The sequence below is a fragment of the Pseudophryne corroboree genome, chromosome 6 (genome assembly GCF_028390025.1).
Source record: "Pseudophryne corroboree isolate aPseCor3 chromosome 6, aPseCor3.hap2, whole genome shotgun sequence".
NCBI classification, from domain to species: domain Eukaryota; kingdom Metazoa; phylum Chordata; class Amphibia; order Anura; family Myobatrachidae; genus Pseudophryne; species Pseudophryne corroboree.
This window is the reverse complement of record NC_086449.1, coordinates 28,406,536-28,478,624: the sequence shown is the minus strand read 5'-3', so window position 1 is coordinate 28,478,624 and position 72,089 is coordinate 28,406,536. Positions and strand designations below refer to the sequence as shown.

Genomic DNA, 72,089 nt, shown 5'->3' with positions numbered 1-72,089 from the left:
GACTTCCTCCGGAATGCCCTTTTCCTTTAGGATCCGGTGTTCAATCGCCATGCCGTCAAACGCAGCCGCGGTAAGTCTTGGAACAGACAGGGCCCCTGCTGCAGCAGGTCCTGTCTGAACGGCAGAGGCCATGGGTCCTCTGAGATCATTTCTTGAAGTTCTGGGTACCAAGCTCTTCTTGGCCAATCCAGAACAATGAGTATCGTTCTTACTCATCTCCTTCTTATTATCCTCAGTACCTTGGGTATGAGAGGAAGAGGAGGGAACACATAAACCGACTGGTACACTCACTGTGTCACTAGAGCGTCCACAGCTATCGCCTGAGGGTCCCTTGACCTGGCGCAATATCTTTTTAGCTTTTTGTTGAGGCGAGACGCCATCATGTCCACCTGTGGCCGTTCCCAACCGTTTACAATCAGCTGGAAGACTTCTGGATGAAGTCCCCACTCTCCCGGGTGGAGGTCGTGCCTGCTGAGGAAGTCTGCTTCCCAGTTGTCCACTCCCGAAATGAACACTGCTGACAGTGCTATCACGTGATTCTCCGCCCATCGAAGAATCCTTGTGGCTTCTGCCATTGCCACCCTGCTTCTTGTGCCGCCCTGGCGGTTTACATGGGTGACCGCTGTGATGTTGTCTGACTGAATCAGAACCGGTTGGTTTTGAAGCAGTGGTTCTGCTTGACTCAGGGCGTTGTAAATTGCCCTTAGTTCCAGAATATTTATGTGTAGGGAAGTTTCCTGACTCGACCATTGTCCTTGGAAATTTCTTCTCTGGGTGACTGCCCCCCAACCTCGGAGGCTTGCATCCGTGGTCACCAGGACCCAGTCCTGTATGCCGAATCTGCGGCCTTCGAGCAGATGAGCACTCTGCAGCCACCACAGCAGAGACACCCTGGCCCTCGGGGACAGGGTGATTAACCGATGCATCTGGAGATGCGATCCGGACCACTTGTCCAACAGATCCCACTGGAAGATCCTTGCATGGAACCTGCCGAAGGGAATTGCTTCGTAAGAAGCTTCCATCTTTCCCAGGACTCGCGTGCAGTGATGCACCGACACCTGCTTTGGTTTCAGGAGGTCCCTGACCAGAGATGATAATTCCTGGGCCTTCTCCTCCGGGAGAAAGAGCTTCTGTTCTGTGTCCAGAATCATGCCCAAGAACAGCAGACGCATTGCAGGAATCAGTTGCGACTTTGGGATATTCAGAATCCAGCCATGTTGATGCAGCACTTCCTGAGATAGTGCTACGCTGACTAGCAACTGCTCTTTGGATCTCGCCTTTATAAGGAGATCGTCCAAGTACGGAATAATCATGACTCCCTTCTTTCGGAGGAGCATCATCATTTCGGCCATTACCTTGGTAAATACCCGCGGTGCCGTGGATAGACCGAACGGCAACGTCTGGAATTTGTAATGACAGTCCTGTACCACAAACCTGAGGTACTCCTGGTGGGGTGGATAAATGGGGACATGCAGGTAAGCATCCTTGATGTCCAATGACACCATAAAATCCCCCTCTTCCAGGCATGCAATAACCGCCCTGAGCGATTCCATCTTGAACTTGAACTTTTTTATATAAATGTTCAAGGATTTTAAATTTAGAATGGGTCTCACCGAACCGTCTGGTTTCGGTACCACAAACATTGTGGAATAGTAACCCCGTACCTGTTGAAGGAGGGGTACCTTGATTATCACCTGCTGAAGATACAGCTTGTGAATTGCCGCCAGTACTACCTCCCTTTCTCTGAGGGCAGCAGGCAAGGCTGATTTGAGGTAACGGCGAGGGGGAGTCGCCTCGAACTCCAGCTTGTATCCCTGTGATACTACTTGCAGAACCCAGGGATCCACCTGTGAGCGAGCCCACTGGTCGCTGAAGTTCCGGAGACGCGCCCCCACCGCACCTGGCTCTGCCTATGGAGCCCCAGCGTCATGCAGTGGACTTAGAGGAAGCGAGGGAAGATTTTTGATCCTGGGAACTGGCTGTATGGTGCAGCTTTTTCCCTCTTCCCTTGCCTCTGGGCAGAAAGGAAGCGCCTTTGACCCGCTTGCTTTTCTGAGGCCGAAAGGATTGTACCTGATAATACGGTGCTTTCTTAGGCTGTGAGGGAACCTGAGGTAAAAATGTCGACTTCCCAGCTGTTGCTGTGGATACGAGGTCCAAGAGACCATCCCCAAACAATTCCTCACCCTTATAAGGCAGAACCTCCATGTGCGTTTTAGAATTCGCATCACCCGTCCACTGCCGGGTCCATAATACCCTCCTGGCAGAAATGGACATTGCATTAATTCTGGATGCCAGCCGGCAAATATCCCTCTGTGCATCCCTAATATATAAGTCTTTTATATGCTCTATGGTTAGCAAAATAGTATCCCTGTCGTAACAATATTATCTGACAGGGTATCAGATCACGCTGCAGCAGCACTACACATCCATGCTGAGGCAATTGCAGGTATCAGTATAGTACCTGAGTGTATATATACAGACTTCAGAATCGCCTCCTGCTTTCTATCAGCAGGCTCCTTCAAGGCGGACGTATCTTGAGACGGCAGTGCCACCTTTTTTGACAAACGTGTGAGCGCCTTATCCACCCTAGGGGATATCTCCCAACGTGACCTATCCTCTGGCGGGAAAGGGTACGCCATCAGTAATCTTTTACAAATTACCAGTTTCTTATCGGGGGGAAGCCCACGCTTCTTCACACACTTCATTCAACTCATCTGATGGGGGAAAAAACACTGGCTGCTTTTTCTCCCCAAACATAATACCCTTTTTAGTGGTACTTGGGTTAATGTCAGAAATGTGTAACACATATTTCATTGCCGTAATCATGCAACGGCTGCCCCTAGTGGATTGTGTATATGTCTCATCCTCGTCGACACTGGAGTCAGACTCCGTGTCGACATCTGTGTCTGCCATCTGAGGTAGCGGGCGTTGTTGAGCCCCTGATGGCCTTTGAGACACCTGGGCAGGCGCGGGCTGAGAAGCCGGCTGTCCCACGGCTGTTACGTCATCCAGTCTTTTATAGAAGGAGTTGACACTGTCGGTTAATACCTTCCACATATCCACCCACTCTGGTGTCGGCCCCGCAGGGGGTGACATCACATTTATCGGCACCTGCTCCGCCTCCACATAAGCCTCCTCATCAAACATGTCGCCACAGCCGTACCGACACACCGCACACACACAAGGAATGCTCTGACTGAGGACAGGACCCCACAAAGTCCTTTGGGGAGACAGAGAGAGAGTATGCCAGCACACACCACAGCGCTATTTAATCACATACATAAAGTGATTTATCCCTATAGCTGCTTTTCATATACAGTTTGCGCCTAAATTTAGTGCCCCCCCCCTCTTTTTTACCCTTTGTCAAAGTCGAAAAATATCACTATTCACTAATGCCTTATACTAACCCCAATGCGCACGCCCGCTGCTCGTGCATGCAGTCTGCCGTACGTGCACATGTCCGCAAATTGCGTACACTCGCTCCGGCGATTACGCGCGTGACATACGTATTTACGGTAGAGTTTATGAGCTTGTAGCGGGCGACTCGTTTATAGCATAGTTAACCCATATAGCGTGTTTTATAGGTAATAGTCCCCTTAATAATGTCTGCGAGTATGTTTAGCGTAAATGGTTCATGGACTTGGGAATTCCTCTTTTCATGATACAAAGGGTCTGACAAAGGTTGAACAGTGGTGTCTGGTACCTAACTGAAGAGTATTTTATTAGGAACAATCCGGTGCTGGTTAGGTAGAGGTTAATCGCTCCTGCATATAGTTATGTCTATGAGTAGTTTATGGACATTTACTGTATTTGCGGTTAATTATCCATGCGGCGGGAATCCTGAGGATACCTCCCATCTGAGCAGTTTGAAATAGTCACAGCCCACCTGTTTGAATCCACCTATGACCTTTTGTTATAGTGCAGAGAGACATTCCTGTGTCCAATGAACAATGAGATTGTAGGGCCCATTGTATTGTACAGTATGTTGTGTGTATATAAAGACCCCCATAGCCAGACCAGCCTCACTTCTCTCCATAAAGGTTTTCCCTGTGATGACTGAGAGCTGGTTTCCAGATTGCGCCTGCGAGTCATTCCAACGTGTGTAAGTTCTCTGTGGCCATTTTGTTACTCTGTATGTATGCAATTGTTCTCTTTTAGCTAACCTATAAGTGTTTGCCATTTATTCCCTTTCTGTTTATTTGTATTTGCAATCATTCGCTATTGTGCATATTTCTGTATAGTTATTCTGCTAGTTATTAATGTTAGGACTGTAGTGTATAAGCTGTAATGGTTTCTTTTCCCTTTTACTTACTAAAATCATCTAGAAAAGGTGTTGGAACCTTAGCAAGGAGTGTGTGTTTTACTAGTTATTATATAGGGTTTCTGAGCATCATAATCGCTCCAACAGCTTTCATATGATATGGGTTAATCAGCGTTACATTGTGGTAATATTACAGTAATAAGGTTTACAGCATAAGCATACCCTTACAGTGTGTTGGTAACAAGGTTCTGTGTGTAATTCAGTGAGCGTCTGCACCGCTCGTATCCCGCTCTCGTGGTACAGCGTCTGCTATGCTAAGTGCGTACCATTACGGCAACTCGTGCGCCTATTGCGTACATTGTCTTTAATAGGTATATAGCTTAGGTTCAAGATAAATAATTAGCTTTATCAATTGGTGGCTAGTCCGGTCCAGCTCATCCGCAGTCAGGCGAAGACACGCAGACTTTATCGATCAGCAAAGGGCGAATAGGTAGTATATTGTAGTGCTGATCAGATGAGCGTCTGCGTCTGATTCTCTTGGTTTGTAGGGATGCTGGTGGAATCCGGAACCGGAAGGTAAGAACGGTAAGCTATTGTATTTTAAATCTGGTTTAAATTTCCGTAGTGATATAAATTGCATACGCAACACATATACCTGTCTTTTCATTTGTGTATTTTTCATATATCTCCCTCCTGTTTGCCATTTACATTTGATAACGTGTTGAGAAAAATTTGTTGCTATTTTAGTTAAAAGTAAGATTAAATACTTAAAGGGAGTAATTGTAAAAGCACGCACATAGCCTGGTCTAATTAAAGGTTGATACAGTGGAATACTGTGTGATGTGCGGTAAGCGATTATAGTTAAATATCGTTTACATTTATAGAAGCGTGTTACTGCGGACGTATCTAGGCTGTGTACACGTGTCTCTCACAGAGGGCGAGTCAAGCGTACGCGACGCAAAGGCCTACGCAAGTAGCGTGTATTACGCAACGTGCGTACAGACGCGCCCGCTAAATACAAATCACACGATAACATTGTTTTAGTAAGGCGATACGGGAGCAACGTGATAATAGCACAAAGTGATTTCAGTCTCCTAAAACTAGTTTAAAAAGATCCTTCTCTTGTTGCAACTCCTCTGGGATTAGCCTGTGTTAACTGAGTGAAAGAAAAATTTTCTGTACAGAAAAGTCAGAGTATATGAGGTGAAAGAGCATGTGTAAGAAAAAGTTTTTTTTCTCTTTGGTGAACCTTAGAAATCGAGCCTCGTAGGTGTGTACATCCGTGAAGTGATATTGCATGGTGGCGTGGGAGGCATCTCGCGTTAAATAAATATTCCGCGCCCAAGAAAGGGTTGGCGACGTAAAAGAGAGCAAGTAGTGTTATAGCCGACCAGGAGGTCCGCTAAGGTAAAAGGTAAGACCCATATAGGCCTGTTTTTGAGAATCTCCGGCTGAAGGTTTCGCAGCCCAAACAACCGATTCCACTGGTCGTAAGGCATATAAATAATAGTTATTTATACGAAGTGCGACTGTACCGCATGTAATTGTGTGCATTAGTTTGTTACCTTGATACCCATTAAAAATTTACTGTGGGATCATAAACGCTATTTGTACATTCTAATGTGATTTGTGTAGGTTTTTTTATTTTAAGGGAGGTTCGCTGATCACTCAGGAATTCTCCAGCAACTGATATTTACTGGGGAGGGTAAGTGCTCTGCGGATAACTCCCATATGTCCCAGTAAATAGAAGTTCAGGTTGCAGGGGCCCTAGGTTGAGTACGCCAGCGCTAAAGCAGCGTGTGGGCATATTGGTCGACGTGGGCGAGAGTGTGTGAAGGTACTCGTTAAACTTTCACCTCTGGGAACTTGGTTTTTTGTAAGGGTTCACTGAGAAGGCAACGCCTGCAAATAATGGGGGCCAGTTGCTCAAATTAGGGGCGATCAACCAAGGTTCAGGTTGATGTTATTCCGCGCCCAGTCGGGTCGGCGAGGTACATAATGTGTGAAAAATATGGATCACACGCAGAGGTATTATGCAATGAGTGGGAACGAATGACTGTGCATGATGGGGAAAAGTTCCCACGAGTAGGCAGTTTTAGTCCTGAGGTGTTACAAAATTTAAGGAGAAGGATATGTATAATTAAATCCGGCAAGCAGCGGATCAGACATTATGATTATTTACAGTTATGGCAACAGGAAGGAGATATACAAAGAGGATTGGCTCAAGCGGCTGGTACAAACTATCAGGAAACTGATAGCCACCGCACCCCCACCATACATAGCAGGAGAGAAAATGGCTGCATAGAATAGCACACTGGTATATGATAAACGTGCACTTAATAAATGTATAAATGTTAAGAGTAATGTAGACAATTGTATCGATACTAATACTAACACATGCAAGTTGTACCCTGTTTTAAACTTCCCTCAGGATTGCGAGCAGGAAGATGAACCTACCACAATATCGGCACTCTCTCTAGCAGCCACCATAGCAGAGACTACAGTGGGCACGGCCCAACCTGTAAGAGAAGTAGTAAAGGCCCCTAGTGGAGAGACAGGTGAGGTCGTGTCGGCAGATAAGTACGGCACTGTACACTACGCAGAAGCAATTACACCACATATTGTAGAATCAACCCAGAGGGATGTTATTGAACTTAATCCTGTCAGGGTAATTGCGGTCCCAAATGGGAAAACTGACACTTCAGGAGTCACCCCCGTCAGAAACATTGCGATGCATTGCCCCATTTCCCGGACAGAATTAAGAGCAATTATGTCTGAATTCCCTGATCCGAGGAAAGATCTAGTTACATGTCAAAAGTTCATTAGAGAACTGGGTAACTCCTCAGAACCCAATAACAAAGATTGGCGAGCAGTGTTGAGGGCATGTTTGCCCCCCAACATTGACTCTGTGAGATTTATCACAGATTGTGAGTTAGATGAAGAAACGCCCCTCACTGATGAGTACAATCAGGAGAATGTAAGACGCATAAACCTGCAGTTAGGAGCATATTTCCCAGCTGTTGTCAAGTGGAACAAAATTTTCTCCATAAGACAAAAAGAGGGTGAAATGGCTGCTGATTATTTCCATTGGGCACTGCAGGACATGGCTAAGTATACAGGGATAGAAGACATTAAGACAAATGTGAATAATAGAGAAGTAGCAGTTTCTGTGTTAATGGACGGTTTAAAGGAAGTATTGAGGACGAGGGTACAGACCACCCAACCATGTTGGCGAGGTTTGTCGGTGGCTACTTTGAGAGAGGCCGCTATTGATCATGATCGGAACATCACGAGGCACAGGGAGTCACAGGGCGATAAGCTGATGACAGTGAGCATACAAGCCCTTACAACAAGGCCACCTCAGTATAAGCCCCCGACCCTGTGGGTAAGTCAAATGTGGTAACTTGCTATAACTGTAACAAAGAGGGACATTATGCACGGAATTGTATGGTTAGAGATACACCAAAGTTATATAAAACCCCTAGACAACGACAGGACACACGAAATTGGGATCAAGGACCGCAGAGACGGAGTTATGAGCCACATGCAGGGGAAACAAAAAGGTACCCACCAAAAAGAGACTGGCAAGTCTCTGATCATTCACAGTTGCCCCTTTCACATGTTGTAGCTGCCAGTGCACTCCAGGGAGGTCACCACATACAATAGGGGTGGGGCCACACCTGTAGTTTGCAGCCAGTGAAATTAATTGCGAGCCTTGGAAGTGAACCCGAGGTCACAATTGATGTAGCTGGTAGATCTCTACCTTTCCTTGTAGATACGGGGGCGGCCAAATCAGTGATAAATTACAAGTACAACACTACCCCTTAAGCAAACCAGCAGAGATTACGATAGGGCCTTTGCATACCAAGCATTCTTTTCTGCTGGCTGCATCGGCTCCGACTAATCTACTTGGTAGAGATTTACTTTGCAAAATGGGATGTGTCATATATTGTACTCCTGAAGGTGTGTTTTTAGATATACCTGAAAATCAAGCTCAGGAAGTGCAGGATATGTTAGATACCCCACAAAGGTTAATGACGCATACTGCTGTTACAGATAGATGTCCATCCAAGGTAGTCCCCAAAAGTAGTGTCTATGTGAAGTCTCTTCATAAATTCCAGGAGCACCTCCAGCCTAAATATTTATCTAGGATTTGCCTTTGATGCATACTAGCTGGTTCCTACTTTAAATCACTCATACTTATGTTAATATTTTTCTCTCGTCTGGTGCAGGATTAAAACTCTAGGTTTAGTTGTTAGTCTTTTCTGAGTGTTCATACTCAGTTTCATATCCTAGCACAGACCACTTTGAATTTAAGGGGACAATCACTATCTGATTCCCGGTTACCCCTTTGAAATTGGATCAACTTCTTCTTACCAACATAGGGTGGTTTCCAAATAAGTAGACATACATTAGAATACAATTGTGGGAATAAGATGGCAAACTTTAAACTAATGTCAGAATTATCCTCTAAACGTAAAACAGAAAATTTGGAAGACATCTTTTCAAATACTCCTGGTCCTTCAGAACCAGAGTCAAATTAGGAAAGTGACTTTTATAAGTTAAAAAAACTCCTACAGAAACAGGTTAGAACAAACTGGGATCTAACCAGTCTGGAGAATTATCTCAAACAGAAAATAGTCCCTATTGGCTTACGCCCTAGAACTTTTCCAGCCTTTGAATTGATAACAGATAATTTGAGAAAAGAATGGGAAAATGCCTTGTTAAAATGCTCATCAGAACTTATGGGCATTTTGATAAAACACAATCACCTCATTCTTGAAGAATGTGAAAGAGAAATTAACACCCACGGTAAAAAATTAGAGTCATGGGAGCATAACGCTGTTTTTCAAAAGTGCTTTGAAGACCAAAAGAAAGAATTGCATCAATATGAAACAATGATTATTGAAAGGAAGAGGTCTAAATTTAATAGGGACAGAGTGGACTTTGCCTCAGACATGGTATTTAAATGGCAGAAAACCATGGATAGATATTCAAGGAGAAACAACCAGGCGGGAAACTATACATCGTCTGAAATTGACTCATCAGAAAATGAGGATGATAGTGATCGTGGACCAAGGACTGATGTCCCCACTAGAGGAGACTCCAACATCAGGCAGACTTTTTTAGAGACTGGCCGGATTTATCGTGGTCGCTCCCCAAGAGGAGGAAGAGGAGGGGAGGCCAAAAGAGGAGGAAACAGGCAAAGGTGGGAGTCAATGTCTCCCACAAGATATTCCCCCCGATTTTACAAAAACAAATGAACAATACCAATAAACTTAATATCATTAACCTGTCTGATGACATCCTAACAGAAGACCAGATACAAGTTCTCATCAAAGGTCTGTCCTTTTTGCCATCGAAAACATTCAATCGATTTACTTGGGAGAAAAATCTGCAATTGTTCGGAAGAAAATTACTTTTCAAGAAATGTTTTGCTACCAAAAGCGCGAATGATGCACCAATATCACCCCCCGAGACCTGTGGTCAAATGGGCAATACTCAAATGCCCTGGTCCACCCAAGAATTAGAGGCTTTGGTAAACTTGGAAGACCTTCAGGAGTTAGGAGGCGAAACTACTTCTATGGGTCTAGGACAAAGACCCAGATGTAAAAATAAATCCACTTTTTCTCCCCCAGACAATATCAGTCCTGAAACCAAAGTATTTCTTAACTTGGTTTCTAAAGAATTTGACAAAATCCACAAAAAATCAAGATATTTCAAACTTCCCAAAAATATAACTTATAAAGAAAAAATGGCCGTGGATGAAATCAAAGGCTGGGAAGATGTGCTTGTCAAGCCTTCAGACAAAGGCGGAAATACTGTGCTGTGGCCTAAAACGATTTATGCTAAGGAAGCATATAAACAACTGAATAATAGTCAATGTTATCATAGGTTATTACTCAATCCCACTCCTAACTATATGGAAATTTATAGTAGGATGATTGGAGGAGCTCTTACTAACAACATTATCTCCATAGAAGAATACAATTTCCTAAAAACTGAAAACCCTCGGATCCCCACCTTCTACCTACTTCCAAAAGTACACAAAAACCTTGAAGAACCCCCTGGACGCCCAATTGTGTCTGGCATAGGAGGGCTATCAGAGAAAGCTAGTATTTTTGTTGACACACACTTAAGATCGTATGTCATACAACTGGCCTCATATGTCAAGGATACACCTGATGTACTCAAAAGACTTGATGACATCAGTCTTGAGGAGAGCCATATACTAGTAACTATGGATGTTGAGTCGCTATATACTTGCATATCCCACAAACTGGGCTTGAAAGCAGTTGAATACTTTTTAAGCATGGAAGGAATGGGTGATTTTCAGATATTCTTACTCCAACTACTCGATTTTGTCTTGAACAAAAATTACTTTGTGTTTGACGATCACTTCTACCTCCAAGTAAGAGGAACAGCAATGGGGGCGGCGTGTGCACCCACATACGCTAACCTCTTCCTTGGATGGTGGGAGAGGGAGACTGTTTTCTGTGATAAAAATGATAAACTTTTGGAACATGTAGTAATATGGCTTTGATACATTGACGACGTGTTCATGATCTGGGATGGCTCGGAAGCAGATCTTTTTAAGTTTGTGGAAATCCTGAACATGAATGATCTTAATATCAAACTTTCCATGGAATCCAACAAACAGGAGATCTCCTTCCTCGATTTAAACATTTATAAAGATGAGACAAATAAGTTGGCCAGCAAACTCCATCGTAAAGCAACAGCCACCAACAGCATATTACACAATTCCAGTTCTCACTTCCCGCCAACCATCTCCAATATACCCAAAGGTGAATTCCTTAGGTTGAAAAGAAATTGCTCCAATTCACAAGTATTTCAACAAGAGAGTGATAATTTGATTGCACGCCTACGAGAACGGGGCTACAGTCACCGGTTAATCAAAAAGGCTAAAAAATCGGTTCTTGGGAGAAATAGAAACAAACTGATCTTCACAGAGAAAACTGAGAGGAAATCACATGAAGAGATGAGGTTTGTGGGGGATTTCTGTAAAGAGTGGAGACAACTTAAGGATGGAATTCAGAAACACTGGAATATTCTACTCTCAGATCCAGACTTGGCTACTAATTTGGGGGACAGGGTAGCAATGAGCTGGAGGAGGTCTCCAAATTTAAGAGATCAATTGGTCCAAAGTCACTACAACAGGAAAGTCCCCAGTCTACCAACGGTTAGAGGCACATTCCCGTGTGGATCATGCCGAGCATGTGACTATATGATACCCATACAAGAAATCCAAGACAAATATGGGAACACATGCAGGATCGTCGATTTCTTCAACTGTAGGACTACCAATGTCGTCTACTGCGTGTCCTGTACTTGTGGTCAACTGTATGTTGGGGTTACCACTCGTATGTTCAAAATGAGGATCCTGGAAGATGCAGGGACTATTCGAAACGCAGCCAAAGGTATCGGCAATTTTAGACAACTAACCACAGTGGCAAAACACTTTTACAAGCATCGCAATGATGGCTCACATAAGATGAAGACCTTCAGTCTTGAGAAAATCAAATTAGGCATTAGAGGAGGAAATGCGATGCAGGAGCTCCTCAAGAAGGAGAGTGAGTGGACCTTTAGGTTAGGGTGTATGGCCCCGAATGGAATGAATGAACACATAAACTATACAGTGTTCTTATAAATTCCTCTCCTCTCTAGTACTGAAAGATTATGGATACACTTGCATGATAATACCATACCAAGGACTACTAATAATTTTTTTTTTGTGTACTGGATACGCAGTCGTAGATGACAAATGTACCATAGAAGTGGAACCCCTAGGCCCACCACACTCAGCACAAGTTGCTGAGCTGGTTGTTCTAACCAGAGCGTGTGAATTGGCTAAAGGTAAGTCAGCCAATATCTACACAGATTATGGGTACGCCTTTGGAGTAGTTCATGATTTCGGGGCCCTATGGCGCCTTAGAAATTTTATGACGGCAGCTGGCACACCTGTGGCACATGCAACCCACATCAAAAGACTTTTAGCAGCAATACAAGAACCTGACAGAGTGGCTGTTATCAAGTGTAAAGCTCACACATACAGCCAAGACCCAGTGTCACTTGGTAACAGTCGAGCAGACGAAGCTGCTAAATCAGCAGCCAGCACCCCCATACAGACAGACACCACACAACTGATGGTATTTAATAGTGTAAACACACAGAAATTGTGTGAAATGCAAAATTTGTGTTCACCACAAGAAAAGGCAGTTTGGAGGTCAAAAGGATATGGCCAAGAGTCCTCAGGACTCTGGACAGATGGACAGGGTAAGCCAGTGGCACCCAGAGCATACCTCCCAAGTCTAGCGGAAGCGGCACATGGGCTGACTCATCTAGGCAAAGAAGGAATGTGTAAGTTGGTAAGAGCATATTGGTGCGCCCCAGGATTTTCTTCCCATGCGGGAAAAAGAGCGATGACATGTCTCGCCTGCTTGAGGAAGAATATCGGAAAGGCAATACCAACAGAGCCATCCCATATCCCTCCTACAGATGGTCCTTTCCAGGTAATACAAATTGATTTCATACAATTACCACCTTGTAGAAACTTAAAGTATGTATTGGTTTGTATTGATGTTTTCAAATTAGGTTGAAGCATTCCCCGCTGCCACAAATACCGCTACGTTTACCGCAAAGAAAATTGTGCAGGAATTTATGTGTAGGTACGGTATCCCTAGGATAATTGAAAGCGATAGGGGTACCCATTTTACAGGTGAAGTCTTTCAGGTAATGTGTAAATTAATGGGAATTAATAGTAAGCTGCACACTCCGTATCGCCCCCAGGCGAGTGCGAAAGTGGAAAGAGTAAACAGCACTATTAAGAACAAATTGAGCAAGGTGATGGCTGACACAGGATTGTTGTGGCCGGAATCTTTGCCACTTGTATTGTATAGCATCAGAACCACTCCCAGGTCCCCTCTTAATCTGTCTCCTTTTGAAATTCTTTTTGGTCGACAACCCCATGTAATGATTGACCCCCAGGATAATTTGAAATGTAACAATGAAGTAACTGTAAAGTATCTGGTTAAGATGAGTAAGCAGTTAAAGAATCAAAATGATAATCTAAAGCTAGTGATTCCTGATCTGCCAGATAGTAATTGTCATTACATTGAACCTGGGGATTATGTAATGATTCAAAACTTTCTACGCTCAGGTTCCCTTATTGACAGATGGGAAGGACCATATCAAGTCTTACTGACCAGCACGACAGCGTTAAAGATTGCAGAGAGAGAGACTTGGGTCCATTCGTCTCACTGTAAGAAGGTCGCTAACCCAGAGAGGTCCCATGACAAAGAACAGATGGTGGAGGAAATTGTAACGTTAGAGTGTCTGTTTCAGGAAGGTTGAGACGGCACCTGAGCACTGAAAACAATAAGATCGGAGGCGGTTGTCGAGCCAAGATTTCTTTTTCCCTTTTGTTATTTTCTCCAGTTCCCATCTCCCTCCTATTCTCCTCCCCCCTTCTTATTTTTCTCCTTTCCCTCCTCTAAGATGGACTTGCCCCAAGAGACTGTGTTCCGGATTTTCCTGTTGACCCTGTTGTTGACCAGAGCAGTCTGTTTCGGCGAGAGTACCAGAGAGGCCAAAGAGGGATCTGGAATGGGATCTGATGATCAGGATGGAGGTGTAGAGTTCCAAGAGCAACACAATCACAGAGAAAAGGCGAGTATCAGAAAACGATCTGGTAGCCATGTTATCAATAGACATTGTGAAGGATTGTTAGCTGAAGAAAACTGTATCTGTAAGAATTGTGACAACATAGTTGAGGACGGCTGCATCAAGGAATGTCAGTCCCGTTTTAATATCAATATGGACCGGCATCCATTGAGTGACTATCACTCATTGGTGGGTAAAGTGTTAAACCAGATAGACTGTTGGGTGTGCTCACAAGTACCTCAAGGTCATAGAAAGTCTGGACTAGTGCCATATCCTTTAACGGTAGATGAGGTACTTGAGTTAGAGGGTGGGAGACCGGTGGACAAGAGATTTAATATTTCTAGTCCTCCTAGTTTGAGGCTCCATCAATACCATGTAGATAGGTCCCTAATATGTTTTAACATTTCCAATCCCCGAAAGCCGGGAAATTATGAGGTGTCATGGAACAACCAAACCATGACCTTTTCACACAGAGCCGACAGAATGCCCATCGATTCAGAACTTATACGCCACATAGCCGACAGTGGAAAATATTTCCAGTATAGGTACACCCTAGGAAGTAGGATCATGCGAGTTGGAGAAGTATCACCAGGATACTATGCACATGTCATACAGCCTGATACGTGTACTAGACAGATGAGAGAGTTAGGGATAGGACTGTTTTCATGGAAGGTTTGTAATATGGTTATGTCATTTTCTATCCAATATGTTCTCCCCGATGATTCATATTTCATATGCGGGAGAAAGGCGTATAAGTGGCTTGCCCCAAACTCAGAGGGATTGTGTTATGTTGGAAAAGTACTGCCTGAAGTAATAACCATTGCCCATAACAAAATGAAAGACATTCACCGCAGTGCCCAAGCTCCTTACACTCACACCCATTACGAACACATCGTTAAAAGACACCTTGTAGATAGGACAGAGCATGCGGCCTCTGATTTGATTCACGTATCCACCGGGATTCAATTCCAACTCGCGTTAGATATCACCCGTACCGCCAGGGGAGTTATAAATTATAGGTATATATCTGCGCTAGCGAACCTGTTAGATAATATCACCGAGATGTATGATGACACCTCCAGGTATACCGGGAGAGAATTGCAAGCTTACAAAATGGAACTGATACAGCACAGGATGGTTCTAAATTACCTCACAGCAGTGACAGGAGGGTATTGTGTCACCCTAGCAACTCAATATGGTGCGAAATGCTGTACATATATCACCAACAGCATTGAGGACCCATCAGAGGTCATAGATCAAAAGATGGACGATATCTTGCAATTGAAATGGGAGTTCCGAAGGAGGCACAACCTAACCCTTGCTTCTGTGGGTAATGAACTAACCGGCTGGGTATCATGGTTGAACCCACGAAATTGGTTCTCAGGTTTAGGAGAATGGGCTCAAAATGTTATCATTACTGTAGGGAAGTTCCTCCTATGTATCCTAGGAATTGTCGTAATGATTGGTCTGATATTCAGATTTTTTTTCGGATTCTAACAAATTGCAAGCGTAGTACCAAATTGATGAGTCTGAGGAGTGAGGGCATTGTAACAACTACTAATTTGATATATGACCCCTCAATCGAGACAATGTTGTGATAAAATGAAATTCCACTCGCTCAGCCAATTACGCGCGTGACATGCGTATTTACGGTAGAGTTTATGAGCTTGTAGCGGGCGACTCGTTTATTTCATAGTTAACCCATATAGCGTGTTTTATATGCAATAGTCCCCTTAATAATGTCTGCGAGTATGTTTAGCGTAAATGGTTCATGGACTTGGCAATTCCTCTTTTCATGATACAAAGGGTCTGACAAAGGTTGAACAGTGGTGTCTGGTACCTAACTGAAGAGTATTTTATTAGAAACAATACGGTGCTGGTTGTTATGATCCAGATACTCAGGTCAGGGAAGATCTTATATGATGGGACCTGAGTTCCTGGACGTAATGCTGGGAAAGGGAAATGGAATGGGAATAGCCCCTGGCACCCTACCTGTGTTGTCTCACCCGTGCTGTCAGAACACTCTTGCGAGACTATGGTTTCTTGAGCCCATGGCAGCCGCGTTTGAAGGGCGGATTACGTCTGCCCAACTCCGATGCCCCCTCAGGTCTTAATGAGAGACAAAGAGTGAACTGAGACAGGGTGATGACAAGGGGCCCTCTAACTGAACAAAACGGCCAGGGGCTACTGGTAAACCTGAAACTAAAAGTATGCGCGGATAACCGCCAAGGAAAAGAACAACCAAAGTTCCACTTGCCCACTCTCCTACATGGCACCGCCGAGTACCGGAGAGGACTGTGGTAGCGGAAACCTCCGCAAAAGCACCAGAACAAAGAAATAATACTAAAGTGGCTAAGGCCACAACATGCGGCAGGGGCGCAACTCACGGAACCAAGAGAGAGCTTCAAACGACTGCCACAGATGACTTAGGACCAGAAGCACTCCTTAGGACCAGGAAACCAACTCCAAGATTCTGCAACTCTGAGAACTGAAGGGACCGGACACAGCAAACCAGGAACAGACTTTCACCAAACAACAGGCAGCATGCAGGAAGCTATTACCGGCGTCTGTGTGAGGCACACAGGGAACTCTCCAATCAGAATGCAGAGCCTAATTACACTAAATGTCGTGCAGCTGCCATGCTGCACGTCCAGAGAACAAGTGTATGTATTTAATTAATAATCTCTGCAACGGGGAACGCGGTGCGCCTGTAGCATCCCCGCTGCTAGGGTCCCGGCGGCTCGGCGCGCCCGGCGTCCTAGCGTTGCTAGGGACCCGGCGGCTAGCGCGCACGGTGTCCTAGCGTTGCTAGGGACCCGGTGGCTCAGCGCGCACGGCGTCCCTAGTTGCTAGGCACCGGACAGGGAGGAGGCGCCGGACCACGGCGCCTAACACTGGTTAGGTAGAGATTAATCGCTCCTGCGTATAGTTATGTCTATGAGTAGTTTATGGACATTTACTGTATTTGCGGTTCATTATCCATGTGGCGGGAATCCTGAGGATACGTTCCATCTGAGCAGTTTGAAATAGTCACAGCCCACCTGTTTGAATCCACTTATGACCTTTTGTTATAGTGCAGAGAGACATTCCTGTGTCCAATGAACAATGAGATTGTAGGGCCCATTGTATTGTACAGTATGTTGTGTATATAAAGACCCCCATAGCCAGACCAGCCTCACTTCTCTCCATAAAGGTTTTCCCTGTGATGACTGAGAGCTGGTTTCCAGATTGCGCCTGCGAGTCATTCCCGCGTGTGTAAGTTCTCTGTGGCCATTTCGTTACTCTGTATGTATGCAATTGTTCTCTTTTAGCTAACCTATAAGTGTTTGCCATTTATTCCCTTTCTGTTTATTTGTATGTGCAATCGTTCGCTATTGTGGATATTTCTGTTTAGTTATTCTGTTAGTTATTAATGTTAGGACTGTAGTGTATAAGCTGTAATGGTTTCTTTTCCCTTTTACTTACTAAAATCATCTAGTAAAGGTGTTGGAACCTTAGCAAGGAGTGTGTGTTTTACTAGTTATTATATAGGGTTTCTGAGCATCATAATCGCTCCAACAGCTTTCATATGATAAGGGTTAATCAGCGTTACATTGTGGTAATATTACAGTAATAAGGTTTACAGCATAAACATACCCTTACAGTGTGTTGGTAACAAGGTTCTGTATGTAATTCAGTGAGCGTCTGCACCACTCGTATCCCGCTCTCGCGGTACAGCGTCTGCTACGCTAAGTGCGTACCATTACGGCAACTCGTGCGCCTATTGCGTACATTGTCTTTAATAGGTATATAGCTTAGGTTCAAGATAAATAATTAGCTTTATCACCTTTGAGCCTGGAAACTGCAGGGGAGAGCCTGGGGAGCTGTCTTCCAGCAGAGCTGTGAAGAGGAAATGGCGCCAGTGTGCTGAGGGAGATAGCCCTGCCCCTTTTTTGGCAGACTTCTCCCGCTCTTATATTTATATTATGGCAGGGGATTTTTGCACATATATAGCTTATTAGGCTATATTATGTGCCATTTGCCAATGTAAGGTACTCTAATTGCAGCCCAGGGCGCCCCCCCCAGCGCCCTGCACCCATCAGTGACCGGAGTATGTGGTGTGCATAGGGAGCAATGGCGCACAGCTGCAGTGCTGTGCGCTACCTTAACGAAGACCGAAGTCTTCAGCCGCCGATTTTCAGGATGTTCTTCTTGCTTCTGGCTCTGCAAGGGGGACGGTGGCGCGGCTCCGGGACCAGACGACCGAGGCTGGGCCTGTGTTCGATCCCTCTGGAGCTAATGGTGTCCAGTAGCCTAAGAAGCCCAAGCTAGCTGCAAGCAGGTAGGTTCGCGTCTTCTCCCCTTAGTCCCTCGTAGCAGTGATTCTGTTGCCAGCAGATCTCACTGAAAATAAAAAACCTAACAAATACTTTCTTTACTAGCTTAGGAGAGCCCCTAGTGTGCAACCAGCTCAGGCCGGGCACAGATTCTAACTGAGGTCTGGAGGAGGGGCATAGAGGGAGGAGCCAGTGCACACCAGATAGTACCTAATCTTTCTTTTAGAGTGCCCAGTCTCCTGCGGAGCCCGCTATTCCCCATGGTCCTTACGGAGTACCCAGCATCCACTAGGACGACAGAGAAATACAGTTTAATATATTTGAAATACTTCATTAAATAAAAAAATTCCAAAGATTTATGAGTGGCATTTGGGGAATAAACTCGTCTGTTGAGTGGTAATCTTATCGGTTACATCATAAACAGTAGGACGTCTCCTCCAGCACAGCACTTACTTGTAGCAGTACATATACAAAAAAGGGCAATCTGCTCCAATCAATGTATTACTACATTACAGGCGCTTACAAGAGAGGGGACAGTCCAGACAAGTAGAATATAACACAGAATTCCTCCAGGACTATCGATAGCATAGTTTCTAGCCATCGATGGTTCCAGCTGAAACACCCATTGATGGGTGTAATACCGATGGCCATCGCTAGTGTGTGGTGCACCTGCTGACGTTGCACTGGTATTTACTATTGGGGGCCCTCAGCATCCTTAATCCGGCCCTGTCCAGGCCCCCTGCATTACCCCTTTCACACCGCACAAATAACCCGGTATAAAGCAGTTATACCCGGGTTGAATACCGGGTCAGTGGCTGCGTAAACGGGCTCCTATGAGCCGTTTACTAGATAGGGAGAGGCGGTGCGTATATGAGCTCTTCTCCCAGTGCCCCCCCCCCTGCTGCCATGGCAACCCGCCCGGCATATTGCAGAGTCAGGAAAGCCTGCAGCAGCTGCCAATCCCACCCGGGAAGGAACCGTTTCCAATTCCTGGGTGGGATCCGGCATTAGCAGCGTGAAAGGGGTATAAGCAGGGCCGGATTAACAATGGGGCTGATGGAGCTGCAGCTCCAGGCCCACCAGCAAACTAGGCCCACAGTAACTGCATACCGTTTTTCTGCTGTAGACAAGAATTTTTTCCCCTGCTGCAGCAGCCAGCGAGTGAGCGACCAAGACCCGCCCCTAAGTTGAAGCACCCCCTTTCCCCACCATCAGCTGCGGAGCTGGTATATAAAATGTCGCCGTCGGGCTGGCGCACATGGTCTACCATTTACATTGCGGTGCGCACAGTGACTCCTCCGCGCCGTGTGACATTATTGCGTGTGATGTCACAATGGCACGGGCCGCGCAGTGGCGACCTGCCAGGAAAACGGGTCGATGTGTCCCCGCAGGGCCGGCTCAGAAGTGACTGACTATGATCAGGCTGGGAACGGGGGAGCAGCGTAAAAGTTCCCCTGGCCGCCCACAACCCGATCATCCGTGGCCTGCCGCAGATGAAAGCCGGAGCAAGCAGATTCCAGAGCGGTGACAGAGAAGGGCAATGCTGCTTTGCTGATTGGAGCAGAGCTGCAGCTGTGCTGCTGACATACAGCATACAGCCCTGTGAAGTGTGACTCCTCTTCTTTGCTACTGCTGACAGTGACAGACAGGCAGGTCTACTGTTTCAAGTGGCAAAGTGTTAAAAGTTTACAGTGCACTTTGCATCGCTAGTGCTGCTGCTGCTGCAGAGAAGACGCTGCATTGTATAGGACCAGCCCATCACTGAATGAGGAACAGGAGAAGAGAAACAGTTCATAATCGAGGTAGGGTCAAGAGGTCATGATATACAATTATACCAAATATACTAGGTTTCTGCAACCACTGATTTTGCAGCTGCAGGAGCACACAGGGTATGCTGGAACTTGTAGTCCAAAAAACAGCTGGCTGCATGTAAGAGTGCACATATACACAACTTGCATCATATTGATAATAAGGGATAGGGAATGAAATTCCATCAGTCAGGATGCCGGTGGTCACATGACCGACTGTGGCAACCCAACAGTGAGAATTCCGACACCGGATGGGGTTAAGTATTTTACCCCTCGCACCACTGCTATCTCTTGGGGTAGTTTGAGAGGCGTGTCACGTAGAGACGCACAGTCACTTACATGGGAGACCATAATCAGAGCAAGTTTTTATTGTACGACCAATGATGAGTCGATCTGGAGAGGCTTTCTCCCTGCTCTGCAACTATCAACTGTTTTTGTGCCTGTAAAGCAGAGCAGCAGCACCAAGACTTAACAAGAAGATTGTTTTTGCTTGATATACAGCCCACCGGCGCATCCCATAGCAAGATACGCTAGCAGATCAGCCTGCGGTTTGGAGTTATTAAGACAGAGCTCCTTGTTGATTTACGCACTGAGAACTGCACCATGGCCCTCATTCCGAGTTGTTCGCTCGCAAGCTGCTTTTAGCAGATTTGCTCACGCTAAGCCGCCGCCTACTGGGAGTGAATCTTAGCTTCTTAAAATTGCGAACGACGTATTCGCAATATTGCGATTACACCTCTCTTAGCAGTTTCTGAGTAGCTCCACACTTACTCGGCATCTGCGATCAGTTCAGTGCTTGTCGTTCCTGGTTTGACGTCACAAACACACCCATCGTTCGCCCAGACACTCCCCCGTTTCTCCAGCCACTCCCGCGTTTTTCCCAGAAACGGTAGCGTTTTTCCGCACACGCCCATAAAACGGCCAGTTTCCGCCCAGTAACACCCATTTCCTGTCAATCACATTACGATCACCAGAACTATGAAAAAGCCGTGAGTAAAATTCCTAACTGCATAGCAAATTTACTTGGCGCAGTCGCAGTGTGGACATTGCGCATGCGCATTAAGCGGAAAATCGCTGCGATGCGATAAAAAATACCGAGCGAACAACTCGGAATGAGGGCCCATGTACACAATTTACTGGCTGGCGTACCAGTAAATTAAGGCCCCACCTCCTTCCTTACCCTGGAGCCCACAGAAGTCTATCAGCGGCGGATCCAGCGCATCCCCCATGGGGATGTACAGAGCTCTCTTGCAGCGCCTAGGGTACATTGCTCTGCAGGGCAGGATTGATCGTCTGCAAATATTATAAGTTGCAACCCACAATCTTTCCGCGTTCAAGTATTTTATTCACAGTCCTGTCTAAAGTTTTGATACAGCATGAAAAGAAGTGCAATTTAAAAAGTTTGTTTTGTTTGCAATTTATTTGAATCGCTATGCATAAATAGGTGTGAAGCTAAAGTGCACTAAATAATTACAGCAAGTGTGTTCATAAAAACCACTGCCTGCACTGCTGCAGTGATAAGCACAGCGCAAGCAGTAGTTATAGGATTTGTCTGTGCCCCCATGACAGCTGTTGCCTGGTGGAGATCAATGCTTGCACTGGCATCGGGAGTTCCACCATATATGCGTATATGTATGTGGGAATGCAGTTAAAATACCGGCTGTCGGGATCCTGGCATTTAGGAAACCGACGCCGGAATCCCAACAGCCAGTGAAATACCGCCTGACTGAATCCCAACCTATACAGAGTATCCCACTCGGTTGGTGGGTCCATGCCACCAACCGAGTGTGAATATAACCTGTGTCGTGTGAAGCGAGCCACCAGGCCCAAAGCAGGGTGAATGTAGCGAGCGCGCAAGGGGACTCGCTGTTGGTATACTGACAGTCGTCATCACATCTGATGGTAAAACATACTTATTCCTGCATGTGTTATATACGTACTATACTTTCATCAAAAAAGCATTAATGTTGGTTTTTATGTAGCGCATTTACATAAAGTTACTAACTCTGAATCAGCCCACACGATACGCATTCTCTCCTGTTCTTTTTGTTGTACTGTGGAAATACATTCATATAAATTACACGAGCCCTAGTATATAATGATTTACACACATTTTCAGTTACATACTGCACTATTTGGCACATTGATTGGACTATAGAGGTTGATGGCCACCCTTTCTGAAAAAGGAGGTGTGTTCACATTTTGTTTTATATGATTTTAATTTTGGGACTTTTTCTATTTTCTCTGTATGTCTTTGTTTAAATAATTTATTTGTTGGAGCCGGAGGAGATATACGGGGTCATTCCGAGTTGTTCACTCATTGCCGATTTTCGCTATGCTGTGATTTGTTGCTAACTGCGCATGTACATGGTACGCAGAGCGAATGCGCTAAGTTATTTAACACAAAACTTAGTAGATTTGCTTGTGTTTGAGCAACGCTTTTCAGTCGCACTGCTGATCGGTGAATGATTGACAGGAAAGGGGCGTTTCTGGGTGGTAACTGAGCGTTTTCCGGGAGTGTGCTAAAAAACGCAGGCGTGTCAGGGAAAAACGTGGGAGTGTCTGGAGAAATGGGGGAGTGGTTGGCTGAACGCAGGGCGTGTTTGTGACATCAAACCAGGAACTAAACGGACTGAGCTGATTGCAATCTGTGAGTAGGTCCGGAGCTACTCAGAAACTGCAAGGAATTATTTAGTAGCAGTTTCGCTAATCTTTCGTTTGCTATTCTGCTAAGCTAAGATACACTCCCAGAGGATGGCGGCCTAGCGTGTGCAATGCTGCTAAAAGCAGCAAACGAGCGAACAACTCGGAATGAGGGCCATAATTGGGTAGTTAAGTGCTGACATTTTTCTATGTTTCAAACACACATACATACACACACACACATAAGTATATATACAAAACCGATCCCCCCCCCCCCCCCCCCATATCAGTAGCCACACCCCGGCCATGCTTTCACACCCCTTGCAACGGTACACAATAGGCCCTTCATAAATTTCAGCTCCAGGCCCGTGAGGACCTTAATCTGGCACTGGGTATAAGTCATACCCCTTTCACATCGCACAAATAATTGCCGTGTCGAACCGGGTCAGTGTGCGATGTGAAAGCACACTGGGTGATTTAGCGGGTCGCCTGACCCGGTAAATCAACCCGGTAAAAAAGAAGGGTTTTACCCGGGTTGATTACCGGGTCAGGTGCGGTGTGAATGGGAGCCGTGTCGATGCGACACGGTTCCCATTCACAAGATAGGGAGAGGCGGCGCTGGAGATGAGCTCATCTCTCGACGCCGCCTCCACCCCCGCCCCTGCTGCGGCCTCCGTTGTCATGGCAACCGACCCGGTATATTGCCGGGTCGGGAAGCCTGCAACGGAGCGCAAATGCCGGATCCCAACCGGTAAGTACACGTTTGTCTTACCGGGTAGGACCCGGCATTTGCGGTGTGAATGCAGCATCACATACAAGTGCCACCAGGGTAGCAAAGGAACCACCACCTCGGTCTGCACCATCCGCACGCCCTTAGCTGCTTGTCATCTTAAACCCTGAGTAAACCCATAGAGAAGGGCGCTGTGTGGCCACAGCTCTGTAAATAGCCCTTAGAGATGGCATAAACCGCATATGGGGCATCACAGGGGCTGACACCACACTAGGCCCGGGCACAGGTACCAGGCAGCAGGAGGAGGAGTGATGGAGAACACGCTGCTGGGCAGGAGATTGCTCTGTGAGGTAACAAAACCTCAAACAAACGGAATATATAAAACATTAAGGCGCTGTAAGGGCGGAAGTTCTCATCTGCCCTGTCGTGCTATCACTTCCTGGTCCTGACTCAGGAAGAGAAAGGATCACGGTACATCGGCGCCGCCATTACTGCTGTACAGTCACATGACCTGTCGTCGTCACGATGACAACCACGGGCGCGGCGAGAACCCAGCTCTTTGTTCTCAAGAGGGATGGGAGATGCGCAGCATCCCCCGTGTCCCCGCCCAACTCTCCTCCCCTATTCCCTCGTGTCCCCGCCCAGTGTAATCTCGCGGGCGCGCTCCACTGACTGACCACCCGGCGAGCGCTCGGTCACACAGCAGGAGAGCGGGAACGTGCGCGGTCACTGAGAGGCCGGCAGCGGCGTGCAGTGAGGTGGGCGCTGAGCGGGGCAGTATACTGTGTGCAGGGAAGGAGTAGAGTAACGGGCGGCCGCAGATGTGCCCCCTCATCCTGTGTGCTGCTAGTCGGGGGGCAGCTCCTCTCATTGCCTACACTGCTGTGTAATATCCTCCTCTCTCTATAATAGTATAGTGATTGCTGTGTATAAGGGATATATCCCTGCACCCATACACACTGGTAGACAGCAGGGCACATTACATCAGATCTGGTGACAGGTATATATCAGTATCCTGTGCTCTGTACTCACATTACAGGCGATGCCCCCAGTGTGTTACTCTGATGCGCATTTCGCTCATAGGTTATTCATGGATAAGCTACAGGAGAAATGCGCATCGGGGTAATGCGCTAGGGGCCCGTCAGTATCTCTCACTGGGCGGGATGCATCTGCCGCCGTTTCCCCATAGAACCCTATGGGCTTCTTTCTGCGCTGTGCGAGGGATCCCAGAGGGATGATGGCGCCGATTGACTTCCCTACTTGTACGTTAGCCTGTGTGAGGGTGTTAGGCTAAATCTGGCAGAGTGTGTAGCAGATTATACAGTATATGAGGATATAGAATAATCATTGCTCCTAATCCTTATTGCAATGACATGCTGTGTGATTACTATAAATGGAGGCAGAAATATAACATGGTTCTCCTATCCCCTCAGGTGTATGTGGAACACTGCGGCCTGTCAGATACGGGAGGATAAGGTAACTATCTTTTTATATTGGACATCGATCAATACTGCAGTAAATGACAGTTTCTCATACATCTTAAGGTGCATACACACGGAGCGATATAACTGAGCGATTTTGACTATATAGTCAAAATCGCTCAGAAAGTTAGTGCATATCGCTCTGTGTGTATACAGATAGCGATGTGCGTCCCCGTCCGGTCGCTATCGCTGCTAAAAATAGACTCTGCAGGCAAGTCAATTTTGGCTAGGTCGCTGGAAAAGAAAAAGCATCCCTTTGCTTGAATGAGTTAGCCAAAATTGTCAAAATCTCCTACAGCCAGTTCAAGGGAAATCACTCAGTCAAAATCTCTCATAGTCCTGGGCAGCATAAAATCTTAATTTTCAGGCTGGCAAAGGTGGTATATAGTACTTGGGCACAAAATCCGAACCCCCGCCAGTATATTATATTAAGAAATTAGCGGGCTGAAGCGCGCCATTAAGGGGGCGGGGCGTAGCCCTCACAACTCTCATCGCCGCCATTTTCTCTTCACAGAAGCTACAGAGACGCTGGTCCTCTCCTCCAAACACTGCTGTACAAGTAACAGTGTGCAAAACGGTAACAGGGTGCAAAGAGTTTCAGATCTGGGATTGAGCGCTGGGTTGTGAGCTGGCAAACTACCTCTGTGTTTCTCTGACCGGCTTTACTGTAGGTCTGTTCCCTATTTGCTCAGTGTGTCTCTGGGTGTTGGAGAGATTGGATAAATCTGAATCTCAGAACCAGGCATGGAAGAAATCTGTGGAGGATGTGTTCTCACAGGTCCAGACCCCCTCGGGTCACACAAACGTTCATTTGATCAGTTGGCAGATACAGGCACGGACACGGACTCCAGTGTCTACTATAGTGATGCCAGATTAGACCCAAAATTAGCAAAGAACATTCAGTACATTATTGTGGCAATAAAAGATGTGTTGCATATCACTGAGGACCCTGCTGTTCCTGATACTAGGATCTGTATGTTTAGGGGAAAGAAACCTGAGGTAACATTTCCGCCCTCTCATGAACTGAATACCTTATTTGAAAAAATGTGGGAAAATCCTGACACAAAGTTTCTGATTCCCAAAAGGATTCAGGTGGCATATCCGTTCCCCTCTGGGGATAGGATTAGTGGGAATCATCCCCCATTGTGGACAAGGCCCTATCACAGTTGTCTAAAAAGGTGGCTTTACCGTCTCCTGACATGGCAGCCCTTAAGTATCTTGTGGATCGTAGATAGTAGAATACATTAAAATCCATTTGTCACCACAGGTATGCTGCTCAGACCAACCATTGCATCGGCGTGGGTGAGTACTGCTATTAAAAAATGGGCAGATAACTTGTCATCTGATATAGATACCCTAGATAAGGACAGCATCCTGTTAACCATCCTGTTAACTCTGGGTTATATCAGGGACGCTGTGGCCTACCTAAAGAAGGCAGCAAGAGATATTGGCATTTTGGGATTGAGCCAATGCCTTGGCAATTTCAGCTAGACGAGCATTGTGGATTTATTAATGGAATGCTGATGCTGACTCCTAAGAAAGCTATGGAGTCTCTCCCATATAAAGGTAGTGTCTTGTTTGGTGAGGGTCTCACTGATTTGGTATCTACGGCTTTCGCGGGTAAGTCGTCATTTTTGCCTTATGTTCCTCCACAACAAAAGAAAGCTCACTACTTTCAGATAGTCTATTCAGCCAAATAAATACAAAAAAGGCTGAGGTTATTCCTTCCTTGCCAATAGAGGAAGGGGAAAAGGTAAAAGATCTCCGGCTGTGGCAGGTTCCCAGGAGCAGAGGTCTCCCTGGCTTCTGCCAAATCCACCGCATGACGCTGGGGCTCCTCTGCGGGAGTCCGCACCGGTGGGGGCATGTCTCAAGCTCTTCAGTCAATTCTGGGCTCGTTCGGCCCTGGACTCGTGGGTTTTAGAAATAGTGTCCCAGGGGTACAAACTGGAGTTTCAAGACGTTCTGCCTCACCGATTTTTCAAATCGGCCTTACCAGTTTATCTTCCGGACAGGAAGGTTGTATGTGATGCAATACAGAAGTTGTGTCTAAATAAAGTCATTATCAGGGTTCCCCCGTCACAACAGGGAGAAGGCTTTTATTCAAGCCTGTTTGTGGTCCCGAAACCGGACGGCTCGGTCAGATCAATTCTGAACCTAAAGTCCCTCAATATTTACCTATGAACATTCAATTTCAAGATGGAATCTTTCCGAGCAGTGATCTCCAGTCTGGAGGAAGGGGATTTCATGGTGTCGGTCGACATAAAGGATGCCTACTTACACGTCCCTATATATCCTCATCAGGCTTACCTGAGGTTTGCTATTCAGGATTGTCATTACCAATTTCAGACGTTGCCGTTTGGTCTGTTCACGGCTCTGAGGATTTTCACCAAGGTAATGGCGGAAATGATGGTTCTCCTTCGCAAACAAGGAGTCACAATTATCCCTTACTTGGACGATCTCCTGATAAAGGCGAGATCCAAAGACAAGCTGGAGCAGGACATTGCGCTCTCCCTGACAGTTCTGCAGCAACATGGTTGGCTCCTAACTCCTAAACTTGCCGAAGTCGCAGTTGATTCCGACGAAACGGCTGTCGTTTTTGGGAATGATTCTGGACACAAAATTACAGAGTTTTTCTTCCAGAAGAGAAGGCTCTGGATTTTCTGGGTTTGGGCAAACAAATTCTGAAACCAGCAAGAGTATCAGTCCATCAATGCACTCTATTCCTGAGGAAAATGGTGGCGGCCTACGAAGCCATTCAATTTGGCAGATTCCATGCCAGGGTGTTTCAGTGGGACCTATTGGACAAGTGGTCCAGATCCCATATGCACATGCACCGGAAAATAATCCTGTCCTCCAAGACCAGAATCTCACTCCTGTGGTGGCTGCACAGCTCTCACCTCCTAGAGGGACGCAGGTTTGGGATCCAGCACTGGATTCTAGTAACCACGGATGCGAGTCTCCGAGGCTGGGAAGAAGTCACACAGGGGGAAAGCTTCCAGGGAAGATGGTTAAGCCAGGAAATGTGTCTACACATAAACGTTCTAGAGTTAAGGGCCATTTACAATGGCCTTCTTCAAGCGGAACGTCTTCTTCGCAAACCTGCCCGTCCTAATACAATCGGACAACATAACAGCAGTAGCACACATAAACCGCCAGGGCGGAACGAAGAGCAGGGCGGCAATGGCAGAGGCCACAAAAGTTCTCTGCTGGGTGGAAAGACATACAAGCGCTCTGTCAGCAATCTTCATTCCAGGAGTGGACATCTGGGAAGCAGACTTCCTCAGCAGACACGATCTCCATCCAGGAGAGTGGGGTCTTCATCAAGAGGTATTCACAGAAGTGACAAGTCTTTGGGGAATTCCTCAAACAGACATGATGGCGTCTCGCCTCAACAAGAAACTTCAGAGATATTGTTCCAGGTCAAGGGACCCTCAAGCAATAGCAATGTACGCGCTGGTGACGCCATGGGTGTTTCAGTCGGTGTACGTGTTCCCTCCGCTTCCACTCATTCCAAAGGTGCTAAAGATCATAAGAAGAACAAAGTTCAGGCGATCCTCATTGTTCTGGACTGGCCAAGGAGGGCTTGGTATCCAGATCTTCAGTAATTACTCATAAGAGATCCCTGGCCTTTTCCTCTAGGAGAGGATCTGTTACAGCAGAGGCCGTGCGTATATCACGACTTACCGTGGCTACGTTTGACGGCTTGGCGGTTGAACGCCGGATCCTAGCCTGAAAGGGTATTCCCAGTAAAGTCAATTACCACACTTCTTCAGGCTAGAAAAGGAGTAACGTCTAACCATTATCACCGTATTTGGCGAAAATATGTGTCTTGGTGTGAATCCGATAAAGCTCCTACGGAAGAATTTCAGCTAGGGCATTTTCTCCATTTCCTGCAAGGTGACTCTATCTGCAGTTATTAGTTATTAATTATGTTTACACACAGGTTGTGTTTCTAAGATAAAAAGGTAGATCCAAAGTGCGCAATAAATGTTACAGTGGGCAACCGTCACACAGAAAAAGGGAACACCATATCCCTATGGTACAATGCAAACAAAAGGTTTATGTGTGCATAGGCGCCTTTGTAACAAAGATGAGAGAGTAGTGTAAAATAATTTTATTGACACAATATAAACATAAAAGCATAGACAGGGTCACAGAATGAACATATATATTGCACTAGTCCCAAAAAGGATTTCTCACCCTCTAATGAATTTGCGGTGGGCAGATGGCTTTCTCAGCAAAAAAGCGATCAATTCCCAGTGTGGTTTAGATGGCACCACCGCAAAAGGCTTTTGTCTTTAGAAGGCTGAGTAGGGAATCCAGTCAGTGCATTCACAATAGGGTATCCATATCGTCCAACCAAGGCGCCTATGCACACATAAACCTTTTGTTTACAGGTTGTGTTTCTGTTATAGTCAGCCTGTTGCTGACTATGACATGAAACATCCTCTGACGAAACCGCTTGCCTGTTAAGCGGAGAAACGCGCAAGGAAGGCATTCAACACTTGCTGCCCGGTGATATCCACTTTACTCTTTGCTGATTCTCTGCCTGCCGGTGAGCCACTTCAACAGGGTAATGGCTATTGCGAGACCGTGCCAAGGAGATCCGCACCCTGTATATTGGAAGCCGTTGCGGCCGCGAGTACACTGTGACGTTTATTGCGGCTGGACATATCAGAGGCTGGAGTATACCGCTGTGACCACCATCTAATACAGCGTACTCTCCCTGTCAGTACAACAATTCATCAAGCGGTTTTTAAACAGCAATTGTCAATATCTAGCCTGTCCCAAGAGACATCTAATGCGGTTAAGCAGAATTGGGGTCGTAGCATACCGCTGTGGACAGTGTTAAACACAGCGCTCTCCCCCTCCCAGCAATAAATAATTTCTCAAGTGGCTTCAATTAAGAGGCTGCAACTTTACATTCCGGCTAAAAGAGACGTGTGTCCAAATATAACAACTTGTTACTAATTGCGCAAGAGTAACCATACGGACATTTACTATTAGTGGATAAGAAGGGCAATTTTTAAAGGAGATATTGCATGTGGTTTTTTATAGATTGATTACAGCAATTTTGTTATATATATATATATATATATTTTCTCTGACGTCCTAGTGGATGCTGAGAACTCCGTAAGGACCATGGGGAATAGCGGCTCCGCAGGAGACTGGGCACATCTAAAGAAAGCTTTAGGACTACCTGGTGTGCACTGGCTCCTCCCACTATGACCCTCCTCCAGACCTCAGTTAGAATTCTGTGCCCGGCCTGAGAAGAAAGTATATTTTGGGGCGCCCTGAGGGCAATATTACACACCTTGGCTGGCAAATATACACCATATATAACCCCAGGGGCTATATAGGTGTAAAATAATACCCCTGCCAGAGTTTCAAAAACGCGGGAGAAGTCCGCCGAAAAAGGGGCGGGGCTATCTCCCTCAGCACACTGGCGCCATTTCTCCCTCACAGCTCCGCTGGAAGGAAGCTCCCTGGCTCTCCCCTACAGTCTACACTACAGAAGGGTAAAAAAGAGAGGGGGGGCACTAAATTTAGGCGCAATATACATATATAGCAGCTATAAGGGGATATAATTCAGTTAGTACCTGTATTATATAGCGCTCTGGTGTGTGCTGGCATACTCTCTCTCTGTCTCCCCAAAGGGCTTTGTGGGGTCCTGTCCTCAGTCAGAGCATTCCCTGTGTGTGTGCGGTGTGTCGGTACGGCTGTGTCGACATGTTTGATGAGGAGACTTATGTGGAGGCGGAGCAGATGCCTATAAATGTGATGTCACCCCCTGTGGGGCAGACACCTGAGTGGATGGATTTGTGGAAGGAATTACGTGAAAGTGTAGACTCCTTACATAAAATTTTTGTCGACATGCCAAATGCGGGACAGCCGGCTTCTCAGCTCGTGCCTGCCCAAGCGTCTCAAAGGCCTTCAGGGGCTCTAAAACGCTCGCTACCTCAGATGGCAGACACAGATGTCGACACGGATACTGATACCAGTGTCGACGACGAAGAGACTAATGTAATGTCCAGTAGGGCCACTCCGTTACATGATTGAGGCAATGAAAAATGTGTTACACATTTCTGATATTACCCCAGGTACCACAAAAAAGGGTATTATGTTTGGGGAGAAAAAACTACCGGTGGTTTTTCCCCCTTCTGAAGAATTAAATGAGGTGTGTGAGGTAGCATGGGCTTCCCCCGATAGAAAATTGGTGATTTCAAAAAGATTACTAATGGCGTACCCTTTCCCGCCAGAGGATAGGTCACGTTGGGAAACTCCACCGAGGGTGGATAAAGCGCTCACACGTTTGTCAAAAAAGGTGGCACTACCGTCTCCGGATACGGCCGCCCTAAAGGAGCCTGCTGATAGAAAGCAGGAGGCTCTCCTGAAGGCTATATATACACACACTGGTGTTATACTGAGACCAGCTATTGCTTCAGCCTGGATGTGCAGTGCTGCTGCTGCGTGGTCAGAATCCCTGTCAGAAAACATTGACACCCTAGACAGGGACACTATATTGCTTAACATAGAGCATATTAAAGACGCGGTCTTTTACATAAGAGATGCAGAGAGGGATATTTGCCGGCTGGCATCTCAAATCAGTGCGCTGTCCATTTCTGCCAGAAGAGGGTTATGGACCCGGCAGTGGACAGGAGATGCAGATTCTAAAAGGCACATGGAAGTTTTGCCTTACAAGGGTGAGGAGTTGTTTGGGGATGGTCTTTCGGACCTAGTGTCCACAGCAACGGCTGGGAAGTCGGCTTTCTTACCACATGTCCCCTCACAACCAAAGAAAGCACCGTATTATCAGGTGCAGTCCTTTCGTCCCCAGAAGAACAGGCGAGGTAGAGGCGCGTCCTTTCTGCCCAGAGGTAGAGGGAAAAAGCTGCAGCATTCAGCCAGTTCCCAGGAACACAAGTCCTCCCCCGCTTCATCAGCTAAGTCCACCGCATGACGCTGGGGCTCAACAGGCGGTGACAGGTACGGTGGGGGCCCGTCTCAAACATTTCAGCAATCAGTGGGCTCGCTCACAGGTGGACCCCTGGATCCTTCAAGTGGTATCTCAGGGGTACAAGCTGGAATTTGAGACATTACCCCCTCGCCGTTTCCTCAAATCTGCCTTACCAACGACTCCCGCAGACAGGGAGGCTGTGTTAGAGGCGATTCACAAGCTGTATTCCCAGCAGGTGATAGTCAAAGTGCCCCTACTTCAACAAGGACGGGGTTACTATTCCACAATGTTTGTGGTACCGAAACCGGACGGTTCGGTGAGACCCATTTTAAATTAAAAATCCTTGAACACATATCTAAAAAAATTTCAGGTTCAAGATGGAATCGCTCAGGGCGGTGATTGCAAGCCTGGAAGAGGGGGATAACATGATATCTCTGGACATCAAGGATGCTTACCTACATGTCCCCATTTGCAATCTTCACCAGGAGTACCTCAGATTTGTGGTACAGGATTGTCATTACCAATTCCAGACGTTGCCGTTCGGCCTGTCCACGGCACTGAGGGTATTTACCAAGGTAATGGCCGAAATTATGATACTCCTTCGAAAAAAGGGAGTTTCAATTATCCCATACTTGGACGATCTCCTGATAAAAGCGAAATCCAGAGAGCAGTTTTTAGTGGGCGTAGCACTATCTCAGGAGGTGCTACGCCAGCATGGTTGGATTCTGAATATTCCAAAGTCACAGCTGGTTCCTGCGACACGCCTACTGTTCCTGGGACTGATTCTGGACACAGTCCAGAAAAAAGTGTTTCTCCCAGAGGAAAAAGCCAAGGAGCTGTCATCTCTGGTCAGAGGCCTCCTAAAACCAAAACAGGTGTCGGTACATCACTGCACCCGAGTCCTGGGAAAGATGGTAGCTTCCTACGAAGCGATCCCATTCGGCAGGTTCCATGCCAGAATTTTTCAGTGGGACCTCTTGGACCAATGGTCCGGATCGCATCTTCAAATGCATCGGCTGATAACCCTGTCTCCAAGGACCAGGGTGTCTCTCTTGTGGTGGCTGCAGAGTGCTCATCTCGTGGAGGGCCGCAGATTCGGCATACAGGACTGGGTCCTGGTGACCACGGATGCCAGCCTTCGAGGCTGGGGGGCAGTCACATTGGGAAGAAACTTCCAAGGACTTTGGACAAGTCACGAGACTTCCTAACACATAAATGTTCTGGAATTGAGGGCCATTTACAATGCCCTGAGTCAGGCAAAGGCCCTGCTTCAAAACCAACCGGTTCTGATCCAGTCAGACAACATCACGGCGATCGCCCATGTAAACCGACAGGGCGGCACAAGAAGCAGGGCGGCGATGGCAGAAGCCACAAGGATTCTCCGATGGGCGGAAAATCACATGTTAGCACTGACAGCAGTGTTCATTCCGGGAAGTGGACAACTGGGAAGCAGACTTCCTCAGCAGGCACGACCTCCACCCGGGAGAGTGGGGACTTCATCCAGAAGTCTTCCAAATGCTGGTAAACCGTTGGGAAAGACCACAGGTGGACATGATGGCGTTCAGCCTCAACAAAAAACTAGAAAAATATTGCGCCAGGTCAAGGGACCCTCAGGCGATAGCGGTGGACGCTCTAGTGACACCGTGGGTGTACCGGTCAGTTTATGTGTTCCCTCCTCTTCCTCTCATACCCAAGGTGCTGAGGATAAAAAGGAAAAGAGGAGTAAGAACGATACTCGTTGTTCCGGATTGGCCAAGAAGGTCTTGGTACCCGGAACTTCAAGAGTTAATCTCAGAGGACCCATGGCCTCTGCCGCACAGACAGGACCTGCTGCAGCAGGGGCCCTGTCTGTTCCAAGACTTACCGCGGCTGCGTTTGACGGCATGTCGGTTGAACGCCGGATCCTAAAGGAAAACGGCATTCCGGGAGAAGTCATCCCTACGCTGATTAAAGCCAGGAAAGATGTAACTGCTAAGCATTATCACCGCATATGGCGAAAATATGTGGCTTGGTGTGAGGCCAGAAAGGCCCCAACAGAGGAATTTCAACTGGGTCGATTTCTACACTTCCTACAGGCAGGAGTGACTATGGGCCTAAAATTAGGCTCCATTAAGGTACAGATCTCGGCTCTGTCGATTTTCTTCCAGAAGGAACTAGCTTCACTACCTGAAGTTCAGACATTTGTAAAAGGAGTGCTGCATATTCAGCCCCCCTTTGTGCCTCCAGTGGCACCCTGGGATCTCAACGTGGTGTTGAGTTTCCTAAAATCACATTGGTTTGAACCACTGAAAACCGTGGATCTAAAATATCTCACGTGGAAAGTGGTCATGTTATTGGCCTTGGCTTCGGCCAGGCGTGTATCAGAGTTGGCGGCTTTGTCATGTAAAAGCCCTTATTTGATTTTCCATATGGATAGGGCAGAATTGAGGACTCGTCCTCAGTTTCTCCCTAAGGTGGTGTCAGCTTTTCACTTGAACCAACCTATTGTAGTGCCTGCGGCTACTAGGGACTTGGAGGATTCCAAGTTACTGGACGTAGTCAGGGCCCTGAAAATTTATGTTTCCAGGACAGCTGGAGTCAGGAAAACTGACTCGCTATTTATCCTGTATGCACCCAACAAGTTGGGTGCTCCTGCTTCAAAGCAGACTATTGCTCGCTGGATTTGTAGCACAATTCAGCTGGCACATTCTGCGGTGGGATTACCGCAGCCTAAATCTGTAAAAGCCCATTCCACAAGGAAGGTGGGCTCATCTTGGGCGGCTGCCCGAGGGGTCTCGGCTTTACAACTTTGCCGAGCTGCTACTTGGTCAGGGGCAAACACGTTTGTAAAATTCTACAAATTTGATACCCTGGCTGAGGAGGACCTGGAGTTCTCTCATTCGGTGCTGCAGAGTCATCCGCACTCTCCCGCCCGTTTGGGAGCTTTGGTATAATCCCCATGGTCCTTACGGAGTCCCCAGCATCCACTAGGACGTCAGAGAAAATAAGATTTTACTCACCGGTAAATCTATTTCTCGTAGTCCGTAGTGGATGCTGGGCGCCCGTCCCAAGTGCGGTATGTCTGCATTACTTGTATATAGTTATTGTTAACTAAAAGGGTTATTGTTGAGCCATCTGTTGAGAGGCTCTGTTATGTTCATACTGTTGACTGGGTATAATATCACGAGTTATACGGTGTGGCTGGTATGAGTCTTAACCGAGATTCAAAATCCTTCCCTATTGTGTCAGCTCTTCCGGGCACAGTATCCTAACTGAGGTCTGGAGGAGGGTCATAGGGGGAGGAGCCAGTGCACACCAGGTAGTCCTAAAGCTTTCTTAGATGTGCCCAGTCTCCTGCGGAGCTGCTATTCCCCATGGTCCTTACGGAGTCCCCAGCATCCAATACGGACTACGAGAAATAGATTTACAGGTGAGTAAAATCTTATTTTCTTATGTCGACCATAATGTTTCCTGATCAGATCCACAAAATCGGCTTTCAGTACCTGTTCATACCCATTGGAACGTATTAACGTCTCTAGGGACTCTGCTGTTCCTGACAAAAGGATATATGTATACGTATTTTTATATATATATATATATATATATATATATATATATATATATATATATATATATATATTATGATATATATATTATGATATATGTGTGTATAGGTGCACTTGAAAATATATATATAAATATTTATAATGAATGCTGAGGTAAAGTTATTGCTTCTCATGGATAGAAGAAAGTGAGTCACCCCTGTTCTGCACGGGGCTCTGTCACGAAGGATCGTATGCAGGAAGATATGTGATACTCTAATTATGTGTCGGCATGTACGTTGATTATACTAGCATTACATGCGCATGGGGGAGGAGTTGTATGCAGGGTACTCCTGAAGTTGAGTCATGTCTATATCATTGCAGCATACTGCCGTGCGACTACAAGGGATATAGGACTCTTGTTTTCGCGGGCCACTTCCATGGTGGTCTCGACTAGGAGGACGTTGTTGATTCACCAATGGAATGCTGAGGCTGACTCTGAGAAGTATTGGAGTATCTTCCCTATGAAGGTGAAACCTGGTTTGGGGATGGCTTTAAGTTGATCTCTGCAGATACCACTGGTAAGTCTACCTTCTTGACCTATGTTCCCTTACAACGGTTCGTGACGCATTTTTGTAGGATGTAGTCATTTCGACCGCATGGATACGGTTTTCCCTTTCTTTGCAGGTAGAGGAAGGTGAAAAGGTAAGAGGTCAGCAGCCTTTTCAAGTTTGCAGAAGCAGAAATCATCCTCTGTTTCTACCACATCCAGCACATGTCGCTGGGTCTATCTTGCAGTAGCCCACACCGGTGGGACCACGTCTAATACTCTTCAGTCAGTCCTGGAATGGACATGAACCAGTGTGTTTAAGAATAGAGTCCCAAGGGGGACATACTGGAGTTTCCAGACGATTCCCCTCACTGATTTTTCAAATAGACCTTACCGATTCTCCTCTGGATGGGGAGGTAGTATGCGACGCCATACAGGAGTTGGATCAGGTCATTGTCCTGCTGTCCCGGTCACACACAAAAAAAAAAAAGCTGCTGTTCAAGCTTTTTCGTGCTTCTGAGGCCGGACGGCTCGGTCAGAACAATCCCAAACATTTCTACTTAAGAACTACAATATGGAATCTCTCAAGGCAGGGATCTCCAATCTGTAAAAGAAGAAAGAGGGTACATTTTTTTCCGCATTAGGCTTACCTCGGTTTGCTATTCAGGATTGTCATTACCAATTCACAGCGAGGTAAAGAAACAAATGGTGCAAATGGTTCTCCCTGACAGTTCTTCAACAAAGTGGTTGGCTCCTGAACTTGCCAGAATCACTGTTGATCCCAACGACGCCATTGTTGGAGTTGGGAATAATGTTAGATACAGAACTGTTGAGTTTGTTTCTTTCAGTGGAAAGAGCTCTGAGGATCTAGAGTCGGATCAGATCTGCAACAGTGTCAATCCATCAATACGTTCCGTTGATGAGAAAGTTGGTGCGGCCTAAAAGGCCATTCAGTGAGCAGGTTAAATGCCAGAGTGGTTTTAGCGGGACCAGTTGGACATGTGGTCTGGGTCTCACCTGTACATGCACCGGAAAATAATTCTATCTTCCACGACCAGAATCTCTCCTGTGGTGGCTGCACAGTTCTCGCCTCGTAGAGGGATGAAGGTTCGGGATCCAGGATTGGATCCTGGTGTCCATGGATGCAAGTCTTCGAGGCTGGGGAGCAGTCGTTCAGGGGGAAGAATTTCCAGGGAAAGTGGTCAAGCCAGGAAGCTTGTCTGCAATAAACATTCTGGAATTGAGGGCTATTTACAATGGCCTTCTGCAAGCGGAACATCTTCTTCGCGATCTGCCCGTCTTAATTCAGTCGGACATCTTAACAGCAGTGGTGTACGTAAACCGCCAGGGTGGAACGAAGAGCAGAGTGGCAATAGCAGAAGCCACAAAAGTTTTCCGCTGGGCAGAAAGACATGTAAGCGCTCTATCAGCGGTCTTAATTCCGAGTGTAGACAACTGGGAAGCAGACTTCCTCAGCAGACACAATCTCCATCCAGGAGAGTGGGGTCTTCATCGAGGTCTTTGCAGAAGTGACAAGTCGTTGGGGAATTCCTCAAATAGACATGCTGGCATCTCGCCTCAACAAGGAACTTCAGAGATATTGTTCCAGGTCGAGGGACCCTCAAGCAATAGCGGTTGACGCCGTGGGTGTTTCAGTTGGTCTATGTGTTCCCTCCACTGCCACTCATTCCGAAGGTGATAAAGATCATAAGAAGAACAAAGGTTCAGGCGTTACTCATTGTTCCGGACTGGCCAAGGAGGGCTTGGTATCCAGATCTTCAAGTATTATTCATAGAAGATCCCTGGCCTCTTCCTCTGAGAGGACCTGTTACAGCAAGGACTGTGCGTGTATCAAGACTTACCGCGGCTGCGTTTGACGGCATGGCGGTAAAACGCCAAATCCTAGCCCAAAAGGGTATTCCCAGTGAAGTCATTCCCACACTGCTTCAGGCTAGAAAAGAAGTAACTGCGAAGCTTTACCACCGTTTTTGGAGATATGTGTCTTGGTGTGATTCCAAGAAGGCTCCTATGGAAGAATTTCAGCTGGGGCGTTGGCTGTGGATGCGGGCCTAAAATTAGGCTCCATTAAAGTACAAATTTCGGCCTTATCTATTTTCTTTCAGAAAGAATTGGCCTCCCTTTCAGAAGTTCAGACCTTCGTGAAGGGCGTGCTGCACATCCAACCCCCCTTTGTGCCCTCTGTGGCACCATGGGATCTTAATGTGGTGTTGCAGTTCCTGCAATCTCATTGGTTTGAATCTTTGCGTAAGGTTGAGTTGAAAATTCCTTACTTGGAAAGTGGTCATGCTATTGGCCTTGGCATCCGCAAGGCGGGTATCTAAATTGGCGGCTTTGTCTCACAAAAGCCCTATTTAATCTTCCATGCAGATAGAGCGGAGTTTAGAACTCGTCAGCAATTTCTGCCAAAAGTGGCTTCATCATTTCACGTAAACCAGCCTATTGTGGTGCCAGTGGCTGCTGACGCCTTGGCGGAATCGAAGTCTCTCGATGTGGTCAGAGCTTTGAAAATCTATGTCGCCAGAACGGCTCAGATTAGGAAAACAGAGGCTCTGTTTGTCCGGTGGGCTCCCAACAAGATTGGGGCTTCTGCTTCCAAGCAGATTATAGCACGCTGGATCTGTAATACGATTCAGCAGGCTCATTCTATGGCAGGATTGCCATTACCGAAATCGGTGAAGGCCCATTCTACCAGAAAGGTGGGCTCATCCTGGGCGGCTGGCCGAGGGTTCTTGGCATTGCAGCTTTGCTGAGCTGCTACTTGGTCGAGATCCATCACCGTTGCAAAGTTTTACAAGTTTGATACCCTGGCTGAGGAGGACCTCTTGTTTGGTCAATCGGTGCTGCAGAGTCATCCGCACTCTCCCGCCCGTTCTAGAGCTTTGGTATAAACTCCATGGTTCTTGAAGCATCTCCAGCATCCTCTAGGACGTATGAGAAAATAGGATTTTAATACCTACTGGTAAATCCTTTTCTCTTAGTCCGTAGAGGATGCTGGGCGCCCGTCCCTGTGCGTACTGTATCTGCAGTTATTGGGTATGTTTACACACATGGTGTGTTGCGTTTAAGTCAGCCTATTGCTGACGATATTCATGCCATGGCATGCGTTAAGCTGTTATTGGTTGTGTTATACACACAGGTTGTGTTACGCTTTGTCAGCGTATTGCTGCATATTCTTCATGCCGTCGGCTGGTTTTCTATTGAATGCCACGTTCTGCGGCATACTGGAGGTGTGAGCTGGTAAAATGCTCACCGTAGTTTATCAAATTCTTTCCTCTAAATGTCTGTCTCCCTGGGCACAGTTCCTATAACTGGAGTCTGGAGGAGGGGCATAGAGGGAGGAGCCAGTTCACACCCATTCAAAGTCTTAAAGTGCCCATGTCTCCTGCGGATCCCGTCTATACCCCATGGTTCTTGAAGCATCCCCAGTATCCTCTACGGACTAAGAGAAAAGGATTCACGGGTAGGTATTAAAATCCTATTATTAGCATCTACGCAATTAGCATCCGATGGTGGTGATATTCAGTAATTGTCTACTTTTGTATTAAAACCTGGAGCTTTGTAAATTATTCACACAGAATGCTCAGAAAAGTATGTAGCTATGTTTATTCTCTACAACAATTGTTGGGAATTTAAAAATATTACAATAAGATAACTGCAATCACTTGTGACACTTAGAGATTCCTGATACAGTATCACAGTGCCGTAACTAGTAATTTTAGCGCTGTGTGCAAGAAACGGCATTGCCCCCCCCACATACAAGACAGGGGCAGTGCAAAAAATATATAGGGGCATTGATAAAGCCTAATATTTATCTTATTTAAAACCCTCTAAAAGGTCGAAGAACACAGTACGCAATTGGCGTATGGAATACCGTAAGAGTACGCACGTTGCGTAACAAACGCTTAGCCGTGGTCGAGACGCACGAGCGGCACGTTACGCTCACGGCTTAAAGCGTACAGGCAAGCACACTATAGGCTGCCGACTAGCGTAATGATACGCTATCAGCGTAACGGACGCTCGAGACCACAAAGAGATCACAAGCGGCGCTGACGCTCAGAGTTAAACCTTTATAACTATACCATTTACAATGTACTTATAAAGTAAACCTTTGTGTAGTGATAAGGTGTAAATGCAACACAGTGTAACCTTGTTAGTTTAAAGCTCGTATGAGCGTCTATGACGCTCTGAGAATACTTAGAAATATAATGAATACACAGATACCGGTCTTAGGTTCTAACACCTTAAATGAACGTTCTATTTCAAAAGAATACACAGTACAAGTTATACACTACCAAACTAACACAGAATACCTAACCGAATAACTACACATAAAACACAATAGCAGTACAATTACATTTAAGAGGAAAGAGAGAGAGGAGAAGAGAGAAGATGGCTCACAATAACAATAAAGACAATATGGCTGCGGAGAAACTTACGCACAAAGGGAACAATCGCATGCGCCTTTCCGGATATCCAGCTCCCGATTATCAGTGATGAGAACCGTTGAAGAGAGTAGAATGGGAGCTGAATCAGATCGGCTTGTCTATATATACACTACACACAATACAATACAATGGTCCCTACAATCTCATTGTTCATTGGACACAGGAATTCGTCTCTGCATTATAACAAAAGGTCATAGGTTGGTTCATACAGGTGGGCTGTGACTATTTCAAACTGCTCAGGTGGGTGGGAAACTGGGTTTCCCGCCGCATGGGTAATAAAGTGCAAATACAGTAAATGTCCGTAAACTTCTTATGTCCATAACTATTCGCACGAGCGATTAATCCGCTCCAAACCAACACCGGAATATTGCTAATTAAATACTCTTCCGATGGATACTAAACACCACTGTGTAACCCCTGTCTGACCCTTCGTATCAAACAAAGAGGGATCTCTCTGTCTATGAACATGCTACATTAACTAAACTTTCAGATTCTATCAAAGGGACCATAATCTACAAAATACATTATATGGTTAAAATATGTTACGATTGAGTCGCACACAAACTCTACCGTAAATGCGCATACCGTGCGCCCGCGGGTGCACGCAATGGCGAGTATGCGCACGTACGGCAGGGCTCATGCACGTGTAGCAGGCACTCGCATGAGGTGCAAATATGGCAATGTGCATCACGATATTTTTCTGACTTTGACAGTCCACCCTTTGGCAGTCACCAAAAATTGCCACTTCCTAAAACATTTCAAAAAGAGAAACATATGTCATGTGTAATACATTTCTATGGTCGGGTAGGGGAGGAGAGAAGAAGGTGTGAAAAGGGTATGACCTAGTGAGATAGCAGAAGCATGTGTGTATGAATCCATGTTTGGGGGGTCATGTATCATCGTGCCGTACGTGTTTTAAATCAAGCTTCGAGGTATTGCGAAGTATACATTTGAATTCCTTCTTATCCCGTATTAAGGGTCTGTGGATGGGCTGTCAAACTTTACCGAGCTCTTTTCGGCTTTTGGTTGCAACAAAATGGGGGAGTACATTTTAGTTGATGATACCTGAATGGGGGAATATGTGATTGCTGATATCTGTGCCTGTATTCCCTATCGACTATGTGTGTCATTACCTGAAGGTTGTAGAGATGAAGATAAGAAACAATTATGGTAAATGCAGTGATATTCTATGTGAGGTTAATAAACATTTTTTGATTGAAGTCTTGTCTGGTGTCTTGTCTCGATGTACATGTTGACTGTAGTCTCCTTTAGGCTTTTGCTATCAACATTATGCAAAAAGTTTTTTCAATGTCCATAGACTTACAAAAAATGTTGGGCTAGCGTAAGTTAAAATTACTAGGGAAATGGGGGTCTATGGCATAGTCCATCAGTTGTCTGTGTAAAAGGTTGTCAAATTCTTCTTCCAAGCGGATGTCTTTTTACCTTGGAGGAAAACAAAGGAGAAACGGGTGAAAGAAACGGACCGTGGAATCACATTTTCATCACAACATTGTCTCTATTGCTGGGTCATAAATCAAATCCATTGGAGTTACAATGTCCTCACTCCTTAGACTCATTACCCTAGTACTTCGTTTACACTTCGTTAAAGCCTGAACGCATCTAAATATCAAACCAATCAATATGACAACACCCAAGATACACAGAAGAAATTTCCCTACATCCATTATAACTCCTTGAGCCCATTCTCCTAAACCGGAGAACCAATTTCGTGGGTTCAACCATGACACCCAACCGGTCAGCTCATTACCCACGGCAGCAAGGGTGAGATTGTGTCTCCTGCGGAATTCCCACTTTAATCGGAGAATGTCGTCCATCTTTTGGTCTATGACCTCGACCGGGTCCTCTGTGCTATTCGAAATATAAGTGCAGCATGTCACGCCGTACTGTGTTGCCAGTGTGACACAATATCCACCTGTCACTGCCGTGAGATAATTAAGAACCATCCTATGCTGAACCAGTTCTGTTTTATAAGCTATATTTATAGTTCAACACTTCTCTGGCGGTGCGAGTGAAGTCTAACGCGAGTAGAACCTGAATCCCGGTGGATTCATGGATCAGGTCAGAGGCCGGATGCTCTGTCCTTTCTGTCAGTTGCCTTTTAACTACGTGCTCGTAATGAGTGTGAGTATAAGGAGCTTGGGCACCACGGTGAATATCTTTCATTTTGGCATGTGATACAGTCATTACCTCAGGCAGTACTTTTCCAATATAACACAATCCTTCTGAGTTTGGGGCAAGCCACTTATACGCCTTCCTCCCGCATATGAAATATGCATCATCGGGGAGAACATATGGGACGGAGTAGGACATAACCATATTACACATTTTCCATATGAAATCTCCTAACCCTAATTCTTCCATCTGTTTAGTACACGTATCTGTTTGTATGATATGTGCACAGTATCCTGGTGATACCTCTCCAACTCTCATGATCCTACTTCCTAGGGTATACCTATATCGGAAAGATTTTCCACTACCGGCTATGTGGCGTATAAGTTCTGTATCTGTGGGCATTCTATCTGCTCTATATGAAAAGGTCATGGTTTGGTTATTCCATGACACTTCCCAATTTCCCGGCTTTCGGGGATTGGAAATGTTAAAACATATTAGGGATCTATCCACATGATATTGGTGGAGCTTCAAACTAGGAGGACTGGAGATATTAAACCTCCTGTCCACCGGCCTCCCACCCCTTAGCTCAAGTACCTGCCCTACCATTAAAGGGAATGGAACTAATCCTGATTTGCTATGGTCTTGAGGTACTTGAGAGCATACCCAACAGTCTGTCTGATTTAACACATTACCCACTAAGGAGTGATAGTCACTCAATGGATGCCGGTCCATGTGAATATTAAAACTGGACTGACATTTCTTGATGCGCCCATCCTCAACTACATTGTCACAGAGTCTACAGATACAGTTCTCTTCAGCTAACAATCCTTCACAATTCCTTCTATTGTCAATGCTATCTGATCGTTTTCTGATACTCGCCTTTGCTTGTTGATTATGTTGTATTTGGAAATCTACGCCTCCATCTTTGTCATCAGAACCCATTCCAGAACCTCTCTCGACCTCCATGGTACTCTCGCCGGAACAGACTGCTCTGGTCAACATCATGGTCAACAGGAAAATCCGGATCACAGTGTCTTGGGGCAAGTCCATCTTATAGGAGGAAATGGAGAAGAATGAGAAGGGGGAAAGAAATAATTGAGGGAGATGGGATGGGAAGTGGAGAAAAACAATAAAAGGGAACAGGGAATCGACAACTGCCTCCAATCTTATTATTTTCAATGCTCAGGTGCCGCCTCAGTCCTCCTGAAACAGACACTCCAGTGATACAACTTCCTCTACCGTCTGTTCTTTATCACGGGACCTCTCTGGATCAGCAACCTTCTTACAATGGGACGAATGAACCCAAGTCTCTCTCTCGGCAACCTTCAATGCTGTCGTGCTAATCAATAAGACTTGGTACGGTCCTTCCCATCTGTCAATAAGGCAACCTGAGCGTAGAAAATTCCGTATCATTACATAATCCCCAGGTTCAATGTCATGACAATTACTATCTGGCAGATCAGGAATCACCAACTTCAAATTATCATTTTGATTCCTTAGCTGTTTACTCATGTTAACCAGGTATTTTACAGTCACTTCATTGTTGCACTTCAAATCATCCTGACGGTTAATCATATCATGCGGTTGTCGACCATACAAGATTTCAAAGGGGGACAGATTAAGAGGGGACCTGGGAGTGGTTCTGATAGTGAGTATTACTTTGTATTGCTAGTCCAGTGCAGTTTTATGGTGTATAATTTCTGCATGGTATGTGTGACTATATATGTGTGTGTGTGTGTGCATGTAGCTGCTGCGTGGCTGCCATCTCGGGTATTTCACTCAGCTTGCTACTCCTATATATTGTAACCTGTGGGTGCTAAGTGCGTCAGGTTTATAAACTGATACAGGCTTTTCACAAGATATACTTGCTGTGTATATTTCTTTTGATTTATAGTCACCATATATCTCTTGGATTCCCGGTTTGTGCTGTCATAAGTTACACATCTCTGGGAGTTCTTGCTAAGGTATATCGCTGCGAAGATTGTACCAGGTTGCCTGATATTGTGCTTCTCCTTATGTCCGCTAAATGAGGCAACGGAACTGGGGCTTCTCCCACATTGCAGCTGAGAGTTCAGGTTCAGGGGGTTCCTTACACCCCAGTGGGTCTGTAGCACCGGGGGCAACTAATGACGCACCTTGGGCTACCTTCTCCACATTGTTGAATACACTAGTAACTAAACTTACGCCCCTGTGAGACCTCCTATGCCACTGCAGCAATTTATTGTCCCTGCTGTCAATCCGCCATCGGCGGATCAAATCTCAACACCGTTACAGCACTTGAACCATTCACCGACTAAACATAAGTCTCACTCTCGCCCACCTAAGACTAAGTCGTCTTCTAAACGGGCTGCTACATCCTCACAATCCACTGCTGTCCCGGACACATCCTCTGAGGAGGATGGTGCGTATACTGATCCCACAGACACTGACTCTGATGTTTCTGATGGGGAGGGCAAGTCACTGGTGGATGTCCCTGATTTGATTGAGGCTATCAGGCTCGTTCTTCAGGTCTCTGATGATCCTGAGCCTGCGGCTTTCTCTAAAAATCGGGACAGATTTAAACGTAAGAAAGTGGTTAAACAAGTTTTATCTAATTCTCAACACCTGACTGACATACGTCAGGAATCCTGGGAAAATCCAGGTACGAAATTCACACAGCATAACAGACTGTTGGCTCGCTATCCTCTCTCTGTAGAGCTATGTAAAAATTGGGAAACTCCTCCGCCTGTAGAGTCTCATGTGGCTCGCATGGTAGTTTCCTCAGCTCTGCCAGTAACTACCATCACCTCTCTGACGGAACCGACGGATAGACGTGTGGAGGGTTGTCTAAAAGCGATTTATACCCTAACGGGGGTAGTGCATAGGCAACCATTGCAGCAACTTGGGCTGCTGAAGCTGTTGAGCATGGGTTCAGGAGCTGGAGGCGGAGCTGCCTTCCGACATTTTTGATCATGCTAGACAGTGTCTCTCATATATTGCCACGGCTTCTGATGCTGGCGGCCAAGGCTGCTACTATGTCCATCTTTGCTCGCCGTATCCTGTGGTTGAGATCCTGGTCGGTGGATATGGATTCTAATAAAACCCTGGAGGTGCTTCCTTTTAAAGGAGACATTATTTTTGGTGAAGACCTGAATAAGATTGTGGCTGATCTGCCTACTGCTAAAACAGCTTGCCTACCTAGTACGGCTCCTTCCACACAGAAGGCTAAAAGTACTTTCAGCCCTTTCGTCGTCCAGGTAAAGCAAAAGTAAGGTGTACCCGAAGCAGACTCATGCTTCCAAACCTGCCAAGCCCAGACCGAAGTGGGCCTGGCCTGCCCGTTAGCCTGCTTCCAAAACTGACAAGCCTGCCGCATGACGGGGCGGGCCTCCCTCTGGGGGATCCCAGGGTGGAGGGCCGACTAATAGGTTTTGCCCAGGAATGATTAAAGACCACTTCAGATACCTGGGTGGGGGAAGTCGTCACTCGAGGTTACGCCGTACCCTTCAAGAACCGTCCCTCTCACCGATTTTGCCTGACAAATGTCCCTTTGGATCCGATGAAGGCAAACACTCTCCATTCGGTGGTACAATCCCTCCTGACCACAGGAGTGGTGGTATGGGTGCCTCTGGCTCAGCGAAGCAAAGGGTTCTGTTCACCGCTGTTTCTAGTCCCGAAACCGAACGGGTCCTCGCGACCCATTCTCAATCTCAAGTCCTTGAACAAGCACGTGAGGATCTCCAAGTTTCGTATGGTAACTCTGCGCTCTATTGTTCTGGCCTTGGAGCCTGGGGACTATATGGTCTCCCTGGACATACAGGATGCCTACCTGCATATTCCTATTGCAGTTTCTCATCAGCAGTACCTGAGGTCTGCGGTGGGCAACCTTCACTACCAATTTTGGGTGTTACCCTTTGGTTTGACAACGGCTCCCCCAGTTTCACCAAAGTGATGGCAGTCATGACGGCTACACTCCGCCGTCAAGGGGTCAGGATCCTGCCGTACCTGGACGATTTTGTTGATCCTGGCAAATTCCCCAGAAATTCTCCTCCTGTGTCCTCTAGATCTGACTATCCAGGTCATGACAGCCCACAGGTGGCTTGTCAACTGGAAGAAATCATCCCTGGTTCCTGCCGGAGCATGGTACACCTGGGAGCGTTATTGGACACCCACAACCAGCGGTTGTTCTTGTCTCAGGAGAAAGTCCTGAAATTTCAGGACAGGATTCGATGCTTCCTATATCGTCCACAAGTGTCAATACATTCGGAGATGCACGTGCTAGGTGTTATGGTGTCTGCTTTCGACATGGTGGAGTACGCTCAATTCCATTCCTGCCCTCTACAGAAATTGATTCTTGCCAGGTGGGACGTCCTGCCTCACCGGATCAGATCTCACATGATCTCCTTGTCTCCAGAGGTCCACCTGTCACTGAGCTGGTGGCTTCAGGACCATCGATTGAGCAGGGACCGTCCCTTCTGGATATCCAACTGTGTCCTGCTGACGACGGATGCCAGTCTGAGAGGTTGGGGCGCGGTGTTGGAACAGCACTCTCTTCAGGGTCGATGGACCGAGGAGGAGTCTCTACTCCCGATAAACATTCTGGAGCTGCGGGCAGTGTTCAATGCGTTGACAATGGTCCAGCATCTGCTACAGAACAGACCTGTTCAAGTACAATCTGACAACGCCACCATGGTGGCGTACATCAGTCATCAAGGCGGCACTCGAAGCCGCATGGCAATGAGGGAAGTATCAAGGATTCTTCAGTGGGCAGAACGCCATCTGCCGGCCATATCCGTAGTGTTCATTCCAGGGGGTCCTAAACTGGGAAGCGGACTTTCTCAGTCGTCAGGACGTACATGCCGGAGAATGGAGCCTCCATCCAGAGGGTTTCAACTTCTTATGGATCAGTGGGGCTTTCCAGATGTGGACCTGATGGCGTCTCGACACAATCACAAGGACAAGGGATCCTCAAGCAGCGTTTGTGGAGGCTCTGGCAATTCCATGGAACTTTCGGCTGCTGTATGTGTTTCCTCCGGTGTCACTCCTGCCCAGAGTAATACGGAAGTTCAAGCAAGAAGAAGGAAACCTACTTCTGGTCGCTCCAGCGTGGCCCAGGCGGCTCTGGTTCTCTGATCTACAGGGCCTTTTTCGTTTGATCGTCCCCTTCTACTTCCACAATGATCAGACCATCTCGTTCAGGGCCCTTGTGTTTACCAGGACTTGGCCCGTCTAGCTTTGACGGTGTGGCTCTTGAAGCTTCCGTCCTGAGGGCCAAGGGTTTTTCTGAGGCGGTCGTTCAAACTATGTTGAAGGCCCGTAAGCCGGCTTCTGCTCGGATTTACCATAGGGTCTGGAATGATTACTTTACATGGTGTGCGTCTCACAATCATGAAGTTTTCAAGTTTAGCACGGCCACACTGTTGGCCTTCCTACAACAGGGCCTGGACTTAGGTCTTCGTCTGGCTTCCCTCAAGGTTCACATTTCTGCCTTGTCGGTTTGGTTTCAGAGAAATATTGCTGCCCTACCTGATGTTCATATGTTCACTCAGGACGTGTTGCGGATTCAGCCTCCTTATGTGCCACCTGTTGCCGTTGCCCCTTTGGGATCTGTCGGTGGTTTGGAGGCCTTGCAAGAGTCTCCGTTTGAGCCTCTTGCCTCTGCTGACCTTAAGTGGCTTTCCTTTTAAGGTGCTATTTTTGCTGGCTATTGCTTCAGCTAGAAGGGTTATCGGACTTATCCTGTAAGTCGTCCCCATTTGATTTTTCACCATGACTGGGCGTTTCTTAGAACGCGGCTGGGTTATTTACCCAAGGTGGTGTCTTCCTTCCACCTTAATCAGGAGATTGTGGTTCCTGCCTTTAATTCTCCTGAGTTGTCTTCCAAAGAGCGGTCTTTGGATGTGGTACGGGCTCTCATATCTATGTGAAGAGAACCTCCTCCATTAGGAAATCTAATTTCTCTTTTTGTACTGTTTGGTTTCACAAACGTGGCTGGCCTGCTTCCAAGCAGACCCTGGCCAAATGGATTAGAATGGTGATTGCACATGCTTATGTACAGGCTGGTCGTCCAGCTCTTGCTACAATTAAAGCCCATTCTACTCTGTTGGTTGGACCTCTTGGGCGGCCCACCATGGTGCGACCCTTGAACAATTGTGCAAGGCGGCTACGTGGTCCTCAGGGAACACGTTTATTAGGTTCTATGCCTTCGATACTTCTTGGGCCCGCTACAGTGCGTCCCCTCCCATAAGGAACTTCTTAAGGACATCCCAGATGTTAATCCTTGTAGAGCCCAGTGTACCCCGCAGCAGAAAACGAGATTTATAGTAAGAACTTGCTGTTAAATCTTTCTGCGAGGTACACTGGGCTCCACAAGGCGCCCACCCTGAAGCACTTAGCTTTTTTGGGTTGGTGTGGCATATCCGCTGACACCCTCTCCTGAGGTGAGTGTGTGGTGTAATTGGCTATGAGCGATTGTCGTCTCTAGTACCTGCTACTGCATTGGGCTTGTTAATGAAACTGAGCTGCTGTGCACGGAGGCGGGGTTATAGAGAAGGCGACGCTGTGCATCTTGGGAACAGTCAAAGCTTTGGGCCTGTTGATGCCTCGGATCAAGATCCAAGTCTACACCCCGATGTTAATCCTTGTGGAGCCCAGTGTACCTCGCAGAAAGAAATATAACAACGGTAAGTTCTTACCATAAATCTTGTTTTCCCTATAGATTGTAAGCTTGCGAGCAGGGCCTTCCTACCTCTGAGTGTTAGTTTATTACCCAGTTTTTTGTGTATTATTGTGTCAATTGTAAAGCGCAACGGAATTTGCTGCGCTATCTAAGAAATGGTTAATAAATACTGCTGCAGTATCTCAGGCAATGATTGTGTATCATGCAATGCACAGTGTTCCTCTTCTCCAGGGGGCTCACTAGTGTGTACTCAGTGTAGTATTCCTTTTCAGGCTAGTGGGGTGGAGCCAGCATGGCTAAACTCCATTAGGGGATGATTTCCACCATCTCTACTAAATGAGTTTATGCAAAAGGACTCAGTACTCAGACCAGCATCTCAGTCCTCTACCATTTGTCCCCAAAAGCGTACTTTGGCCCATATCCTGCATTCTGACTGAAAATGATGGGACAGAAATGGAGGAAGGTGAAATGGACATAGAGGTAGGGGAGGGTACTCTGTCGCAAGGTATTGAGGCTCTCATAGTCTCTAACAGGGAAGTCCTAAATATTCCTGATGAGGTGTGTGAGGAATCTTACTTTAATGTAAAGAAAAAATCCTCAGCCACTTTTCCTGTGTCAAAGGAATTAAATACCCTGTTTGAAGAACCCTGGGTTAATCCAGATAAGAAATTCCAAATACCTAGGTGGTTATTGTCATCTTTTTCTTTTCCTCCTGAGGATGGAAAAAAATGGGAAAACCCACCGATAGTGGATACTTCAGTCTCCAGGCTCTCACATAAAATAGTATTATCTGTTCCTGGTGCAGCGTCCTTAAAGGATACAGCTGATCGTACGATTGAGACTACCCTCAAATCTTTGTATTCTGCTGCAGGGGTGGCTCAGAGACCTACTATAGCATGCGGGTGGATTACATGATCCATTGCAAAATGGTCTGGTAATTTAATTGAGGGTTTAAACACCTTACCTCAAGATGAAATAGTTTTATTCCTGCAACACATACAAGATTCTGCAAACTTTATGGTTGAAGCCATTAAGGAAATAGGTTTGCTTAATGCACGCACCACAGCTATGGCAGTGTCGGCATGCAGGGGATTATGGCTACGTCAGTGGACTGCTGACACGGACTCAAAGGTGTGGAATGCTTCGCTTATTTGGCGATGAGCTTGATGGGTGGATTCTCAGCAGTAGCCTTTGAAATCCAACTTTCTACCTTCTGCAGCTCTGCCAGTTAGGAAGACATACTCAGGACCCAAATTGTATTCCTTTTGCGTGGCAAAGTTTTGGGGCAGGGCCAGAGATTCCTCTACCACCGCCAGAGGTGCTAGAGGTAAACCACGCAAACCAGCGGCTGTTGGTTCTCAGGATCAGAACTCCAGCTCTGTCGCCTCAAAGCCTTTCCGCATGACGGGCTGCGATGCCTGGGAGACAGGCAGGTGGGAGCCCAGCTAAAATTCTTCAGTCACGCCTGGATAAGATCTTGCCAGGATCCCTGGGTCATAGACCTTATATCCCAGGGCTACAGGATGAGTTCCAGGATCTCCCACCTCACAGATTCTTCAAATGAGGCTTACCAGTTTCACAAGAAGCAAGAGTAACCTTAAAAGTGTCACAACTGAGGGCCTGAGCTGACGGGAGGCAGCCTCAGTTGTAGGGGCTGAGATGTACCGGAACCTGGGAGGTTGTATCAGACCCCTGGACATGTAAGTAACATGAATAATAACTGCCCGAAGGCGTGACCACAACAACTTGGATAAAAGTCAATGATGTTTATTATGACAACTCCGCAACACAGCAGCAGTAAAAGAAAACGTAAAAGTCAGCAAAGAATAAATACAGTTCCTGGGTACTACAGGATGGCAGGAGCCACAGGGCACTGGTAGTGTGAGATAGTTCTTATGATCTTCTAGATGGAAAGTCCTTACCAGGCCCGACTGTAGCAATGGAGATAACCCAGGATTGTGCCAGCTGGTGTTCCAGGAAAAGCTGGGTTGCTGAAGATAAAACAGCTGCTGTGGATACTGGCTGGAACCAGACTGTTGTTAGCACGGAGTGGATACTGGCTGGAACCAGTTAAATAATAAATGAACTTGGGAGCGATGAAATATGAACTGAAATGTAGAACTTGAGAGCGGAGAAATAATAATACCGGTGGAGAGTGGTAAAGTGTAGAAAGGACACCGGCCCTTTAAGGGAAGCTGTACTCTGCTGGAAGCTGAGCTGGAAGCAGGTAATGTTGTAGCTGGAAACAGATGAATCCACAATGGATTGGAGAGTCAGGCTACACCGCAGGTGGAATGCTGGTGCGGGTCTCTATGGTGGAAGTCTTGAGACAGGAGCTGGAACCTGGAAGACAATCACAGGAGAGAGACAAACAGGAACTAGGTTTGACAACCAAAGCACTGACGCCTTCCTTGCTCAGGCACAGTGTATTTATACCTGCAGCAAGGAAGGGATTGGCTAGGCAATTATGCAGATTATCAATACTGAGAACAGATTGGTGGAAATGATCAGCTGACAGAATCCAAGATGGCTGCGCCCATGCAGACACTTGGAGGGAAGTTTGGTTTGTAATCCATGTGGTAATGAAAACAGTAATGGCGGCGCCGGCCACCGGAGACAGGAGGCGCCAGGCTGACAGATGCACATCCAACCACGCGGAGGCCGCGGCTGACGTAATCGCCACTCAGACACTCTGCATGCAGAAGTTCAGGGACGGCGGCGGAGGCCGCGGGAGACGCCATGCCAGGTGTAATATGGCGTTTACTGTGACAGCGTCCCAGAGTGACAGGAGAGGATACAGGAATGTACACATCAGGATAACAGATGGAATCCGGTCCTGGAGCGCTGAGCCAGCCTTAGGAGGCATCTGATGGGTAAGAAATGGCGTCCAGATACCCGGATCGTGACAGCACCCCCCCTTTAGGAGTGGCCCCAGGACACTTCTTTGGCTTTTGAGGAAACTTGGAATGGAATCTCCGGACCAAGGCAGGAGCATGGACATCAGAAGCATTGGTCCATGAACGTTCCTCAGGACCATAACCTTTCCAGTCAATAAGATATTGTAGTTGACCGTAACGGTGACGTGAGTCCAGGATCTTGGCCACTTCATACTCAACGCCTCGTTGAGTTTGGACTTTCGGAGTTGGAGGAAGTGAGGAATGAAACCGATTCAAGATCAGCGGTTTCAACAGGGAAACATGGAATGTCCTGGGTATTTTTAAGAAGGGAGGCAACTGGAGTCTGTAAGCAACAGGATTGATGACTTGTTCAATCTTGAAAGGACCGATATAGCGAGGTGCAAACTTCATACTGGGAACTCTTAACCTCAAATTCTTCGTGGATAACCATACCCGATCACCCACCTTGAGAGCAGGAACTGCTCGACGCTTCTTATCCGCAAACTTCTTGTACCTGAACGATGCCTTGAGCAGAGCTGATCGTACGCTCTTCCAGATATTGGCAAACTGATGCAAGGTGATATCCACTGCGGGGACAGAAGTTGCTGGAAGCGGTTGGAACTCAGGGACTTTAGGGTGGAATCCAAAGTTAGTGAAGAATGGTGTTGAAGCAGATGAAGAATGATACTGGTTGTTATGACAGAACTCGGCCCAGGGAAGTAATTGAACCCAGTCATCTTGAGAGGAGGACACATAGATGCGGAGGAAGGCCTCCAAGTCCTGATTCACCCTCTCGGTTTGACCATTGGTCTGAGGATGGTAAGCCGTGGAAAACTTTAGCTTGACTTGGAGGACTTGACATAAACTTCGCCAGAATTTGGCTGTGAATTGAACTCCTCGATCTGAGATAATTTCTTCAGGAAGACCGTGGAGTCGGAAGATCTCTTGTATGAATACTTGAGCCAACTTGGAAGCTGACGGAAGACCGGTGAGAGGAATGAAGTGTGCCATCTTGGTGAACCGGTCAACTACCACCCAGATGGTATTGAACTTGTTGCACATGGGTAAGTCTGTAATGAAATCCATCGACAAGTGGGTCCATGGTCGACGGGGAACGGATAGTGGAACCAGTTGCCCCGCAGGCGACTGGCGGGATACTTTATGTTGGGCACACTTTGGGCAAGATGCAATAAACTCCAAGACGTCCTTTTTCAGAGTTGGCCACCAATAGGACCTAGAGATAAACTCCAGGGTTTTTTGGATACCTGTATGTCCGGCAAAACGGGAAGCATGGGCCCAATGCATGAGCTTCTTCCTTAGCATCGGCTTCACAAAACTTTTCCCTGATGGGGGCGTAGAGTCCATCCCTACCGTGGAGAATGCCAACGGATTTATAATAGGATGCTTGTCTGAAGACTCTGACTCATTTTCTTGCTCCCATGAGCGGGAAAGGGCATCGGCCTTGCGATTCTGAGAGCCCGGACAGAACTGGAGTTTAAAGTCGAACCTGGAAAAGAAAAGTGCCCATCTGGCCTGACGAGGGTTGAGACATTGTGCGCCCTTCAGGTTTAAAAGGTTCTTGTGGTCTGTAAGTATGGTGATTGAATGAGAAGCTCCCTCCAACAGATACCTCCACTCTACTAGAGCGAGCTTGATGGCTAGCAACTCCTGGTCGCCAATGGCATAGTTGCGCTCAGCTGGGGAGAACTTCCGGGAGAAGAAACTGCAAGGGTGTAAATGGCCATCTTTAGCCCTCTGAGATAACACCGCTCCTACTCCAACGGAGGAGGCATCCACCTCTAAGATGAAAGGAGAGTCGATGTCAGGCTGTTTCAGAACAGGCGCAGAGATGAACCTTTGTTTTAAAAGATGAAATGCTTGCATGGCTTCTTCAGACCACTTGGACGGGTTAGCACCCTTCTTAGTGAAAGCAGTAATAGGCGCCACAATGGTGGAAAAGTCTCGTATAAACTTTCGGTAATAGTTGGCGAACCCTAAGAACCTCTGGACCCCTTTGAGGGTTAAGGGTACCGGCCAATTTTGGATTGCTTGTAGTTTCTCAGGATCCATCTCTAGTCCGGAACCGGACACAATGTACCCTAGAAACGGAATGGACTTGACTTCAAAGACGCATTTTTCTAATTTGCAATAGAGATGATTGACACGGAGACGGGACAGAACCTCTTTAACCCAAAAACGATGTTCCTCTAAATCGTTGGCAAAAATGAGGATATCGTCTAGATAGACCACGACATGACGGTATAGAATGTCTCTGAAGATCTCATTGACAAAATGCTGGAAGACAGCTGGAGCATTGCTCAATCCGAAGGGCATGACGAGGTACTCATAATGTCCGTCACGGGTGTTAAAGGCGGTCTTCCACTCGTCACCCTCACGGATCCGGATGAGATTGTATGCACCTCGCAAGTCCAGCTTTGTAAAGATGGTAGCTCCGCTAACTCTGTCAAAGAGCTCAGTAATCAGGGGTAAAGGATAACGGTTCTTGATGGTAATGTCGTTCAAACCTCTGTAGTCGATGCACGGCCGCAGACCACCATCTTTCTTTTTTACAAAAAAGAAGCCTGCGCCGGCTGGAGAAGAAGGTCGAATGAACCCCTTTGCTAGGTTCTCTTTAATATATTCCTCCATAGAATGCGTCTCAGGCAGAGACAACGGATAAGTTCGGCCTCGAGGTGGAACCTTCCCTGGAACGAGATCAATCGGACAGTCCCATTCTCTATGAGGAGGAAGGATATCAGCAGAAGCTTTACTGAACACATCTGTGAAATCTTGATATGGAGGAGGTGGAACATCAGACGACCTGGGGGAGGAAGAACAGACAGGCAATACTTTAAACAAACATGTCTCAGCACAGGAGGAACCCCATGCCAGGATTTGCGTAGTCGTCCAATCAATTGTAGGATTGTGAAGACTGAGCCATGGAAGGCCCAGGACCACAGGATGTGTGGCTCTTGGAATCACTAAAAAAGAAATAAGTTCGGAATGAAGAACTCCCACTCTCAGACGAACTGGTAGAGTCCTTAAAGAAATAACTGCATCAAAAATTTTGCTGCCATCCACGGCAGTTAAAGAAATGGACGAAGGAAGTCTCTCGGTGGGTAGGGACCACCGTTTAACATAGGCTTCGGTAATAAAGTTCCCAGCTGCTCCGGAATCAAGGAGGGCAATGACGTTCCGATAACGTTGAGCAACTTGAAGCGAGACTGGGAGATTACAATCTTGAGGAGATGGAGAGGAGATCATTACTCCTAGCCGGCCCTCTCCTTGGCGAGCTAGGATTTGGAGTTTCCCGGACGTTTGGGACAGGCATTAATGGTGTGAGACGGAGCTGCACAATAGAGACAGAGAAACTCGGAGAGACGTCTTCGGCGCTCAGCAGGAGTTAAACGGGAACGGCCAAGTTGCATGGGCTCATCTTTAGATGGTGACAGTTGACGAGGAGGAGGAGCAGAAGATTTTGGAGCAGATGATCTTCCACGCTCAGTTGCTCTCTCTCTGAAACGTAAATCAACTTTCGTGCAGAGTGAGATTAGCTCATCTAACTTAGAAGGTAAGTCTCTGGTAGCTAACTCATCTTTAATACGCTCAGATAAGCCATGCCAGAATGCAGCATACAGGGCCTCGTCGTTCCATGCCAGTTCGGATGCCAGGATCTGGAACTGTATCAGATATTGTCCTACAGTACGTGACCCCTGGCGTAAACGGAGAATCTCGGGTGAAGCTGAGGTTACCCGGCCTAGCTCGTCGAAGATGCGCCTGAATGTTGACACGAAGGCAGTGTAGGAAGATAGCAGGGTGTCGGACCTCTCCCATAACGTGATGCCCAATCAAGGGCTGAGCCACTGAGAAGAGAAATAATGTAGGCAATTTTTGTACGGTCACTGGGAAAATTGCCAGGTTGTAGCTCAAACTGAATCTCACACTGGTTGAGAAATCCCCTGCAGAATCTTGGAGATCCGTCAAATTTTGCTGGCGTTGGAAGATGAAGACGTGGAGCAGAAATGGGTAAGGTGGGTGGGGTTATAGCTGGAGTCACTGTGGTTGACGCACCAGACGCGCCTGATCCACGGAGAGTTGTCTGAATCCCATCCAGCCGAGTAGAGAGATCCTGGAGACAGCGGATGATGTGGCCCTGTGCAGCCTCCTGATGTTCTAGTCGGGCTGCCAGTTCTTGCATCGGCCTGGCCGCTTGATCCTGGTCTCCGGCTGGATTCATTAGGTCAGTGCTTACTGTCACAACTGAGGGCCTGAGCTGACGGGAGGCAGCCTCAGTTGTAGGGGCTGAGATGTACCGGAACCTGGGAGGTTGTATCAGACCCCTGGACATGTAAGTAACATGAATAATAACTGCCCGAAGGCGTGACCACAACAACTTGGATAAAAGTCAATGATGTTTATTATGACAACTCCGCAACACAGCAGCAGTAAAAGAAAACGTAAAAGTCAGCAAAGAATAAATACAGTTCCTGGGTACTACAGGATGGCAGGAGCCACAGGGCACTGGTAGTGTGAGATAGTTCTTATGATCTTCTAGATGGAAAGTCCTTACCAGGCCCGACTGTAGCAATGGAGATAACCCAGGATTGTGCCAGCTGGTGTTCCAGGAAAAGCTGGGTTGCTGAAGATAAAACAGCTGCTGTGGATACTGGCTGGAACCAGACTGTTGTTAGCACGGAGTGGATACTGGCTGGAACCAGTTAAATAATAAATGAACTTGGGAGCGATGAAATATGAACTGAAATGTAGAACTTGAGAGCGGAGAAATAATAATACCGGTGGAGAGTGGTAAAGTGTAGAAAGGACACCGGCCCTTTAAGGGAAGCTGTACTCTGCTGGAAGCTGAGCTGGAAGCAGGTAATGTTGTAGCTGGAAACAGATGAATCCACAATGGATTGGAGAGTCAGGCTACACCGCAGGTGGAATGCTGGTGCGGGTCTCTATGGTGGAAGTCTTGAGACAGGAGCTGGAACCTGGAAGACAATCACAGGAGAGAGACAAACAGGAACTAGGTTTGACAACCAAAGCACTGACGCCTTCCTTGCTCAGGCACAGTGTATTTATACCTGCAGCAAGGAAGGGATTGGCTAGGCAATTATGCAGATTATCAATACTGAGAACAGATTGGTGGAAATGATCAGCTGACAGAATCCAAGATGGCTGCGCCCATGCAGACACTTGGAGGGAAGTTTGGTTTGTAATCCATGTGGTAATGAAAACAGTAATGGCGGCGCCGGCCACCGGAGACAGGAGGCGCCAGGCTGACAGATGCACATCCAACCACGCGGACACAGCGGAGGCCGCGGCTGACGTAATCGCCACTCAGACACTCTGCATGCAGAAGTTCAGGGACGGCGGCGGAGGCCGCGGGAGACGCCATGCCAGGTGTAATATGGCGTTTACTGTGACAGCGTCCCAGAGTGACAGGAGAGGATACAGGAATGTACACATCAGGATAACAGATGGAATCCGGTCCTGGAGCGCTGAGCCAGCCTTAGGAGGCATCTGATGGGTAAGAAATGGCGTCCAGATACCCGGATCGTGACAAAAAGAAGCCATTCAAAAACTGTTACAGATCCAGGTCATTGTTCCAGTTCCACCTCATCTACAAAACAGGGGATACTATTCCAGCTTGTTTATAGTTCTGAAACCGGACGACTTCGTAAGACTGATCCTAAATCTCAAGTCATTGAACCCATATTTACGGTTGTTCAAGTTCAGGATGGAGTCTCTGAGAGCTGTGATCTCAGGTCTGGAAGAGGGTGGATTCTATTGTCTGCATATCAAGGATGCGTACCTTCACATTCCAATCTGGCTGCCTCATCAGGCTAATCTACGATTTGCACTGCAGGACTGTCGCTACGGGTTTCAGGCCCTGCCATTTGGTCTCACCACGGCACCGAGGGTGTTTACCAAAGTGATGGCAGAGATGATGCTACTCCGCAAACAGGGAGTGATCATAATCCCTTACCTGAACGATCTTCCGATAAAGGCTTCGTCCAGGGAGGTCTCACAACCAGATTACTCCAGGATCATGGGTGGATAATGAACCTGCCAAAATCTCACCTTGAACCAACGCTTAAGCTTCATTTCCTGTGAATGATACTGGACACAGTCTCAAAGTGTTCCTTCCCTTGGAAAAGGAAATGGTAATCCAGTCTGGTTCGGGCTGTCTTGAAGCCGACCCGAATCTCAGTACATCTGTGCATCCACCTTCTGGGGGAAATGGTGACCTACTACAAGGCAATTTAGTATGGAAGGTTTCATGTGAGGCCCTTCCAGCTGGATCGGTTAGACAAATAGTCTGGACCGCATCTATACATGTGTCAGACGATTCACCTGTCACCAAAAGCCAGGATTTCCTTCCTGTGGTGGTTACAAACTTCTCACCTGGTGAAGGGTCAAGGGTTCGGGAATCAGAATTGGATTTTGTTGACCACAGACGCAAGCCTCAGTCAACAGGGGGTGCAGTTCCAAGGAAGATGGTCAAATCAAGTTCTTCCAATAAACATCCTGGAACTGAGGGCAATCTGCAATGCCCTCCTGCAGGCCTGATTCCTTCTTCAGAATCAGGCCATTCAGGTTCAGTGGGACAATGTGAAGGCAGTGACAACATAAACCGACAAGGCGGAACGAAAAGCAGTGCCGCAATGCCAGAGGTGTCAAGAATTCTCCTCTGGACGTAAAACACGCTGTCACGTCGACAATCTGCATTTCGGGAGTAGACAACTAGGAAGCAGATTTCCTCAGCAGACACAACCTGCACCCGGGGGAATGGGGCCTCCACCTGAAGGTGTTCCAGCGGCTGACACTTCTGTGGGGTTGTCCACAAATTGACATGATGGCCCCTCGACTCAACAAGAAGCTCAAGCGGTATTGTTCCAGGTCAAGGGACCCACAGCGACGCCATGAGAACTCCGTGGGTCTACCAGCTGGTATACTTGTTTCCTCCAATTCCTCTGATACCAAGAGTTCTCAAAAGAGTAAAAAAGGAAAGAGTTCTTGACCAGTCCAGAGCAATCAGGATTGACTGAAGTGCCTCGTATGCAGATCTTCTCGAGATGCTCATCGAAGATCCGTGGCCTCTACCTCTTCGAGAGGAACTTCTGAAACAGGGCCCGTTCGTTTATCAAGACTAACCACGGCTACGTTTGATGGCATGGAAGTTGAGTGGCTGATTCTAGCCGAGAAAGGGATTCCTGACAAGGTCATCCCGACTATGATCCAAGCTAGGAAGGGGGTAAAGTCGAAACATTAACATCGTATCTGGAAGAAATATGTCTCTTGTTGTGAGAGCAAACAATAGTCTACAGTGGAATTTCATCTGGAAGTTTCCTGTAGTCGGGGGTGGATGTGGGCCTATGCCTAGGCTCCATTAAAGTTCATATTTTGGCTTTGTCTATTTTCTTTCAGAAACAATTGGCTTCTTTGCCTGAAGTACAGATGTTCTTAAAAGGCGTCCTACATATCCAACCTCCCTTTGTGCCTCCCACTACACCCAGGGATCTGAAGTTGGTTATACGATTTCTCCAATAAGACTGGTTTGAACCGTTACTGGAGGTAGATGTCAAGTATCTTACACGGGAGACCGCCACACTGTTGGCTTCGGCAAGACGCGTATCGGAACCGGGGGTAGCCCCTACTTGATTTTCCATGAGGACAGTGCTGAGCTCAGTACTCGACAGCAATTCCTTCCTAAGGTGGTGTCGGCGTTTCATATCAACCAGTTGATTGTGGTTCTGGTTGTTTCGGTCACCTCTACTGTTTCAAAGTCCTTGGATGTGGTACAGGCTTTGAAGATGTATGTAAAGAGAACGGCTCGTACCAGGAAATAGGACTTGCTGTTCGTTCTCTATGATGCCAACAAGATTGGGTGTCCTACTTCAAAGCAGTCGAGCCTGGATCAGGCTCACCATACAACATGCTTATTCCATGGCAGGTTTGCCGATTCCGAAATGTGCTCAGGCCCAGTCTACTAGGTCGGTGGGTTCCTCCTGGGTGGCTGCCGGGATACGGTCATTAGGTCGACCACCATTGGTCGACATGTATTAGGTCGACAGGGTCACTATGTTGACATGGTTATTAGGTCGACAGGTCAAAAGGTCGACATAAGATTTTATTTTATTACTATTTCATACTTTACGATCCACGTGGACTACGATTGGGAGCCATGCGAGGGGACACGGTGCACTAATTGGGGTTCCCCGTCACTTTACGAAGATGACACTTAAAAAACTTAAACTCATGTCGACCTAGTACATGTCGACCAATGGTGGTCGACCTAATGACCCATACCCGCTGCTGCCTGGGAGGTCTCGTCATTACAGCTTTGCCGAGCAGCGACTTGGTCGGGTTCGAACACGTTTGCAAAGTTTTACAAGTTCGATATCTTGGCTTCTGAAGACCTTCAATTTGGTCAGTCGGTTCTGCAGGAACCACAGCGCACTCCCACCCGGTTTGGGAGCTTTGGTACTTCCCCATGAATCCAAATGGATACCCAGTATCCCCAAGGACGTAAGAGAAAATAGGATTTTAATTATCTACTGGTAAATCCTTTTCTCGTAGTCCGTGGGGGATGCTGGGCCCCTGCCCGGTGCTTCGTTCTTCCTGCACGGTTGTTTGTTTAGCTGTTTGGTTCAGCTGTTGCGGTCTCTGTTTTTGAAGTTATGGTTAGCATGGCTATCCTCTTATGGGTGTGCTGGTTTGAAATCTCACCACTTTCCTTGTCTATTTTCTTTCTCTCAAAGTATGTCCGTCTCCTCGGGCACAGTTTCCTATACGGAGTCTGGTAGTTGGGGAATAGGAGGAGGAGCCAGCACTTGTAATCAAACTTCTATAGTGCCCATGGCTCCAAGTGGACCCATCTATAACCCATGGTACTAAATGGATTCCCAGTATCCGCTACGGACTGCGAGAAAAGGATTTACCGGTAGGTAATTAAATTCCTATTTTATCTTTTCTGATCTCTCCTGCTCCCAAGCACCAAACCCACCCCCATCTCATACATAGCAATGTGTAACAGTGACCTGTAATTCCTCTGTACACATCACACTGAGCGGAGTGACTGTGAGATTATCACATTGTCCCCATTCCCGTGGTGTGTGCAGAGAGAATGGCGACTTACTGGTGACAGTACATGTGACCTTATCCGTAGCATGTGTTATCCGCCTATGGTCAGTGCAGGAGATGAGTAATGTGTGTGGTCAGATGCTGAGGGTTATACAATTCTGGAAACATTAATAGACCATATATATAAGTATTGGTACCTGCTGCGGGAGGGTAGAGGTCTCAATTGGACAACATACATAAATATAACACAATGGTCAGTGACTGATATTTGTTATTGTATATAAATATATATCTTCACTTTTGTTATAAAAGAATTACCTGGTAACCTTTCTGCTCTAACAGATTAACTTTCTTACAGGACAAGTAAGGAGCAGGATTCATATTAAGAATATTACAAGAAGTTGGGGGAAATGGACATTGCGATCTGATGAAGCCAACTAAAGACGTCATTTCTACCTCTGATGGAGTTGCAGAATCTTCTCATTCTGGATAAACAAAACTTTCAATAAGTTAATTTACATCTCATTTCCTATATGATGAGTCTACCAGGAGAGAGATATCAGTGCTCCGAGTGTGACAAACGTTGCAGATGGAAATCAGAGCTTCTCAAACATCAGAGGAGTCACACAGGAGAGAGACCGTATAAATGTTCAGAATGCAGCAAATGTTTTTCCGGGAAGTCGGCGCTTGTTATACATGAGAGGAGTCACACAGGAGAGAAACCATTTAAATGCTCTGAATGCAGCAAATGTTTTTCTTCCAAGGGACAACTTGTTATACATGAGAGGAGTCACACAGGAGAGAAACCATATAAATGCTCTGAATGTAGCAAGTGTTTTACCTCCAAGGTAAACCTTGTTACTCATCAGAGGAGTCACACAGGAGAGAAACCATTTCATTGCTCTGAATGTAGCAAGTGTTTTCCCAATAAGTCACATCTTCTCAGTCATCAGTGGATTCACACAGGAGAGAAGCCATTTAAATGCTCTGAATGTAGCAAGTGTTTTACCTCCAGGCTAATGCTCATTACACATCAGAGGAGTCACACCGGAGAGAAGCCATTTCAATGCTCTGAATGTAGTAAATATTTTTGTTCAAAGCAACAACTTGTTACACATCAGAAGATTCACACAGGAGAGAAACCATTTCAGTGCCCTGATTGTAGCAAGTATTTTTCTTCCAAGCGACAACTTGTTATGCATCAGAGGAGTCACACAGGAGAGAAACCATTTAAATGCTCTGAATGTAGCAAATCTTTTACCTCCAAGCAAAAACTTGTTATGCATCAGAGAATTCACACAGGAGAGAAACCATTTCAATGCTCTGAATGTAGCAAGTGTTTTACCTGCAAACCTCATCTTGTCATACATCAGAGGATTCACACAGGAGAGAAACCATTTAAATGCTCTGAATGTAGCAAGTGTTTTACCTCCAAACCTCATCTTGTCAGACATCAGAGGATTCACACCGGAGAGAAACCATTTAAATGCTCTGAATGTAGCAAGTGTTTTACCTTCAAGATAAACCTTGTTATGCATCAGAGGATTCACACAGGAGAGAAACCATTTAAATGCTCTGAATGTAGCAAGTGTTTTACCTTCAAGATAAACCTTGTTATGCATCAGAGGATTCGCACAGGAGAGAAACCATTTAAATGCTCTGAATGTAGCAAGTGTTTTACTTCCAAGCAAACACTTGTTATGCATCACAGGATTCACACAGGAGAGAAACTATAAATATAGAGATGTAGAAAAAGTAATGTTCTCACTTTGTCCTTGGATTGTCCAACAATAGATGGTAATAAGTTTCCTTTTTTCTCTTACGTCCTAGAGAATGCTGGGGTCCGTATTAGTACCATAGGGTATAAGTGGGTCCACCAGCAGCCATTTGCACTTCAAGAGTTTAATAGTGTTGGCTGGCTCCTCCCTCTATGCCCCTCCTACCAGACTCAGTATAGAAAATGTGCCCGGACGAGCGGTCACAGCTAGGGGAGCTCTACAGAGTTCACTTAGAAAGTTTTTTTTAAGAGTTTATTTTACAGGGAGGCTGCTGGCGACAGCCTCCCTGCAGCGAGGGACTGAGGGGGGTAGCAGTGTCCGCCCTGCGGGGTCTTGAACCACTGCCTCTGCTGACTGGACATTGAGCTCCGGAGGGGTCAGATCGCGCCCCGCCACAGGGGAACGCTCGACCCCGGCAGCCAACCGCCACCCCCTTAGGGAGCTGAAGTGTGGCAAGTGAGTCACTGTCCCCCCTTGCAAGCGGGGGTCAATGTGAAGAGGGCGGCTAGAGGGTTGGAGCACGGTATTAACCGCGCTCCTGGAAGGCTCAGCGGTACGGTGGTGAGGGGCAACCTGGGCCATCTCCGGACCCTACACAGACCAAAACAAGCCTGTTGGGGTATGTGGATCTAGGCCAGCACAAAATCTTCCGGCCAGTATAATCTTCAATGAGCAGGAAGACAGCGCCATTAGGGGGACGGAGCTTCTCAGAGCGGACCCAGCAGCGTTCAGCACCATTTTCCTGCCTGCAGCACACTGCCAGTGGAAGAACAGGTCCCTCCAGAGCACCTATAGCTGTCTGTACGATACCAGGGGCTTGTAGAAGGGTGGGGAAGCTGTGTATAGACTGTGTCACCTATTAAGGGACATTGTCAGTGCGGGTTTAGGGTCTCCCTATACTCTAATAGCTGTGTGTGGGTTGGCTCCAATCTCTGTGTCTCTCTGCCATTTTTTGGGGGGAAACTGTTTACCCAGTACCCTGTGTGTTTGTGGGGTGTTTGGTTTGTATTCCAACATGTCTAGGGACACTGTCATATGCTGCAGAGGATTTATCTTCCCAGGAAGACTCCATACCATGTAATCAGGATTGCACTGTTTTAGCACAGATCCCTGTTAGAGAGCTAGAATGGTTACTCTCTGAGGGGGACTATTTCTCAAATTTCTGATAGTTGCTAGGACGGAGCTTGCCACTCAGGTCCTCCAGTCCTCTATGGTTGTATGATACTGCCCCCTCTGGGTCCCCTGCGGTACATTTTCACAAACGTGCACTTGCAATTATGCAGGATGACACGGACACCGACGCTGCAGAGGGTGACGGGGATGTGTTGAGGGGGTCAGCATCACTTGCCAAGGGGGTGCAGTTGATGATTGAGGCTGTTAGGGATGTTTTACACATTTCGGGCACAGCTCCGGAACAGGTGGAGGAGGCCTTCTTCACAGATGATAAGAAACCCTCCTCACCTTCCTGGCATCCAAAGAATGAAAAGCTATCTTTGAAAAGGCCTGGGAAACCCCGGAATAGACATTTCGGATCCCTAATAGAGTCTTGGTTGCTTTTCCCTTCCCAGAGGAAGGTAGAAATGGGAGTCCCCGCCGATAGTTGACGCCGCTGTCCAAACAGGTGGTGTTGCCAGTCCCGGGATCTACTGCGTTGAAGGACCTGGCAGATCGCAAGGTGGATGCTACGCTAAAATCCATTTACATGGCTTCAGGGGCTATATTGCGGCCTACTATAGCCTGTGCTTGGATTGCAAAAACTATTGCCATGTGGTCCATCACTCTACAGGAGGAATCGACTATGCTGGATAAAGGTGATGTTGATTTGTTTTTACGTAATATTCATGATTCTGCAGGGTTCCTGCTGGATTCCATGAAGGACTTGGGTTCCATGGCTGCGGGATCTCCTCCATGTCTGTCTCGGCTCGCAGGGGTCTCTGGCTGCGCCACTGGTCTGCGGACACGGAATCCAGGAAGAGTGTGGAGGGGCCTACCTTATAAGTGTCAGGCTCTCTTTGTGGAGGCGCTGGATGCGTGGATTGCCACGGCTACCGCGGGTAAGTCTCCTTTTCTCCCTTAAGCTGCTCAGGCTACGAAGAAGCCTTTTTCATCAGCCACGTCAGTCTTTTCGGCCCGTGAGGTCTAGAAAGAATAAGCCTTCGAACACCACCTTCAGAGGTGGTCGTGCCAAAGGAAAGAAACCTGCTCCCGCAGGTTCCCATACCCAGAAGCCCGCTTCTGATACCCTTAAGTCCTCCGCATGGCGGTGGACAGGTAGGCCTGGAGGAGGGTGAGGTGGGGGCAAGACTCTGGCAGTTCAGCCACGTCTGGGTGTCGTCCAGTCTGGACCCCTGGGTCCTGGATATAGTGTCCAGGGGGTACAGACTGGAGTTGCAAGATCCCCCGCCTCACCGTTTCTTTAAGTCAGGCGTGCCAGCTCTGCTGGCGGACAGAACAATTCTTCTGGAGGCCATAAGAAAGTTGGTGGGTCAGAGGTCATTGTTCCAGTTCCGCCTCATCAGCGGAACAAAGGTTATTATTCGAACCTTTCTGTGGTACCAAAGCCGGATGGTTCAGTACGACCTATCCTGAACTTAAAGTCTTTGAACTCTTATCTCAGGGAGTTCAAATTCAAGATGGAATCTCTGAGACCTGTCATCTCAGGACTGGTGTCTCTGGACATCAAGGCATATCTCAGGTTAGCACTGTTGGGCACTCACTATCAGTTCCAGGCGCTGCCGTTTGGCCCCTCCACAGCACAGAGTATCTTCCATCTTGGTGATGGTGGAGATGATGTTTCTCCTCCGCAAGCAGTGGGTGAACATAATTCCATATCTGGATGATCTCCTGATCTAGGCGTCGTCCAGGGTAATGTTGTTGCAGTCCATCTCGCTGACGACGCAGCTGCTCAGGAAGCACGGTTGGATCCTGAACCTTCCAAAGTCTCATCTGGAGCCGACAAGGCGGCTGTCTTTCCTGGGGATGATCCTTGACACAGAAGTGCAGAATGTATTTCTCCCGGTGTAGAAAGCGTTGGTGATTCAAACTATGGTCCGGGATGTCCTAAGGCCTAACCGGGTATCTGTTCATCAATGCAAACGTCTTCTGGGGAAGATGGGTTGCCACATACGAGGCTATGCAGTACGGCAGGTTTCATGCTCAACCTTTTCAGCTGGACCTCTTGGACCAGTGGTCGGGCTCTCACATGCACAAGAGGGTACGCCTGTCTCTGAAAGCCAGGATTTCACTCCTGGTGGCTACAACTTCTACATCTTCTGGAAGGGCGAAGGTTTGGAATTGAGGACTGGATTCTTCTAACCACAGATGCAAGTCTAAGAGGTTGGGGAGCTGTCGCTCTGGGGAATCTTTTCAAGGACGATGGTCGGATCAAGAGTCACTTCTCCCAATAAACATCCTGGAACTCAGGGCCGTGTACAACGCCCTCCTACAAGCAGCACACCTTCTACAGGATCGACCTGTTCAGGTGCAGTCGGACAACGTGACCACAGTGGCCTACATAAACCGACAAGGCGGAACGAATCGCAGGGCTGCCATCTCATAGGTGTCAAAAATCCTCATCTGGGCAGAAAGGCACACGGTAGCGATGTCGGCAATCTTCATTCCGGCCGTAGACAACTGGGAAGCAGATTTCCTCAGCAGACACGATCTCCATCCAGGAGAGTGGGGCTTCCATCCGGAGGTGTTCAAGGAGGTAACCGGTTGGTGGGGGGTTCCTCACATAGGCATGATAGCCTCCCGCCTCAACAAGAAGCTACGGAGGTACTGTTCCAGGTCGAGGGACCCACAGGCGGTGGACACACTGATAACTCCGTGGGTGTTCAAGTCAGTGTATGTGTTCCCTCCACTTCCTCTGATACCAAAGGTACTTCAACTCGTGAGAAGAACAAAGGTTCTGGCAATCCTCATTGCTCCGGACTGGCCAAGGAGGGCTTGGTACGCGGATCTTCTGCTGGAAGATCCATGGCCTTTACCTCTTCGGGAGGACCTGCACCTGCAGGGGCCGTTCTCTTATCAAGACTTACCGCGGCTACGTTTGACGCCATGCCGGTTGAATGCCAGATCTTAACTTGGAAAGGTATCCCGAGTGAGGTCATTCCTACCCTGATACAGGCTAGGAAAGGGGTAACGTCTAAACATTACCATCGCATTTGGAAGAAATATGTTTCTTGGTGTGAGGCCAAGAAGTTTCCTGTGGTGGAGTTTCAGCTTGGATGTTTTCTCCTTTTCCTGCAAGCAGGGGTGGATATGGGACTGAGATTGGGCTCCATCAAGGTCCAGATCTCTGTATTGTCCATTTTCTTCCAAACACAATTGGCTGTTCTTGCTGATCTTTTTGAAAGGGGTTCTGCACATCCAGCCTCCCTTTGTGGCGCCTATGGCACCATGGGATCTTGATGTGGTGTTGCCGTTCCTGCAATCTGCTTGGTTTGAGCCTCTACAGCAGGGCTGGCCAAACCAGTCCTCGAGATCTACCAACAGTACACATTTTCCAGATCACCTAGCTGGTGCACAGGTGTAGTCATCACTAATTAAGATGTGCTGCATTCATTCCTAACTGACAATTCTACAGATCTCCAGGAGGCCTGGAAAACGTGAACTGTTGGTAGATCTCGAGGACCGGTTTGGCCAGCCCTGCTCTACAGGATGCTGATCTCAAGTTTATCACGTGGAAGGCGGTCACCATGTTGGCCTTGGCTTCTGCACGACGCGTATCAGAATTGGGGGCTTTATCTTGTAAAAGTCCCTATCTGATCTTCCATGAAGACAAGGCGGAACTTAGGACTCGTCCACATTCCATATCAACCAACCTATTGTGCCAGTGGTTACTGACTCCTCAATTACTTCAAAGGCCTTGGATGTAGTGAGGACTTTGAAGATTTACGTGAAGAGGACGGCTCATCATCGGAAAAGTGACTTTGTTTGTCCTCTATGATCCCAAGAAAATTGGATGTCCTGCTTCTAAGCAGTCGATTTCATGCTGGATCAGGTTCACTATCCAGCATGCTTATTCCACGGCAGGTTTGCCGTGTCCGAAATCTGTAAAGGCCCACTCTACTCATAAAGTGGTCTCTTCCTGGGCGGCTGCCCGGGGTGTCTCTGCTATACAACTCTGCCGAGCCCTACTTGGTCTGGGTCGAACACGTTTGCCAAGGTTTACAATTTCGATACTTTGGCCTCTGATGACCTCAAGTTTGGTCAAGCAGTGTTGCAGGAGCCTCCGCGCTCTCCCTTTTGTCCTGGGAGCTTTGGTACACCCCCATGGTACTAATAAGGACCCCAACATCCTTTAGAACGTAAGAGAAAATAGGATTTTGGTTACCTACTGGTAAATCCTTTTCTCGTTGTCCGTAGAGGATTCTGGGCGCCGGCCCGCCCAGTGCTCAGTTTCCTGCTTTGCTTTTATAGTTCAGTCCTGCCTGGTTCCTAGGTAAGTTCTGTTATTTACTTTTTCAGCGGTTGCTGAGTTTTTCCGGCATGTTGGCCGGTTTTGCATGTTGTGTGAGCTGGTATGAATCTCGCCACTATCTGTGTAAGTCCTTCTCTCGAAGTATGTAGTCTCCTCGGGCACAGTTTCTAGACTGAGTCTGGTAGGAGTGGCATAGAGGGAGGAGCCAGCCCACACTATTAAACTCTTAAAGTGCCAATGGCTCCTGGTGGACCCGTCTATACCCCATGGTACTAATATGGACCCCAGAATCCTCTACGGACTACGAGAAAATGATTTACCGGTAGGTAACCAAAATCTTATTATTTCCCATGAAATCGTCCATGTATGTAAATAGAAGAAACAAAACGGTTTAATAGTGTAATATTGCCAAAAACTTTCGACACCGCCCGTGAATGTCTGAAAGAAAATTGAGGAAACTGTCCTGTCTAAGAGGTAAAGGTTCACAGATTCTGTTCTAAGCAGGGTTATTCCATGTCAGTTCAACATGCGTGTCCACCACCCATCTCAGATTTGTATAAAAATTTTGTAGTTAAAGAGAGGATGTCAACAAAAGTATTTCTGCCAAATATCTCAACTGTCTGACAATTCGTTTATTATATGTTGATTTTTCAATTTTACATTATTTACTAATCGTGGCTTCTTTATCCATTTTTTTTTAAAGTATTGCTTGTGTTTATTAAGGAATCACCGCAAAATTTGCACTCTCAAAGTAACTCTTCCTCCTGAATAAATAAAAACAAACCAAATCACTTTATCTGCCTTACGTTTCGAGTTACGGCAAAAACGCACGTTTTTCGAAAGTACTTAAACACTAGGTTCAATCAACATTGGATATCCCAATTTTTTTAGGTCCTTAACAAAGGTATACATTGCTACCACACCAAAAATCAGCATGGTACTCTGTTTCATAGTGGAGAAAAAAAAATCATGAAGTAGACGTTCAATTACTGTTGTACCGCATACATAATTAACACAAGAAATCATGAAATTTAAAAACTTAAACATAACTTGAGTCCATAGCTTAAGTTGATTTCAACAATCACATTATATTTCCATTGTTTGGAACGGTCTGTAATTTTCCTTAATGTCAGCAGACAGTGCCTTCCAGTCCTTCCTTGGATAGTGGTGTGAATTTCCATTATTTCAAATAACCATTTAAATACCAGCGTTAATACATACTGCGGACGCAAGGTGCATCTTATTGCCATATATGGAATTAGTGCGCTAAATGTCGCAGCACTATGTCCCTTAAGAGAAAGCAAGTAGCTGCACTTATGGTATACTGAGGTCCAATGCTCAGAGATAAATATATGTATTTGATATTGAAAGGTATGCATACAAAATAACATATGGACAGTATATCATTCACTATAACATGTATAAACCTAGGTAAGTGGTACAGAATTAGTTACAAAATAAAAAGTTACAGCCAGTAATACGTCACCATATCCCATATGACCTTCCTCCATGTCTTCCTCTCAGCAAGCAAGCAACTAACGAACTATGCCTTAGAAAACTGCATATATCAAACAGTGGGAGTTAACAGTTTGTTGGTTCCGGTCTCTTTCCATTGGCCCAGGAGAGGGAGGTTTCTCATTCATTGTGTGTTATTGGCCAGTTCATATGTAATCAATGTCCAGTTTGAAGATGCAGATACAGGGATTAACCAGTGGGATTCTGCCCACATGTTTTCTCAGGAAGTCCTTTTTTCTCATAGAATGTGACTTTATATTTCATACAATGTGCTACAGTTTACCCATAGCTATTGAATTAATCTACACGTTCGCCTGACCATTTTGACACTAAGCTTGATATCATTTACTTGTTCCGTCCCAATAATACATATATATCTGATTTTAGACTTTATTATGCAAATACAATATAATACAAGTTTGGTGTTTGACATGTTTTGTCTAGGTGTAATTTATGTTGTATGAAATGTGTGTATGTGTCTTTTGCGCCTCTTACTGTATATACACCCACCACGCTGCAACACGCACGCCGTGCAACTCTATGCATGATGTACGGTAAAGAAGCATGGTGCATTACTATACGTCAATTGCGTCCTTACGCTACCACCGACTTCGACAGTGGGCACTTCCGTTACACAGGGGACGTGAATAAAAGGAACAAAACACTGAAGGCCAGGACAGCACATTTGTTGATTGGTTTTGCTTCATGAAGTGTGCAAGCACATCTTGTTCCTCATTACATTGAATAATATACCCAATGTGCCAGGTGTTATGGTACACTGCTGCTATGTATGTTCCAGGTTGCAGATCACTTTTGTCTACATTTGTTATGACTCTGGTCATAGTGACACTAAAGGGGTTATACAATTAGCCAAAGTAAATTAACAAGGCTAATTGTCCCACCAGGGGATATCAAAGTATTTTTTGTTTCACCTGCCTGAGGCAGTTGAATCCAAATCCACGGAAACGGGGCTGTTTTGACCAAAACCTGTGTTTTCTTGGGAGATAATGTATTTTCTCATATGTCCTAGAGGATGTTGGAGTCCACTTCATGATCATGGGGTAGAGATGGTTCTGCAGGAGCCATGGGCACTTTAAGACTTTTCAATGGGTGAGAACTGGCTCCCTCTATGCCCCTCCTCCAGACCTCAGTTTTAGAAATGTGCCCAGGCAGACTGGATGCACTCAAGAGGAGCTCTACTGAGTTTCTCTGAAAAGACTTATGTTAGGTTTTTTATTTTCAGGGAGAACTGTTGGCAACAGTCTCCCTGCTTCATGGGACTGAGGGGGCAGAAGTAGGAGCCAACTTCCTGAAGAGTTTCATGGCTCTGCTTCTGGCTGACAGAACACCATTAGCTCCTGAAGGGAACTGAACGCTAGCCGTGTCTAGATGCTCACTCCCACAGCACGCTGTCACCCCCATCATAGAGCCAGAAGTCAGAAGACAGGTGAGTATGAGAAGAATGATCTTCTATCAAGTAAAGTGACTCCTGAGGTACAGCGCGGCTTACAGGAGCGCAGTGCGCCATTGCTGCCCACACAGGCACTGCAGGGCACTGTGGGGCGCCCTGGGCAGCAAATAACCTCGTAGACTGGATAAAAGGGGGCATTAGATGCCAAGGCACAGCCCTACCCCTGCCAGTATAAATATGTGAAAAATCTCTAAGGAGATACGCGCCATTGCGGGGACGGAGCTTCCTCAGGCAGCCAGCACACTGTTCAGCGCCATTTTTCTCTCATTCACAGACTGCAGAGAAGATACTGGTCCTCCACTTCTGAACAAGTATCAGGGTGAAAAAGGGGGGACCTGGGTGCTACATCATATTGTTCATAATATAATAGCGCTTAAAGGTTTCTTTGTGCGGAGTACGCGACACAGGGATTTTGCCTCTGTGTACGAAGTACGTGGCACAGGGATTTTTTCTTTGGCGCTGGATTGGGAACTGGCTGCTCCTAAACTGTGTCCCTCTGACATATTTTACTGTGGGTCTGTCCCCTGTAAGTCCCAGTGTGTCTGTGAGAGTGTGTTGTACACGTGGGTGACATGTCTGAGGCAGGGACTTCCTCCCCAGAGGAAGGCATTTTAGGGACACAGTTGTAATGTGGTGGCGCTGCTGGCACACCAAGAGCCTGCATGGGTGAAAGAAATATGTGATAGTATGCATCATATCAATAG

General features: G+C 46.8%; 1 protein-coding gene across 1 annotated transcript; it reads left to right on the top strand.

Moving 5' to 3' along the window:
• The first annotated feature begins 23,989 nt into the window (after positions 1–23,989).
• On the top strand, positions 23,990–63,047 carry LOC134935970 (zinc finger protein 605-like). The gene is made up of 3 exons (XM_063930832.1): positions 23,990–24,200; positions 24,876–24,918; positions 61,555–63,047. The coding sequence occupies exon 3, from the start codon at positions 61,730–61,732 to the stop codon at positions 62,930–62,932; it is 1,203 nt and encodes a 400-aa protein (XP_063786902.1). The 5' UTR covers positions 23,990–24,200; positions 24,876–24,918; positions 61,555–61,729; the 3' UTR covers positions 62,933–63,047.
• The last annotated feature ends 9,042 nt before the right edge of the window (positions 63,048–72,089 follow it).

What these genes read in the sequence shown, in the direction of transcription:
- LOC134935970 (XM_063930832.1), top strand. Translation starts at nt 61,730, where the DNA reads ATGATGAGTCTACCAGGAGAGAGATATCAGTGCTCCGAGTGTGACAAA.